Source organism: Macrosteles quadrilineatus, unplaced genomic scaffold (genome assembly GCF_028750875.1).
Source record: "Macrosteles quadrilineatus isolate MER2022 unplaced genomic scaffold, UCM_ALF_1.0 Scaffold_8__2_contigs__length_117827958, whole genome shotgun sequence".
NCBI lineage: Eukaryota > Metazoa > Arthropoda > Insecta > Hemiptera > Cicadellidae > Macrosteles > Macrosteles quadrilineatus.
Window position 1 is genome coordinate 38,266,308 of NW_026542601.1, and position 72,089 is coordinate 38,338,396.

The 72,089-nt window shown below is 31.8% G+C and overlaps 1 protein-coding gene across 2 annotated transcripts; it reads left to right on the forward strand.

The window, feature by feature from the left end:
- The first annotated feature begins 26,563 nt into the window (after nucleotides 1-26,563).
- On the forward strand, nucleotides 26,564-57,627 carry LOC129000851 (alkaline phosphatase-like). 2 transcript variants are annotated; one of them, XM_054427899.1, is made up of 10 exons: nucleotides 26,564-26,646; nucleotides 45,988-46,176; nucleotides 48,356-48,579; nucleotides 49,339-49,513; nucleotides 51,214-51,392; nucleotides 52,959-53,166; nucleotides 53,441-53,581; nucleotides 53,827-54,021; nucleotides 55,817-56,139; nucleotides 57,403-57,627. In XM_054427899.1, exons 2-10 carry the CDS (start codon nucleotides 46,104-46,106, stop codon nucleotides 57,568-57,570), a joined length of 1,686 nt encoding a protein of 561 aa, XP_054283874.1. In that variant the 5' UTR covers nucleotides 26,564-26,646; nucleotides 45,988-46,103; the 3' UTR covers nucleotides 57,571-57,627. The 2 variants fall into 2 exon arrangements, with proteins under 2 accessions (XP_054283874.1, XP_054283875.1); XM_054427900.1 differs by having other exon boundaries at nucleotides 26,613-26,641.
- The last annotated feature ends 14,462 nt before the right edge of the window (nucleotides 57,628-72,089 follow it).

Genomic DNA, 72,089 nt, shown 5'->3' on the forward strand with positions numbered 1-72,089 from the left:
TTTTATTCCAACATACAGATACATTTTTCCCAAAAACAAAGAGCTATTTTTAAATTTTTTTTAAACTTTTTTTTAATTTTTTTAAAAATTTATAAAAAATAAAAAATAAATTTTTTTTAAAATTTTTTTATTTTAAATAGCTAGTGATTATTATCTTATTTTTCCACACCTGAATGCAAATTTTGGTGAGAATCGCATTACCCATTCTCCCTGTGAACTGGTACCAAAGATTAAAAATTTACTACTTTCAAGCTCCATATCTCGCTTAGTATTCAAAATAAATAATTTTTTCTTATATATTTGTATCCCTAATTTTTAGTACAATTGAACAATAACAAAAAATAAGACATCAAATTTTTGACCAAACACCCTTAAACTCATCAAAAATTATGACTGTTATTACTGTAGTTTTAAAATAACTTCTGTATAATACCGGTACTTGACAATTGATTGATTTCGAGCAACAGGTACACTAGTTTTTTATTAGTTTGAAAACAATAACACTTAAACATAAATACACATCACCGATAAATTCATCAATATAATCAACAGTTCCAAATTTAATTGCGTTTTGGGGTTAAAATTTAAGCTTATGCCTACTAATATTCTTTTAATTTCAATACCTTTTTAATTGCAAGTAAAGGAGAAAAAAAAAACAATGAAAAGACGTTGCTTATTTTCACACCTCTAAATCTTTACTAAGGAAATCATGAGTGAGCCTAATTAATCACAATAAAATATCCCAAAACATAACAAGCTTCGAAAGTATGGTATGATAGTTGACGTATCTAAGAAGATTCCCAGGTCCCTGTTCTTTGAAGCCAGGTAGAACAGTAAGTTATCTTTGTCAAGTGAACGACCACTTTAGAAGTAGTTTGTCTGGCGCAGTATTTCACTCTGGAAGGGCCATTCTCACCCAAATGGCTCTTAGGGAACCTACTTAGCTGTGCTGGGTATTTGCAATAAACATAAGAATGACGCTGTACAAATGTCTACTTTTGATTCTTGAATCAACTACAGAAAGAATTGCTTTTTATTAACGGTTTGTGGATAAATAAGGTAAAAGAAAGTCATACATGTAAAAATGAGTTCCCAATAAAAGTAATTTTCTTAGCCAATTGTCTGTTGGGTTATCAGAGCCATATTAATACTCTTAGGAAATGTATGGTTGATGACTTTACAATTTGTTAAACAAAATGAATAATCTGCTGTTGAAATTATGGCTTTACTTTAAATGAAACCCCTTTATCACTTAGATATATATTATTTTTTGTTTATTTAATCGTCAAAAAACGTTTGATCAAAAAAGTTAATTAATTGGTATTGTAACTAACACAACAATAATAATAGGGTGCAAATTTAAAGCGGTAAATACATTTGATTGATTGTAAGAGGGTGGACTCATGGTCCAAGCACGTCAACCGAAGCTTATTGTGCATACAAAAATACATTTACAACCTGAAACGTTTTTCAAAACGGATGTAGCAGAGACTAATCTCGAGAATATATTCTTTATGAGGATACAACTTTGGAAAGAATGTAAGTTTTCCAAAACTAAGTGAAAGGGTTGAAATAGAAGTGAACTAGAAAGTGGATTTGTTGCTCTGTCAAGTTTCACAATTAATCTTTTCTAAAAGTATTTTAGCTTTGTTCCTCACCTTAGTATTTACTGAACAAGGAACTAAAAACGATGCCAAAGACGTTTCATAAAATACATTTATAGCATTAGAATGACAACCAAACGATTGGAATAGATTAAATATAACACTAAAATTATAATCAGTTACTAGCTAAGGCTGACACCATTTATATAAGCCCCGTCTGTTATAATTAAGAAACAGCACATTTTTGTAGGCATTTCTCGGGATTATTTCATGTCATAAACTGCAGTTTTTCATGAGGTTAATTACTTGTAAAACCTTTCTGGCCAGAAAACCTATCATGTACTTGTACTTGTAATTTGCCACTGAACAAAATATATTTCGTACACGTTTCTCCATATTTCAGCGTAACAGTGGTTCCTTTGCGATGTCAGTTGAAGACACATGCATATGATGGAGTGTGTAATTTAGATTAACATTTAAAGTGACTTTCATCTTCCACTTGGAATGTAGCTAAAAGGCTTCCATGAATTTTGGATTGCATGAAATATTCATTATGCCGGACATGTGTGTTTGAAGGTTCATTTCCCCTTATTACACGGTCATTTCTTCGTGAATCGTATTTCATAAATCTGATAGGCAAAAAGCCACGTAAAATGGGAGTTAAATTGCATAACACTTTGTAATAATTCTCGTATAAACAATTTAAACATTTAAGTCCTGGAAACTTCTAAAGAACTTCTAGTCAACGTTCAGAGTTAAGGCGTGGGAAAAATAGTATTTGGACAAATTTGGTTGAATCGTAAAATTATTTAAAAATAATTTTAGTAGCAAAGAATATAATTAAGTTCAATGAAACAAATAACTGAATGGTAAGTCATTGGCTCAGTTGGTAGCACCACGTATTTAGGGCCCTAGGTAGAGTTTTCGTGGGTTAGCATCTTGGTACCTACCACTACTTTTTATCAGTTCACTTCACCCATGTACTTTACACCCCTTGCTTGGTTGCTTAAGTTCCAAACACAGGTATGTAGCATAATATGTATATGTCGTCTACGAAAGGCTAAAAAGGCCGCAAATCTAAAAAAGAACAATATTATAGCAATTAAAGCTTGCTGACATAAAAGTAAAACGACTGTACATAAATAATCCCAATATAATACAGATTCTCACCCACTATATTACCGGTGACAGGTTATTGTATTGGACTTTTCACTGGACTTATTCAGGTTTTTATTGCACGAATGAGAGAGAATACAAATCTTCAGCGAAATGAAATGTAAAATCCCAGACAATCCATTTTGGAACCGTTGTTTAGTGGAGTGAGTTAATAAGCTCAGGCTTAATCTTTGTTGACGACAAAATCTCACGTTTAGAATTGTGGAATGTTACTTTTTGAAACTATACTGTATATGAGGACAGTATTTGTATTAGATAAAATAAGGGTTAAAAATAATTATTACAGGGTAGAGGTTTAGACCTGCATTCATTTATAATTTTGTCAATTTAGTAATAATAATATAAATATTTTTAGACCCTATGTGACAGATTGAGGTCGTTTGTAAGTAAAAAAAAAACTCTGTTATATTTTTAGATCTTTTGAAAAAATTAGTTCTCAATATAAATCTCAGTACATCACCTTTAGCAGTATTATATTATATCAATTTGTTCATTTGCAAAAAATAAAAGATAAAAATGAAATATGTAATGCAGTTCAAAGTATTGTAATGCTTGTTACAATGTACCCTACTCTAGTTATCTCACTGTACAAAGACTGATTCATTGTTTAAAACTGATGTTTGGGACGACAAAACCTAGTTCCAAGTTAGTCTTGGATTACATTAAATGATTTAAAATAATATTGCGTTTGATCAAAATGATCTTTGTAAAATATAATACCTTGGCTATTTGAAGTTACGTACACTAATTGGTTTAAAAATGGGCTTAATCTTGTTTACTGTAAATCAACAATAAAAGAAAATCCTTTATTAACAATACTAACTAAAGAACAAGGTGGTAAGTGATTCTAGTTAAGCTTTGCTTATTTGGCTGCAAAATTCTTACAATTCAAAAAAAAAATAAAATAAAATAAAAAAATAATTGTAATCAAGTCAAACCTTGATTATCCCTTGATGATCAAAATGTAATATATTGTCAGCCAATTTAATATAACATCGTTTGATCGGTTGGTTGAAAAGGAGTTTGTGCCCATACATGACGTAATATACCATTAAAAAATCTTAGATATAAGTTTGTAAATTAGTCTTGATTCATTAAATGGGTAAACATATTGTAATAAGCATTAAAATTAATTAAATTTAATGCACGACGAGTTATTAAATACGCATTACTATTCAGATACATAATCCATAAATTTACGAAATAAACGTATAATAATCCACCAGTATCTTAAATTGCTAAAAATGCCCGTTTATATTGCAAGGTAACCAAAATACCAACTCTCGAAACGGAATCAATTCGGTTGTTGAACGCTGCACCCTTGGAGAAATAAATGTGCAACAAGGAAATAAAGACAAGGAGAAAGAAGGAAGAGAGATGTACAGAAAAGCAATTTAAAAGACAGTTTTTTATATGTAGAAACCACGATGAGAAATCGGCGATTTAGAAGGATTCCTATTCCTACTTGGCTAGGTATTTCTGCTCTATATTATACGCCGACGCAAACAAATGCTCTGCGCTCAATCTAAATTGAGTTAAGACACGAGAAAGAAACTGCAGCCGCCCGGGGCTATAGAATACATTCTATAGAATGTATTCTATAGCCCCGGCAGCCGCCCGCGCCGTCTCAAAAAGAGAGGTCTGTACATTGCATATTTTTTGGTTGAGTTTCAACCACTGAACGACCTCTAGTCTATATTTATAAAAGGGGAAGTTTGTATGTATATATATTTGAACGTTATGGACTCTGAAACCGCTCGACAGATTGTAATAAAAACTTTCAGGCATTATTAAGCATTATTTAAGGATGGTTTGTCTGAAGTTTGATGCAGATCCGTCAAAAGGCCTCCGCCCCAGTGGCTCTGGAGTTTCCCATGTTAACCTTATAAGTACTTATATTCAAATGGAATTAAAGAATCTTAACAGCTGGTTCAACTAAACAATTTGATTCTGTGATGTTCAATAGCATTAAAAAGTTAATAGGTTTGCCAACAGGGTGCGAGAGCGGGGCTAAACCGTACAGCGAGGCAAGTAAAATTGACTTTGAATAATATCACGAATAATAAGTAAAACTAAAGCCAACTAGTTTAGTACTTTGACAAAATTAATACAATATGTTTCCTATCATTGACATTATCTTTAAAAGAAAATTTAGATTAATTCATCAATTAAATTTCTAATCATGGTGTTTACGATATTTTAAATTCAACTAATAAATAAAATAAATGCTTTTGGCCCCGAACTTCTTTTAATCTTCACATAAGTGTTAGGCTTGTATGGCTCAGTTCTGCTTATGATCTATGGGTCCTTTTAGTCCCTAAAATTCATGAGGGCAATTTAGAGATTTTTCCGAGGCCTCATACAAGATGTAAAGGCGCTTTAGATGTTAATGAGGCTTGAAGACTTAGCACGGCGTAAGGAAACTTTGCAGATGTCAAGAGTTAATTTCGTCAAAGCATAAGTTAGTTATTCTTTTAGCTAGTGTATAGGCAATTTTTAAGTAGTACTATTAAATAATGAAATGTTACGACTTTTTGTTAACCAAAAGTGTATAAAGCTTAATAAATGATTGTTTAAATAATAACCATTCCATTAATAATTTGGGGTTTTTTCTTAAAATTTCCTAAATCCTTAAATATTTGTGTAAGTTGTTTCGTTTGAACAATAACAAATATATTTATAATAAATAAATATGTAATATGGGGCTTTTTGAGTGTTCAAATTGTAAATGGATGCTACAGGATATTCACGAGAGGACTTTTCCAAAGCCAAATATTATAGCGGAGACTTCTGTAAACATAGAGTATCGAGTATAAATAGTTAGTTTAAAATTGTTCATGCATTTTAATCCTTGGGTATATTTATTTATTTTAATCTGTAATTAGATGTACCCAAGCAAGTATAAAATCAAATAGAATGACGAGATCTAATTATACAAATACAGCTTCCTAATTCTTTTGGAATGCTGTTAACTAGCGAACGATGTAGTTCTCGGTATGAGTCGAAACGAAATATTAGACATGGGTTGTTGCAAAAACAACTGTTTTGTTGGATCACTTTAAGTGGTAAATAGAAAAAAAACTCTGTCTGCAATAGTAAATTGAAATAGAAATTTGTAAGGATTAGCACAAAGCACTGTTATTGGGGAAACGGAGCAGGTGTCGTTCTATTTTTTGCCGTGGGGATTATAAACCGTCAAAACCGTCAAATAGGCCCAAGTGCCGTATGACTCCCCTGATAGTAGGCCTAATCTTGAATCAGGGGAGGGGTATTAGTGGAAGGGGGTGTAGTGGGCAGGATGTAATGGATACCGGGTACAGTTTCTTAATTGGACTACCCTAATATTGATTGAAAATTAATATCAATTCGATTAGTAAACCTTCATTCAATTTTTAACCGACTTCCCCACTACCAACAAAGGAGGAGGTTCTCAATTTGTTTGTGGCGATGTTTTTTTTTTCTATGTATGTTCACCAATTTTTCATAATCAGCATATTTGGTTGGGTTAGGTTATAACAGTTTAATTTTATCCTTAAAACAATTGTTGCTCATCCCCCTGGTCGATCTTTTCACCCCCATACCCACCTTACCATGGAACCGGTCACTAATACCTGGCCAGCACCCACCCACCAATCCTCAGGCTGTAAAATGACCCTCGTCAAAGTGTTTACGCAAACGGCACTCGGCCCCGCATTCCATTTTTTGCTGGTTTTAATTTAATAGAATTTACTGAATTTGATTGGAATGATTCAACTGAATATGAAAATAAGTTTAAGGTGATGCAAAAATAGTAACGTATTTTTGTCTTTTTCCTTAAATTGTTTTGTATGAGGTGCAGTTTGTTAAGTAAAAATTCACGTTGAAAAATTATTTTCAATTAACACGAAAAATAGATTTTTAAATATCACCTATATTTAAAATCAATTAATTTACTTTTTACGTTAATATTAATCTTGTTTTACTTTGTATCCTTTGAAATTGACTGACAATTTTACATGCTGGTGGGTGGTGCAAAATGTGTAATAGTAGTCTGACACTAATCTTGGTTATAACAATAGGTAACTCAAAGTTTTGTCTGCTTCAACACAAGTTTGTGGACTGTACAAAAGCAGTGTACTTAGCTGAACTTTAGTCCGACAAAGCAATTTCTGTATCTCAATCGTCATCATGAAATAATTTATTGTTAAAAATATGACAGGTTTTTGTTCTTTTAAAATGTTAGCTTAAGCCATGCACCTTATACTTTAAATTCTGAAGATTAAGCGATATAAGCACATTTCATCGTGTTGTGTGAACACATATTGTACATTCTTAATAAATATATTGAAGTTCATGACACCAGAATAGTGGTTTTTATTATAGTTACAGTTACTTATAAACTCTTTTACATATTCTCAGTAGCTTTTTATTACTATTTCATGGTTGTTAATGTGTTAGTTTGAGCGTCAGGAAGCCTTGAGTAAGAGTAGTTAAAATTGAAATATTAGGTTGTTATTTTCAATCACATTATTATTTTTGGGTCAAATATCTTGTAGCACACAATGTTTACACCTACATTATATTTATAACGATCTACTTTCAATCTAAAAAAAAAATAATATTCTCCGGCTTAATTAAGCTTAAATATATAAAGCTTATATTAAAGCTTATATTATATTAAAGCTTATATTAGCTTATATTAGCTTAGCTATTAAGCTTATATTTGAAACCTTGTCTGGCTTTATAGCATATTAACATGATTAATGGATATCTATATAAGTAAACAAAAATTAGCAGAAAATGGCTTCTAATGCTATTCTTATGGAGAACATTTTACGTTATATCTCGTTTTCTGGTAACTTTATGGAAATTCTACTATTTTTCCCGAGTCCCTGGGGTCAAGACCTTTAATTTAAGACCCCTCCCACCTTTCTGCGACCTACCAGACGTCCAAAATTTTCTGGTAAAAATTTTGTCTTACAGAATTATATATAAGGATTCATGGCAGCTTAAGCCCCAAAATAAGGGAAGTTCGAATATTTTCATATTTAGAAAATCTGTAAGAAAACTAAGAAGAGTATTTCAGATTTTAATGCTAATTGCACCCTCATTAGAATAATTAATATTAATTAATGGAAGAAGAATAAGAATAATTTCACAGAAATAAAATCGAATAATGTGTCAAGACTAGCATTTTAATTCAACAAGTTTATTCAAATGCCAAAAATATATTGTGGCATAAATAATAAATAAGCAAATTGATAGGTAGTAGTAACAATAAGAGTACACCACTTATGGCACGGCATTCTTATATCATTACAGATATTTTACCATTGCAATTTGAATCATGTATTAATATGAGTGAACCCTTTGATTTCTTGGCCTTAAAAATTATACTTTGAAGCAAGTAGTCTTAGTAACAGTAAAGAAATTTTAGAACCACGGCGAACAGCACAAAGCTTTGTGAAAGATAAATCGTAACATCAAAGACAAAAGAAAGCTCCTAAATCATTAGCTTGTACCTGACAGCCACTGTTAATAACTTAAGCCTAAAAACTTCGTAGCCTATGTTGGAGTTTTTTATGGTCACATTCACATCCTAGGACGCTAGTTCTAGCCCGGAACAGTTGTACACACTACTTCAGGCTAGTCCTAGTCCTAGAGAGTTGTGGCATTATGACATAAATAAAATCCATTGATGATTGACAGGTAAATAACCCGGGACCTCGGGACCCCGCGCTCTACCTCTAGACCAGCTCGCTCTCAGGATGTTATAGGCTTAAAAGATACAGTTACAATCATAATTTTGGATAAATTTGGATAAGATGAATTTGGATGTGAATAAACTAAATTGTGAAAACTATTACTGTTTAGTTATTTACTTGGATTGATTATTTGCATTTCGATAGTAAAATGTCAAAATAACACACACGATTGTATTAGAAATCGATTACTAATCTGTCAACGTCGGATACAAAGCACAGAATATTTCGGATATTGGAGAAACCATCAGAGTCATCGGTAACTTAATCTGCTATTTGTGTTTCAACTAGTCAAATTGAAATTGAAAAATTCCATTTACCAATTAATAATTTTAACTGCATCCTACAGTACGTTGTTCAAGTTTTCCTATTTTAATTCTATCCCTTTATAATGTAGTATTCATTATTGAAAGTTGATCAATAAACTAAAATTATATAAGAGTTACTCTACTAATAAGAAGGATAGACTTTTACCTAAATAACAATAACACAATAACCTAAATAATAAATAATAATAATTTATTGGTAATATATAACAATAATACGATAATTAAAAGAATAACTAGCTAAATTACTACATCTATGGGAAAGCACATGCCATCTATCACAACTAGTTTACGAAGCGTACAAAAGTTAGCATTATACCATCACTTTGGTATAAAGGTCAGGTAGAAAAACAGCATAACTGTGGAAAAAAACACACAACGTAAGTTAAGTAGGCATTAAATGGCATCATATCAACGAAAATCTTTGTGTTATAAAGGGTATGTAAAAGTTAAGTGTCCTTGGAACCTAGCTAATCTAGCTCGTAAAACAATTATTACAAAACCACAAACGTTATAATCTTTGTGTCATAAAGGGTACGTAAAAGTTAGCATCACACTGTTACCTTGGTATTAAAGTCAGGTAGCGCTAAGACAGTATCATTGCAGTCAAGGGAACAACATACTACGTGAATTGTGTAGATAACAACAACGATACAGAAGCTCAATTGTGGTAAAATATTGTTCAAATATTTTAACTGTAGGATGGATGAATCTGATATATTGTGCTAGTAATATCCTAATATTTGAAATTACTAACATGACATTGTGAATTTAGTAAAACGTGGGTAAAATCAAATTGTATTTTGTTTTTTATAATTCCCTTTTTAATTCAGTTTGTGATGAAAGACAAGTGTATTGTTACTGTTTGAGCTGTAACAATACAAACACTGTGGATTTTCGCTTGAGAGTCTTACAAAGCCTTTCAGGGAAGACTTCATATAGACGAACATCTGAATAACTCCCTTTCTGTACCTTTCCATATCCCTCTCTATACTTCCTTGAATACCTATCTTTGAAAGTACCTCAAAGCCGAGTAGAAAGGTAGGTTTTATTAATTGTATCGTCGTCAATTACTGTGTCAATACTCTCAACCCCGATTATTTATTGGGTGTTTGTTTCTATTGGTCTTTATGCAATGCAAGAATTTGGTTGTAATAAAAATGTTAATAACTCAAAATGATAAAGATAAAGATTTGGATTTTACTGGTGAAAACCATTAAAATTTTATGTCATTCTGATTAGTGTAAGATAAAAAACAGCTTTAGGTGTGATGAAGCTCCAAGACTTAACATGGCATAAAGAGACTTTGAAGTTGTCAGAGATTAGAGTAATTCTCTCAAAAGTAATGTTAGTTATGCCAATCAATAACTGACCAAACTGTTAGTGAGAAACGAGGGAATTGAAAATTGAATATTTCGAGAGAGCATTGAAGCAGTTTGAGACTATAATAATTTCGTAAATTCTCAAGGTTATTATTAAAATCATTACGTACATTAAAGGTAATGTGCTTTAATCCCTACATCTTAAAAGGCCAGATTATATTTAATGTTGTAAGTTTAGGTAATTTACCTAAAAATATCTTGAAAGAAAGCAGTTTTATATACAAAGAAAACTGAAAAGAGGTAATAAGAACTTTGAACACTTTAAATAGTTTATGCCTAAAGCAGGCTTACTTTTGTATCTTATCGAAATTGGCATCTTAGGCGTCTCTCTCTGACAGAGTAAACCTTTAACTTGTTTGAATAAAGCTGACACTTAAAAGAATGATTTTTTTCAATAATCTAGTTTTTTTAAACTTAGTAATTGTTGTCTGCTTGAAAAACTACATAATTAATAACAAATCAAGGTTAACATTTCGTTAAAACTTATATTTTATGCTCACTGTAACATAGGTAGGGAGCAAAAAGTTGACCAATACGAAAATTTTTCAAAGGTGTATTAATTATATTATCTTATATAATTCTACTAGAGAACCCGTGCGGCTCAATGAGCCGCATAGTGTGAAACATAGCTACGTTGAAAACGTTATTCTTAAATTCAAGTAATCCTAGTTACATCTTAGAGTTGTTTAAAAACTTGTTAGAAACTAATTTTAAATATCTCTATTTGCGTCGTAAAAGGTTCACCTGCATTATTTCTGCTCTCAGTTTTAATTGATAACTTCTAATGAATACTAAGCCATCTGCTTCAATTCGAGTTAACATGTTACAACAAAGTTTTTCCAGCATTGAAAATTGAAGAAAACTGTTGCCTTTGAGACTTCCCTCTAATCAAACAAATTTTCTCCGTAGAGAATCCTAAGTTGGGTGATATCAACAAACCCACAAACTCTGGGTTACCAACTGGACAGTCATAATCTGCTTTAGGCTAAAGCAGCAACACCATTGAAAGTTGGTTAACATATTTTAACGTGTTGTCTGTCAGTCACAGTGATATGCCTTCATCAGAACGTTCTCACGTTGTTCAGTTGAGTTTCTCTTAATACATGTCCCAAAGTTTTGAAAGTATGGATTCATTTGTCTAAATAGGTTGGTTAACTCTTGTAGCTACAAAATTTGGATATACATTTTCATTTTCTCTTTTTGAAAAGCGTATATTATTTGCCTCTCTTCAATCATAAAAATAAACTTGACCATAACTACTCGGTCGTTAAATACATAATCACTAATTCCTTCACTTATGTTTGGTCTAATATTGCCACTAAAACTTTCAATAGCAAATGAGTTGTTGAAACTTCTTATTTTTGACTTGAAATGTCTGGATTGTGTTGGCAAATTAAGTCCAAAAACTTTGTATAAGTTTGTCCGAGATACAGGCAACATAACCTAGAAGTAAACAATCCGTTTGCGTTTTTCTCAATTGAAGTAGACCGAGTAATACAAAAGTTTACAATAGAAACATAAGGTCCGCAAAGATTTTGTATAATCTTACTACCTACTTGAACTTATCAGTCAAGGCATTAATATAGTTTGTACTAAATGTTTTGAAATATCTCGATCTGTCAGTGTCAGAAGTAAACATTTCATGCATGCATTCATTTGATCTGTGATTAGGCAAGTTTACTTTACCACCGTGAAACTGAAAACACTATGTGCTTCGTATATTTTTTCACTTCCAAAGTAAGTCGCATAGCATAACTGTCAAATATTATTCATCTCACCAAGGGAATTTGTATCTTGATGGGTATCTGTTAGACCAGGCTTCTCTTTTTCTACTCTCCTCATACGCATTTAAGATATCTTATTATTGATTGTCTCCTCCTCCTGTTTTCAACATTTCTTCTTTGAACTTGAGACATTTTCGGTTTTTCCAACAAAACTGATTAACTGTTATTTACTCCCAGAAAGCTAATGAGTTTCTTTTTATAAACAGCTGTTTTTTTGTTTTTAAATTTGTTCTGTGTATTTCTTATGGGGAAAACCCGACCTTTGGGAGGGTCTCACGCCCTTAAAAGTAGGAATTTTAAAAATGTAAAACCTTATTGCAAAACTACATATTGAGAGAAATCTTTTGACACCTTAAACGTTGAAATTGGTCCACAAATAAGGGAGGAGTTGCGTTAACAAAAAACGGCTTCACGTATTATAGATAGATAGATATTACATTATATTGACGATTAATATTTGGAAATAACATTTTTCTTCGTCAGCCAATTGAAGGGTTGTGTAATGATTTCTGTGTATTATGAAAAGATATTTGCAACTTTTTCTATCCAGGAAATCCATGACTCATGCAAGGAATTAGGACCCTAGTATTCCAAACTCCGACACCAAGCAATTCAATGGGTTTGAATTATTGCAATCTATTTTTAAAAGGCATAATAGATTTTCACTCTTATTTTAGTTTACTATTCATGTATTAGTTGAAAATGCCAGTTAAATTCTACCAGTATATCTAGTTAAGCCTAAGGCTATGGATGATGTATATAAAGTCCCTCACACGCACTGTAGCCATACATCATGTGGAACTGGTCTGATTTAGTGGAACTTCCAAAACAGAGGAACAGAGGAACGTAAATTTCCTTAAACATGGGATTACAATATGGAAATTGTGTTAGTTTCCGATTCTGTTGTTCGGAACAAAACGTAGATTTGTTACTTTTGTGGCAATAAAATAAAACTAGAGAGTTGTAAACACGTTCGCAGCCCTCTTTGAATTGTATGATTAACAGTTAATTTAAGTTTTGATTTTGATTTGAACATTTTGATTTTCGAAACTACTACTAGAATATTATTACTGATACAAGATAGAAGTGAACAAAAGAGAGAAAGGTTTTCTTGGGAAGTGCCCAGAATAAATTGAACGGAAAAGCTCGAATCTACAATTGTCACACTTACAGTTTAAAGCTCTTTCCAAGACATTCTTAGTGCACAAATCTTACTAAAGGTTTTTTTAGATAGAACCTTTACTCTACAAAAGTGTTAATTGGGAAACAATTGTAAAAATATACCGTCATTTTTGTCGGTACTAAATAATTTACGGTACGTTTTAGATAGTTATAACCTTATAGAAAAAAATGCAACTGGTATTGCAAACTTTTGTTGAATACCATAATCATAATTAAAAAGAACGAAATATAATACAGTCCAATTTTCTAGTATCTACAAATTAATATGTTGAATTATATTAACTCACATAGATTAAAATCCTATTTTATTGTGGACTCTAACATCATTGACTGTCAAAGCTAATATAAAACTAAACATACTATAAAAATATATGTCACATTAAAACATATTTCAATAAAAGAATTTGTTTAAAAACAATGTTATTGACTTGTAATTTCTTGACAAGTGATAATTTAAAACAAAGTTTAAATGTTTAGAGTAAAATATTTCGCTTAAGGTATAGATTCATAGCACCAATAACTTAATTAATATAACTATAAATAATCATCAATTGGTTCAAATTTGGATTGAGTGATTGTATTGCAATCCAAAAAAGTGAATGCCCACTAATATTTTTAATTTTGATTTAAATCTTTCAAAATAAAATAAAAATCTCAGAAACGTTCTAAAGACGTAGGCAGTTTTATAGTTGCTGAACATATACTAAGAAAATCACGAGTAAAAAAAAAATAAAAAATATACTAAAAACAAACAAGCATGGTGTGATAATCAACCACTTTAAGGGATTTCCCCCCAGGTTTCTGTTCTTCTGAAGCCAGGTAGGACTACAAGTTATCATTGTCAAGTGAACGACCACTTTAGAAGTAGTTTGTCTGGCGCAGTTTAACTGGCTCATATTTCACTTTGGAGGAGCCATTCTCACCCTAAATGGCTCTTAGGGAACCTACTTAGCTGTACACTGTACAGGGTATTTGCAATAAGCTTAAGAGTAACGCCATACAAATGTATAATTTTGATTCTCGAATCAAATACAGAGTTTATGTTTATTTAAGGATTTTGGATAAATAGGATAAAATATAAAGACATACATAAAAAGTTATACATTAAAAAAAGAGTTCCCAATAACAAAACTAAGTTTGTTAGACAAGTTGCTGTTAGTTAAGTAAAACAGCATCAACACTCTGAGGGAATATACATCAGATAACTATACAAATTGTTAAACTAATGAATGACCTGCTATTGAAATGATTTCTCAACTTTAAATTAAAGCCATTGATTACCTACATGATTTTATAAGTTTCAAAATTCTTTTGTGAAACGTTTTACATCTGGTTTGGATTGTAAATGACATCAGATTAAACGAATGCATTCAAAGTTAAAGTGGTCAATGTATTCACAAATTGAAACGTACAAGGATCATCGTAGAGCTTAATTTTGAGAATGTATTCTTTATGAGGATAAAGTTTTGGAAAGAATGTAAGTGACAGTTTTCCAAAACTAAACTAAAAGGGTTGAAGTAGAAGTGAACTAGAAAGTGGATTTGTTGTTCTGTCAAGTTTCACAATTACTTTGTTCTCAAAGTATTTTAACTTTGTTCCTTACTATTTCCTTAACAAGGGACTAAAAATTTAGACGAAGACGTTCAATAAAATACTTTTTAGAAAATATAAGAAATATCACAGCTTTGTAAGAATTTCATTAGTTTTTCATCGGGTAATTACTTCTTCTGGCCAGAAAATATTTATGTATTTTTTTGGATGAGGTTAGTACAAATTTTCAAATGTACTACATACATCTTACACTTTTATCCATAATTTAGCGTACCTAACAGTAATTCCTTTGCAATGTCAGTTGAAGTCACATGCATATGATACAGTGTGTAATTTGGATTAACATTTAAAGTGACTTTCATCTTCCACTTGGAAGGTAGCTAAAAGGCTTCCATGAATTTTGTAGTGCATGAAATATTCATTAAGCTGGACATGTATGTTTGATGGTTCATTTCCCCTTATTACTCGGTAATTTTTTTAATTGGGATTCAAATTGCAAACCACTTTATGATAATTTAGTATCAACCAGCTTAAACATTTAAGTCCCGGCAACTTTTAAGGAACTTCTAGTCAAAGATCAGAGTCCAGGAGAGAATAACATTAATTTTTGGACACATTTTATTCAACAATAAAAATATTTCAAAATAATTTTAATAGTATTGAGTTAATGCAACAAATAACTGTTGCTTCAACCTTGCATTTTACCGGCTCACCCCTTGCTTGGTTGAAAATATTCCTCGCACAATTCTCTAGTCTATGTGGATGGGCGAATGCAAGGTCAGGAGGAAAAAAAGCTGGACGCCAGCCTTTGAAAAAAGAAAAAAGGAAAACACCACAATATTATTAAGTAATTAAATCTTGTTGCCATAAAAGTCAAACTATATGAATAAATCAAATATTACACAGACTTCTCAACTCCTATGTTTTACCGGTGACAGTTATTGTATTGGACTTAACAATGGATTTATTCAGGATTTTATTGCATGAGTGAGAGAGGATATAAATCTTCAGTGAAATGAAATGTGAAATCCCAGACAAGCCATTTTGGAACCTTTGTTTAGTGGAGCGATTCAACAAACTCTGGTTTAATCTTTGTTGAAGACAAAATCTCACTTTAACACCAGTGGAATATATTTTACTATATGAAGCTACGTGTGTGCTATATTGATACAGCTTTATAAAAATAAAAATAAAAATAGAGATAAAAATTTTAATTATTTAAAATGAGCAACAATCAAGGGGTTTTTCCTGTAAAACATTATCCGCTTTATATTTGATAAATATTAAGGCCTGATTTGACTATTGAAGTCGATAGTCAATAGAATTTTTCAATTTATTTAATCTAAAAGTCTTTTAAATATGTAGCCTATATAGACGTCAATATAAGTCTCAAATCCTTGAAACTCAATGTACAGGGTGGAGCGCGGTAATTTGCTTATTTGGGAGTGGAATAAAAAAATTATGAACATGTAGAAACTTAATTTTATATTTCACTTACATTGAACAGTAATGGAATTTACAAATTATTTTGTTTTAAATATTATGTCTGGCAAATGTTGACCTTCCCGATCCACACACTGCTGCATACGTTTTCTGAAGTTCTCATGCACTTTTTCAAGCATGTCGACTGGTATTCTGGCAATCTCAGCAGCAATATTGTTCCTTAGGTCTTCCAGGGTTTTGGGACGGTTGCAATACACCTTGGACTTCAGGTAACCCCAAAGGAAAAAATCGCATGGAGCTAAGTCTGGTGAGCGTGCCGGCCAGTTCAGATCACCATTGCGAGAGATGAGCCGTTCAGGAAACATTTGCCTCAAAAGATCAATGGTAACTCTCGCTGTATGTGCAGTGGCACCATCTTGTTGAAACCATGTATCCTCTAATTGCATTGCCTCAAGTGCTGGATGGAAAAAATCCTGCAGCATAGTTAGGTAACGTTCGGCATTCACAGTTGCCGGAAAAAAGTAAGGGCCAATGATGCCTACTCGTGATAAGGCGCACCACACAGTGACGCGGTCCGAATGCAGAGGTCTCTGATGAACTTCTCTGGGGTTTGTGTCACTCCAGTACCGCATGTTTTGCTTGTTTACACACCCACTGAGATGAAAATGTGCCTCATCAGAAAAGAACACAATTGCGTCACGAGGTATGGTTGCAAGCATGTCTTCACAAGATGTTCGTCGTGTTGACAATAATCCCGTGCTGACAATTGTTGGACCACACACATTTTATATGGGTGGAAATGCAGTTCACTATGGAGAATCCGGTGGAGAGAACGCCTTGAAATGCCAAGAGCAAGTGCTTGCTTCCGAGCAGAGCGTTTCGGAGATTGCAATACTGCTGCTCTAACTCGTTCGATAGTTTGTGGTGTTGTAACACTCGTCGCAGGTCCTCTTCGTACAGATGACACTTTCCCTGCTGTCCTGAATGCATTCACCCAATTCACAACTGATTGCCGTCCAGGAACACGTCCGCGTGGGGAAACAGCGAAACGCAAACGGAAAGCACGTAGCACTGCAATTATCGAGTAGTTATTTGAAAAATATGCTTCAACACAAAATGAACGCTCCTCACGTGTCCACTCCATGATGGCAACTCAAAATGAGCTGAAGACAAACTTCCGGTCAGTCACAACAATCATCGCCCACTTCCGCCTCTTTTTGACTAACAGTGCTGCCAACCACCTGCAACTCAAAATAGCAATTTCCCGCGCTCCACCCTTTATATCAATTAATTGTGGTGATTAGTTGTTTTGGGTCTGGTTTCAAAGCCTTTATCTTTTAAGTGTCACGTTTTAACATACTTATTGATAGCACTTCTAGTCTTACTTACGTCAATTTATTACTGTAACAAATTAAAACGAAAAAGAAACATGAAAGTAACCACATTGGCCACCCTCCTTAAAAAATTATTGTTTCAAGATAAAATATGCTCTAGCAATATTTTTCTTTCTTCTTAGGAAAAGAAAGAATGCATGAGGAAGGCCACAGAGGTTTGGAATCGTTTACAGGAATGACGGTGAACGGAGACGAGCAATAGTAGTCAATGTATATAACTTAATGGAGATATTAAAAGCGACATTCAGAAGACTAATAATAGACAAGATAAATTACAATACCAATAATATAGGATTAATGGACAAAAGTGCATACAAACCAGAGCTCTCCATTTTCGATAAATACTTACCATCATTTTACGACCTGTCATAACTGACATCGTTTATGATCAAACAAAATCTAATGCATTTGTTTGAAGGGATCAGAGAGATCACACATATATGTCAGTACAGCAGTGTAATTTATTAGTGAATTGGAATTTAAATTCGCAGAAAACATAATATATTTTCGTATGTATCGTATCCAAACAAGGATGTAAGCTAGGATTGATCAAAAGCCTGCGAAGCCCTAAATAAGACCGTGGAGACACTTCCTAATAGGAGGACCACGGACCCAGGATCAAAATTGTATGGATTCGTATATAGCTAACCTATGTTAAGGGACATGGATAAAGTTAATGTATCAGTCTTTCACTTAAAGACCCTTGCCACTGTTGACAAGGTCACTGCTCTGGATAAAAACGGGTTAAACCTTCGACATAGCTGGTGTATTCGTATTTAAGTAAGCCATATACTTATATGTTTCTTAAGCAATGTAAGAGATTTAAAAGAAAACGGACCATTTAGTAAAATTAATAACCAATGACAACGTTCCTACGAAAGAAAAAACTATAAGGAGAGATTACGACACATAGATAATTCGCTTTATAGTTTGTATGTTTTTGATGCTACAATAATTGATTTAAAATCTAAGTTTCTCAGGGTCTTTGCCCCTACAAGCAACAAATAAAATAAATAAAATAGGCTAATAATAACTTGTAAGCTATATTAAATCCACAATAATAATTTTCGTGTATAACACATAGTTTTTCCTTTCAACTATTTACTAAAGTTGACCTCAAATGACTCCAACGAGAGTTGTTAACATTTATGGACAATATAAAGATAATGCTGAGAGATAAAGCGAATAATGGTGAACTGAAAACATTTTATGATCAGCTTAGGAAGGTTGTTGATTGCTTTTATGTTGTAAATGCAAAATATAATAAGTTTGTTTATTTTATTAATACATAAATCACCCATATAAGTGAAGGATGGTTAAAAAAGGTAATACCTTTCATAATTAAAATCATTTAGAGGAGAAAATAGTTGGGTGTTGGAATAAATAAAATAAATCATGTTACTTAAATTTTAAACTGTAAGAAGTAAAATATTATTAGGGAAAGAGTGAAACAGATGCAGTCTCACGCGTCCTAAATATATCTCACAACTCACTGAAAAAACCACCACTACTCTGTTAGACAATCTGAAATTATTTGTCACGTTACTTCAAGTCAGGTCAACATGTAATCAAAGGCCTCAGGACTCGAACTGTTCCTGCCTGTTGTTTGTCTGGCGAAGACTTTTTCGACACCTTGTAGTTTTAGCACACAGTACAAATAAACCTCCGCAAAATACAAAACTATAGAGCAAAACAAACTCTGTGAAAGATAAAACTGTTACGTCAGAGACAAAGGAAGGTTCCTATAGCACTGGCTTGCAGCTGACAGTCATTGTTGATAGTCAAGCCTGAACTAAATGAATATAATTTGTCTTCTGGTTTGCAATAGAACCCATTTATCCTTGTATTCAACCAAATAATTTATAAATTGATTATGGTTTAATAAATTACCATACGCATTTTTAATTATGTAGTTAAAATTGTAAAATGAATTATTTTTTAAATCAAAACTATATTAAAAATAGCATTTTCATAAAACAATAAAACGCATGCAAAACAGTGCTTGTGAAGAAGCGATAGAAAGAAATAACAGACTGTTTGAATTTCCCATTTCTTACTTTTGGTTTGTATATGAAACGTAAAAATAAACTCAGGGATGAATTGGTTCGTACTAATATTACTGAATTGGTCTCATGCAACGTTCTTGACTTGGATTGAAGACGTTCAAAAGAATAATATTGAAGCGTTTATGAGAATTTGAGTCATAATTTAAAATTAAAGCAGACAAGCCAGCTTACAATAGTAATTCATAAAACTGAATTCATTAAATGTGTTGCAGTGCATCTACTAAAGTACATGTTGAATTAGTTTCAAAATATACTTTACATCAATATTAAAACCTCTTCCTGCCAACGTGAGGTATAAATTAATACTGAATGTTGGTTATACCACAGAACATCCGATACGCTTCAAATTACTTTGGGGCTGTTATATCATTTGGATTAGACAAGGTTAATCACATATTATACACATGTGATTTGAAATGTCTAGTGTAATTTGAGTTATAAATGATGCATGTGGTCAGAATGAATATGAAGTTCAATGAAGTAAAATATATTGTTTTATACTCAATAAAAAATACTTAAATAAAAGTTCATGACACGGTAAATACTTAAACATTTTATAATTCTAAATTGTCGTATAGTTGTTTTTTAAATAATACAAAATTCATCTCTTAGCATATTGTGGGCACTTTTTAAGCTCATTTTAATAACCTCATTTCTATCAAATTACCTGTTTTTAAGAAAAGTATCTATAACAATTTGGAGCGAACTATTTGATTGCGTATTATTATATTAACCTAATTAAAAAATAATAAAATTTTAACCAATAATTACGTCAAGTACTAGTGTTTGATTGTTTATAAAAAAAGGTTTTAGCCGTACGAGTTTATCTTATATACACTTACTCTGTTCCTTTATGAGAGCAAACAGTGTGTGCAAGAGATAGCAAGCGATATTATGCGTATAATGTCATAAACCTTAGTATAGCGAAGCAAGCTTGATAGGTATCATACATTGTGTATTGCATATTAAAAAACGGGCATAAGTGCATAACATTTTCAGAATATGCTATAACTTAGACTGCTAAGAAACGGAATTATTAAAACAAAGACTTTACAATTACAGCTAAATTTTTACTTAAATTCTCCTTAGAAAAGTAAATGGAAAAGCTAACTAAACTACGTACATTGTGTGGTCAATGCAATACATACAATACAAGACATTCAGCCTCACCTTAGGGAGATATGTGTTGTATGTACATTGTATGGTGCTGCTCAGCTTATGTACTGTAGTATTGTGATGAGATCCACTTGCTTCAAGTTGTTTTGCTTAAGTTCATTACATAAAGTGTGGTCTACAATACAAGACATTCAGCCTCACCCCAGGGAGATATGTGTTGTATGTACATTGTGTGGCACTACACAGCTATTGTACTGTAGTATTGTGATGAGATCAACTTGCTTCAAGTTGTTTTGCTTAAGTTCATTACATGAATTGTGTTCTACAATACAAGACATTCAGCCTCACCCCAGGGAGATATGTGTTGTATGCACGTTGTATGGCCCTACGCGGCTATTGTTGTGTAGTATCGTGTTGAGATCGGCATGCTTCAAGTTGTTTCATCTATGTTGCTTACAGATTGTATGGTCTAACAGTTATTGTATTGGAGTTTTGTGTTGAGATCCATTCGCTTTGAGTTGTTTAATTTGAGTGTCTTACTTATTTAAACGTGATTGTTATTCGTGAGAATTTCTTCTACAAGGATACATTTTAATATAAGTATTACAAAAGTTGATTTATTGATCCGTAAATCCAAGCATATTTGTCACAGTTTAATAAGGATGATGGTTTAATTAAAGTCAATTTCTTTCCCACTAAACCTTTATGAAAACCTATACCTATACTTCACTTATGAAAATACAGCCAATATTATTATTTATTAAGTTTACATTTTAACATGTTATTTTCATAAACAAGTAGCCTAATAATTACAAAGTAATAATATGGAATTGTCAATTTATTTTTTAAATTAATATAAACACTTATAATTATCTATTTTCTCAAAGTTTTATATGAAAAATAGAGCAAACCTATTAATTTTAGGCCTATTAATTTTATTTAAACTATGTACTATATTCACGTATTTCCGTATTGAGATCACTTACGATGCTTAAGAAAAGTTGTGGTGTAGTGAAAGGTTGGTAGGTTGAAGAAGGAATGTTAATGCTTAAGGTTGGTAACAATTCAAACACTCCAAAATATTCGCTTGTGAATAGCACAAAGGCTTTGAGAGAAGCTTACATAGAGTAACATGTGAACAACTCCCCATCTCCCTCTGATTCTTCTTTCATCTCTGTCTAATCTGTGATACTCTGAATACGCTTGGATGTGCTTCATGGAGCCATAATACGCTATGCATTCATATCAGGATGATTATTAGTTATTTTAAGTTTTTGTATTTATCTTTGCTTTGTCAATTAGCAATTTCGCGTTGGCTATTTCTCAATGAGTTTGACTAAACATAGTTTTTATGATAAAAGCGTTTTTTTTTATTTGATTTGATTTGCCAAATATCTTGAACGCTATCTAGGTAGACACAAAATGAACTGGAAAGATGAGTTTTACTTAGACGAATAGCTGAAAATTGTACATATTTTATTTTCATCATAACATTGATGTAATTTTTTTCACTTTGTAGTTTAGTTATTTTGAGTGTATGGATAATAGTAGAATGGTAAAATTAATAATAGTATTCGACAATGCATTGACATTTTTATATTATTTCAAAATTGCTTACATTGAAAAAAAATTGAAAGATTTACGCTGTTAAGGAATGATTATTTACAACGAGCTGATTATTTAATTATGTTGTATAAGATTGAATTATTTTGTGATATAAAAACAAGGGCTGCCACTAGAAATTGTAAATCTATTTTTAAACAACCTTTAATTTATACTTAGGTTAGGCAAATTGTAAAAAAACTATGCATGTTAATAATAATAATAGGTTAAATACCTTGTATACGTCCTCAATCCAAGTCGTCTTTTAAAATGACTATAGTTTCGGGGCCAACAGCCCCATTGTCAAATTTTCTGTCTTGTTAATTACTGTTTATAGCATTGGTCAAAGTTGAAGTACACATATACACATACACTGACACACGAAACATTTATATTTACACGTAACATTGAAAAATTCTACTTTTTGGCCGGCCTAAACAAAAGTGATTACTGTACATCATTGTGCGGACCGGTACACTGACTGAACGTCAGTGTACACTTAGTCAGTCAGTGTACCGGTCCGCACAATGATGTACAGTAATCACTTTTGTTTAGGCCGGCCAAAAAGTAGAATTTTTCAATGTTACGTGTAAATATAAATGTTTCGTGTGTCAGTGTATGTGTATATGTGTACTTCAACTTTGACCAATGCTATAAACAGTAATTAACAAGACAGAAAATTTGACAATGGGGCTGTTGGCCCCGAAACTATAGTCATTTTAAAAGACGACTTGGATTGAGGACGTATACAAGGTATTTAACCTATTATTATTATTATTATTCAATCCAGGAGGCAAACATGGATATATGCATGTTAATTCATTAATATAATATGCCATTTAAAGTATTATTATCATCAATGTAGTAACAGTCAAAACAAGAAAATAGACAATTTTAACTTTAAAATATGTTTAAACGATATGTGAATAAATAATAAATAAATAACTTGTAGAAATATTCACGGTTACATGGACAATAGTTATTTGTGTAACTAGTGGTGAAAGTGGCACTTTGCTGCACACGAGAGCAATGTTTACGCACGAGCCGCAGGCGAGTGCGTAATGATATCGAGTGCAGCAAAGGCCTTTTTCACTCGTGTTACACATTATATTTTTCCTACAGTCCCTATAAAGCATATAAATAATTAGTCTTTCAAACACTATACAACACTTTTTAGGTTCAGCTGGCAACACAAATGGTGCCCTAGAGAAAGTAGTACCCGCGGTCCGTATCACTCCGCTATTTTCCTCGGCAAGAAATGTGCTCCGCGTTTTGAGAATATAGTTCCGTATGTTTTAGTAATTTGAAGTGGTTTCCGCGCCTTAAAAAAATGCTTTAAAGGTATTTTCTTGTTTATTAAGATCGTAGGAATGTTTTAAAAACGTTTAAAAGAAAAGTCCAGAAAGTTCAGAAATACCGAAACGATAAACACGAAATGACAGGTTAAATCGTAGTTATAATAGTCAATCAGCTGATCATAGAATTATTATCTTTAAGTGTTGCCAACCTATTTCCAAGCGTACACGGATTACGTGCATAGTAAAACCACGCTGTTTTGTGTTGTTTGGTTGGAATCCTGATGTGCGGCAAAGTATAAACCGTACGGCAAAGTATAAACCGTACGGCAAAGTATAAATATGCAGATATTAGCAGCTTTCTGTACTATAAACAGTACAGGGAAGCCAAATTTTTCGGGTGACTGTAGGAAAAGTACATTTATAGATGCCATAGTTCTAACGTAAATTTATATCCTTCATGCTTAGATTCTATGTACTGAACACTGCACTGCTAACCCAATAACATAAACAAATAATGAAAAAAAATTGGTATATTGATCATATAAAATTGTAGTAAAAAAAACAATTAAAACGAAAACCCTGCATGAAGACGGTTATTTCACGTATTTGTATGGGGAAATGAGGGAGCTACATGCAGAATTCAAAATAAAACACAAAAAAAAACATGATTAAGTAAACAATATTAAGCCATAAGAGTATGATAAAACATATATTTGTGATAGTCTAAGTTCATCAAAAATAGATATCTCTAAAGCTGCCGTATAATCACCCATTATAAGATCAAAGGGTTTACTGTTGTTTAAATCCAAACGCCTGCTGCTAGTTTATACAGCAACAACACAAACACAAACAAAGCTGGCATCTGCAAAGGATATTGATGTATTGTAAACATGGAGCGATATGGGGAACCGATATCTAAGACCAATGCGCTTGGCCAAAGAGCATAAAGCTATTGAAACTATGGTCTATATCTCACTTGCAGACATGCAGACTTTAATATTCTCGGAAAACTTAATATTCAGGTAGTTTAGTCGTATTCATTACATAAATATATCCAACCGTTGAATTGACAACAATACTAGCATGTTTACTTTTCGGTCAGTGATGTAATTTGTTTTTTTTTATAAACCGTGTCGCTTCCAGAGCCGCTTTAGAGGTTAACTGTAAGAAAGGACCATGAGGTCCAAAGTTCGCCTCAATAAAGAAGGATTTTCATTTCTTCATTCCATTCTATGATCGCTAGCAAACTTTTAAAAAATTAATAAAAAAATATAATGGTATACATTTTTTTTATTTTTTGTGTAAAACAAAATTATATTCAACAGTAAATATTGTAAATTGTATTTGCCACAAACGGGCTTGTATTTGCTTTTCTTGAGTTGTATCAAAGCTAAACAACACTGTATCGACCGGAAGTCCAGACCACTTCCGGGGAAGCGGATTTCCGGTCCGTTTCACTGGTTTTGTTGCAAGAAAAGTCCACAATCAAAATGAGGGATTGTACTATATTGTAGTATTGTCAGCATAACAAATATCATACATTTAATATTTTTAATCTCTATATTTTATGTAAGAGATATGTAACATTTGATACACTTACAAAAGTGGAGATCTTGAGATAAAGTGTAGAAAGTGTAGATCCTACATATGTGTGCCTTTATAATGTTATTATTCACGTTATGGTCCTCAAATATGTTACATTTTTTACTGAACTTCATATAGAAGAAGACTTAGAAAAAGAGCAAGAGCTGTGGATTTTATCAAATTTTAGTTACACATTTTAAACCCTTAACCTTTTTAGCCTTTTCATTCTTTTAACGAGCTGGCAACGCGATAATGAAAGGAATTAGGAACCAATCGTTAGGACTGCGATCGGAGTACTACAAATCACCGTCATGGCTATATATTAGGTTGAAGGTACAATTCACGAAGAAGCATGATGTCGAGCTACACCAATGCACAGTTTTCGGTATATTAGGGCAGATTCGTATGTAGAAGTTGTGGATTTGCTCCTCATATGGCAGCAGTTAGATTGACATTATTGGTCCTTTGCTACCATATTTCTTAGGTAGAACTTTACAAGAGAAGCAATAGTGACTTCCAACCTCCAAAAAATGGCAAACTTTTGAATACGATCTTTTGATTGGCAAGCTGTTACTTAAATATAAACAATAAGGGTGGATTTAAGATGGATTTGGATTCCGATTTCAGACCCTTATTTATTCTTTAGGGTTTAAACTTCGTTTGTTACTACCTCCTAGGGCTGGTCATTGTATAAAAGATCCGTTTCTTCAGGATATAGAAATTTGACTATACAGTACACATATTGAAGAGCAGTAAAGGATGCAAATCTTAAAAAAACTGAATTCATTTTATTATTCTGTTAAAAAATCTAAATCATTACTTCACAACGATTTATATTAGATAAATAAGAGAATAAAATCATTATTATTACATATACGTTAAACCTATTCTTCAAACGTGCAAAACTTCGTTACCTGATTAATTTTTTTCCAGTATCTACGGTGTCATTTAGCAAAAGATAAGTTCGTTACTCTATTTACACATAACATTAATGTATAATAATATAAACATTATTGTAAAAATGAACGATAATATCCTATTCCACACCTAATTTAAAATTGCTCCCTAATTTTTAAAAAGCCCCCGGCTTCATCGTAAAACAGGACGAACAAGTCAATTCTGACAAACCAGTGACTGAACACTTTGGTCTAACAGGTTGAATATTTGAATATTTCATATCCTAAGCCAATTCCATATTCAAAGGTCCGTGATATCAAGTATTGTGACGTCACAGATCGACCATGAGCGCGGCTCAGTGGCGGGTCGTAGAACTAAAAACTTCACGCTGCGCCACCGTTAGTTGAATTTGAAGCACCGACCGGGTCGGATCTAGTGTACGCTATTTTCTCGTGGGCAATTATTGTTTTGCCATTCCCAAATATTAAGGAAAAAGTAAGGTAATTATAAGAAAATATTGTGTATAGAATTTGAGGATAGACATTTTTATTGATTGATGTTATACAAATAAGTTTTTAGATAAAAAAAATTAAACTTTTCTAAATGTTAAGCAAAATCTTAAAACCATGCTTTATTTAATTTTACGAAGAAAATAAATTACATTGTATGATTGTACTATCGATCCCGGTTTTGAGAACTTTAAATATATTAGTTTTAATTTGTCGTTGAGGCTGTTGTAGTTCTTGAGTAGGTACTGTAAGATGTTTTTGACACCTTACCTAAAAAAACACATTCATACAAAGAAAACAGTAGAAAATATTTCAATTTTTCAATGTCAATATTATTGGAATCCTTTATCCAAGTATGATTTTTACTATGTATTTTTATAATTCATATGTAAAACAGTTGCACATGTACAAAATTAATAAGCAAGCTTACATACCAGCTTATTAAGTTAGTTTTTCAATTTTATAAACATGTAAACCCGCTCTACAAATGTAGAAGCATTTTTTTTTAGTGAAATAGCTTTGAAAAAGTAAATATCATATTGACTAAAGTTTGTATATTGCCTCAGTCATTTGTATTATGTGTTAGATGTTTCCTTGTTAGCCAGATAAATAGGTGTTGTTTGTTGTTTTATTGTAGTTATACAAAATACGTTTTTGAACAATAAACAAATTAAAATTCATCACTTTGCTACAAATATTAATTGTCATCTGAATTATATTTCACATTAGACAAATGGCGTTTGGAAACCGCTTTGTTAAATTTATTAAAACATTTTTTTTTTTATATAATTAGTTAACTGCTTCCAATAACAGAGTTCTTCGATCACATTAAGCTCCCTGATAGAAATAATTAGCATAAATTAAAAAGGTTGTATCGAAAACAGGTTTTAGTAATGTGTGTTTTGTGTAATTTTAATAAAAGAGATAGAGTTGTCATAACAACAAGGTGAAATATAGTTTTGGATCAAAATTGTGGGTGGATTTACTTTCCTCGTGCGCTAAATCGGGACCCAAAAATGATTTAAGAGTGCGGACGTTGAAAGGTTTAGTTGCCATTATTAAGGCAGCAATTTTATTACTTATTCATAACTTTTTAAAGAAATTCCATTATTGTTCTGTATATTTATCAACAGGTTGATCCGTTTATATGTGAAAAAGTTTGAATACCACTAGAACTTAATTTTTAACGGTTAGTCAGTCGCGTTTTAATTATTGTTTTAAGTAAAACAAAAGAATTGGGATTTGAAAATTATTTTTAACTTTTAATCTTTTGTTTACTTGTTTCAACAAATAATAGCAAGAAACATCAAATTGATGATGAAAGTTATTATAAATAGTCCTATTAAAATGTTTAAAACTCTCACCAATGCTTTAGGATTGTCTTCGCCCCAGTTGTATGAAAAATACACAAAAAACGAAGGTGGATCAAACAATTAAGAAACCACCGAGCCTAAAGCAATTCAATTTAACTTTGTTAAATTATGATTCAGTTGGTTTAACTTTTTGGAAATCTGATGGAGTCAAAAGGTCTGGAGGGTAGATGATATTAAGAACATCTGGAGTGCATCAACCTGTTTGGAAAAAATATTAGATTTAAAAGGAGGATTTACTATGAAAACCCCTAAAGTATGAGCACCACCAAAGGCAAAGCGTAAATATACATTATAGTTTGTGGAGAACAAACTTTACTCATCAATGGTGGTAAACAAAACTTTACGAATATTCATTCGTAAATTGTGTTGCGTTTCTTTGTTAAATAAACCCTAAAATATAAGTAATTGTTTGAGCTTTTATGCTTATAAGTGTATTAACTGAAAATATAAAACTACGAGTATCTTCATTAAAAAGTATAATTTATAAACAACAATGTACTATAAATGTATATAACTATACGTAAAGTGTTTTTTTCGAAAAATCACAAAGTAACATTAATTACAGTTTTCACAATGTTTCACTAAGCCATGTAAGCATAATAACTCCCAACTAACATTTATTTTCCGAGCGTAAAGTTTTAGTTTGTAAGAAAATCCTTAAGCCGAGTCTTAATATAAACAGTCCATTATTTACTATAATAACACTTAGAGAATTACTGGACCTTTACAATACATTTGCTATAATAAGGATTACGAGAAACGATGGAAGGATAGAGGTGGTCTAGAGCAAGTATGTGATATTCCTTTTTAGTCTCATATTTATTTATTTAAGTGATTCGAAACAACATAGATAAGTAAGTTTAATAGAACCTTTTTTATTTGAAATCGTTTAACTAAATTATGACAAATTTAAATGTAAACTAAGGGTTAAGGTAAATCAATATAAATTAAATAATACCATGAGCTCTTTAAATGACATCTTTACTTATTTAATATAATAATAAGGGGAGCAAGCTGGTCTGGTCGTAGAGAGCACTTATAGAGGACTTCGATCCTCAACGTCCCGGGTTCAAATCCCGCCAAATCACTTATGTATCTTATCCAAGTAACAATGCCACATTCCCTCTGAAGTAATTTGAAAAACAATCCTGGGCTCGTGCCTAAATTAAGAACCAATAATTATATCGAACTTTTAGGTATGCTGTTTATTTATTTTATAGTATGGATAAAAGAATTATCTGCGAAAGGGTGAGAACGCGAAGAAGTCAGAATTATAAAAGCTATATGTACTATTTCCAAAATTATGTTTCCATTCATCTGTATTTTCTTCAGTGTTTCTAACTAAATTGTTTGCAATAATCAAGGTACAAAAAATAGGTACTGTAACAATAGGGACCTTTAGTGTATTTTTACTTAAATGATTCGATTTAACGCGTTGACCCAAGGTTTTGAAGATCGACAAATTAGATATTTTTAGAAGTAAATATTTTTGATCTACACGGGAGGTAAAATAACAAAAAATCTATTATTATATTTAATAGTTTACAGTAATATTTAGAAAATTCACTTTAATTATACACTGTTCACACTTTTTCATAATTTACTGGGCTAGTTGGTTAAAAGTAAAAAAGGATTTTGTTTCATAGGTAGATTCAACATTTAGATTTTTTTCTATGGTAAATGTATCATAGAAAATCAAATTCAATATTATAATCGCTAGCTGTTTTTGCAGGAGCTTTAAATCAATTATTTTAAATTAAAGGTTACCTTTATATTCCTTTGTGAAAGATAGATTAAACTTCTAGTTATTTGAAAAAAAAATCTAAACCAATATAGGTTCAAAAATATGCCAGCTGACGAGTAAATCAATGATTTATGGATGATTTAGTTTGCCCAGTGACCCATACAGCACAGCAAGCGTAGAGGTTATGGTTATAGCTTCCTATGTGTAGCAATAGCCAACCCAACCCTAGACATTGTTCATCCCCAAAGTATAATCATTAATGCATATCCCTGGCAAAGCCATTAATAATGTATCCAATGTGTGATTTGTTATCAAAGAAATAAAATCTTACATCTTCAGAGTGAGAAAAATTTTATTCAACATTGTCAATTTGATGAAGGTTAAGTACGAAATGGTTATTTGTGTAACTAGTGAGAAAAGTGAGCAATTGACTCACTCGAGAGAAATCCTTACTCACGAGCCATAGGCGAGTGAGGAATGGTTTCTCGAGTGAGGCAATTGTACTTCTAACTCGAGTTGCACATTATACTTTTCATACAGTTACCATAAAACAAATAAATTGGTGAAGAAACATAACCAATTTTTACACAGAAGTGAACTTTGAATATAACATTAATTGTGAAGTGACAAATACAACAGTACAACAGCTTACAAGCTGATTTACAGCCAGTGCTGCCAACGTATTTCGCGCGCATACGACGTTGCCTGCATGTTACGCGCTCACTATTTCGTGCATTCACGTTGCAAATCTGGAGTGAGACAAAGTAATTAGAGTGAGACAATGTTAACATTAACTCACTGATTAATGTGGCGAATTGGCCACTTTGCTTTCTCAAATCCGTGAGAGAACATGTACATTGTTAGGTAATTGTAGGAAAAGTAAATTTGATGTTTGTCAGTTACACTTAATGAGTGTGCTGAAATAAACGGAAACAAACAAAAAATTAAATATTAACTAAAAATATTTGGAAGGTCTATCGAATGAATTGCCTCAATGCAATCACAAAAGTCTCTATGAATTACTTTCAGAGCCATTAGAATCGCATTTTTTAAGCAATGGTTTCCCTAAATAGATTAACCTGAAGGCTTACAATTACATTGGATCAATATCAATCATAGCTTACACAAATTTCTATCGTGATGGATAAATTGTCATCAATAATAATTACCGAAATGGAAACACTGAAAGCAACTAATTGGCACTGCTGAATGGGCATTTCTTTTCCTTGACAAAAAGCTTTTTAATTTATTCTTAAAGGCCTCGTTAAAATAATTCCCTTTTAATTACTGTGAAACATCAAAAGAAGTTAATGATAGGGTTTATTACGGTTGCTTTATTTATCACTTTTCATCAATTTATTTTTGTTTGACATCAACAGATCAAAGATTTTGCATTACTTTAATAACAATTAATAGTTCGTATGTTGCAATTTTATTTTGTTTATATTTTCTCAATATGTTAGTGAAAATGCTTGGTCCTCATATACAAGTTTTTGATTCAAACTTAATAATATTATTTTAAAGTATTAATTGAAAAAAAAATCAGAAAAGTGATAAAATAGATGAACTAGTTATGGCCCTGATAACTCCAACCTTAATGGGAAAAGGTGCATTAATCTTCCCAATCTATTGCTTTACGATGGGGTTATAAATACGTATTAATTAATTATACAAATTACTCCCAAAGGTAGGTTATGATTCGATGAACAAGTAAAAATATATTGGTGATCTTAGAAATTAAATTATTATATAAACAAAATCAACCATTTTTTACATCGTTAATTAATTTTGTTATAAAATATTCCTCTGTAGATATGATAAAATCTCTTTTGGGAGTTTCACTTTTTAAACTCAACAGTATATTATATTTCGGTACGAGTTATTAACTACATTAAAATAAAATTATGGGAGAGGACACGGTTTAAGAAAATTTGGACTTTTAACTTATACGGTATCCTTTAGTGTAGCACACACCTACCATAGCCCTAATGATCTACCAGTGCACCTAAACCATGAAAAAGTAAAGTTCTCATTGTGTACCACTGCTTTTTGTTGCTAGTTTGTTCAAATTAGCTGTTGTAATAAATGCAAAAATCGTAATAGTGCTGCACCCTGTTGGTAAGCCTTATAACCTTATAATTATATTTAATGTTATAGAACCAACTTGTGCAGTTGAAACGGCTGACAAAATTCTTTAATTCCTTAAAATAAGAATGTGCGTTCACAAAGAATGCTGGTTACAAGTAACTTATTTTCAGCTCTTCCTCCAAGCGCTTGAGAATACTGTTGTTGAATATTGTTGAAAATAATAATATTTTAAAATAGTAATATTGTTGTTGAAAATCACTTTGAAATCATTTGAAAATCACGTTGAAATCATCGGAAAATCACATTGAAATAATTGAAAAATCACTTTGATCTCATTGAAAAATCACTTTAAAATCGTTGAAAAAACACTTCGAAATCATTATGAAAGCACTTTTAACTAACAAAAGAGGAGAACAACAATCAGTGGTAAAGTACTTTGAAAGTACTTTTTAGACGATTTTCAATGACTTTTAAATCATAAATAAAAATGATTTAACTTGGCAAAAATGTAATTTGTAAATCACTTTAAAATCATCAGAAAATCACTTCGAAATAATTGGAAAATCACTTTGAAATCATTTAAAAATCACTTTGAAATCATTTGAAAATCATTTTGAAATCATTGATAAAGCACTTAAAAATCATTATGAAAGCACTTTTAACTAAAAAAAAATAGGAGCACAAAAATCAGTGGTATAAAGTAAATTTTCGACAAGTTAAATGATTTAAAAATTATTTTAAAATAATTTTTGATGATTTTAAGGGGCTTTTAAAAAATTTTGTTGTTATCTTCCAATGATTTTAAAGCTATTTTCAAGCTCCTGTTGATGAGTTAATCCTGTAAATTGCTATTATAATGATTTTTAAGTGTTTTATCGATGATTTCAAAGCTGTTTTCCAATTATATCAAAGTGATTTACAAATGCAATTTATATATCACTTTAAAATCATTAGAAAAGCACTTTGAAATCAAGCACTTAAAAATAATGATAAAAGCACTTTAAACTTATAGTCAGGAGCTTAACAATAGCTTTATAATCATTGGAAGATAACTTAAAAATTACATTACAAGTATTTAAAATCATTAAAAACATATTTTAAATAACTTTAACATTATTTTAACCCAGCAAATATGTCCATTACAAAACACTTTGAATTCATTGATAAAGCACTTCGAAATCATTATGAAAGCTTAATCTAGACATAACTTTTAATTTATTGATAAAGCACTTAAAAATCATTATAAAAGCACTTTTAACTAAAAAAAAAGGGAGCACAAAAATCAGTGGTATAAATTACATTTTCGACAAGTAACCACCATGTCTTTTAGACCCGCAACGCATGCATTAAAACGACTGTTTTTACTGCAGTATGACAAAAACAATATAATATGAACCCTTGATGACTCCGCTTAATTTTGTGGATGCCTATGCGAACGCCACCTAGTAAATATGAATACTCATAAGGTTAACATGGAAAACCAGAGGCACTGGGGTGGAGCTCGAAAGGATGTTTGACATAAGAATGTGTCTATATGTTAATAGGAAAAGTGAGCTATCATCACACCGAATTTCAGCCCAATCCGACCACCACAAGTTGCGTTCGCGTTTACTTGTCACAAACATCCATCCATCCATCCATCCATCCATCCATTCATACATCCATACATCCATACATCCATACATCCATACATAAATACATCCAAACTCTCTCACTTATCCAAACTCTCTCACTTAGATACTTATTAGCACCTTCTTCTCTGTGTTAAACATGATAATTATTAATATTTATAGCCTTCATGATATTTTAATATCATTTTCTGAAATTTTTATTACAGTACATTGAAATTACTTAAAATAAGGTAGTAGAAGTGATAAAATCTATGTGCCCTAACCGATAGTCAAAGATGAGTTATGAAGGTTATAAGCGAATTTCACCATGACAGGTCCCAGGTGGAGACAAAGACGGCAAATCCTTCCCTAAATGAAACTAATTAGCAGTCTTCTTCCTTTTAAATAAACTGCAATCTTTGAATAATTCAGTAATGTTTAAAATGATCTGCTTCAGTTTAAATGGTTAAATACTGTAATGAATTTTATAAATAATATTAAATTAAAATGCTAAAATTATTTACCCAGACTCCATCATACAGGTGCGTGGGAATCCGAGAGGATTGCAAACAGTTGGTAACAACGCCAGGCAAAACAGGCTCGGTTGGATGAAACAGATCTGTCAGTAGTAAGGATTACCAACTTACGACAGTGAAATTAAATATTTTTCAAATATACTGTATATTTTTTAACGTTATAACAAGCAACAAAGCGTATTGCTGCTGAACTCTTCAATCAATTAATACAGTATTTACCAGGAGAATGGAGCGTTGCTCGGTATTATAACTCAATAAATCCAATGGTTCCACCGATTTACTAGTATGCACCAACTCCAGTTATAAGGACAGGATAGCATTTCAATATCCTCCAGTCATAAATTAAAACCATCTTTGGTTTAAGGATTGTTTATAATCAACTGTTAAATTGATTTCTTTTCTTTTGTTGATATTTACGATTTTCGTTGCTAGGCCTATTTGGTTGCCAAAGCAGTAACCCGTAAGCATAGATAAAACATATTACAGTACTCGTCTATGACACACGTTTCACTTTTAAACATTATTGACTTTTAAATACATTTTTTACAAAATTAGATTTTTGTTTGCAGTTTTAACTGCATGAACCACGTTTTCGGATCAGAAATAAATTATTTACAACATTTTAAGGAAATCTTTGAAAACGCTTAGAGATGTATGTTCAAGCAAGCCTACACCCATATGATAGGAATAAGGTAGGATAAGTTGATAAAGGTGTGCCATTTTGCGAATGTTGTTTTTAAGATATCTCCATAAAATAATTCCCCAACCTACTTCATCGGGAAGGTAACCTAGGGCATAGGGCTAAAGTGCGGGACTTTGCTCTTCAAGGCCCCGCACCAAAAGATTATATGTATTTTGTAATGCGCAGATAAGAAAGGCAAAACCATTCATTTGATTGGAATGAAAATAGATTTTCTGTTATAATATTTGTTTTAATAGCTATTAAATAGTTATTTCCAAAATATAAAACATTTTTACGATTCCGAAAAAAAATACTTTCTCCACAATACCACATCTTTTGTTTAGTAAGATTATAATATTTAGCTGGTAATTATTACGTGTGTGGTGTTAATACGTGTGTTCTGTTTTTGTAACGTAAGAACATTTTGTTGTTTCTCATAGCTATCAGTTCTCCCCTTAAAGAGTAAGGGTTTGCCGGCTACACTTACGTAATTTGCTATCAATAGGTTATTATTAATAATACTTAATAACGAAACGAGTGTACTCTACTCAATATATACACTTAAAATGCCATCAGCGTAGAATACGTCATGTCAATTTAGAACAATATTAGTATTTAGAATATTCTTTAAGGGTGTTTAAACCCTCAAAATAAAAATATCTATCGTGATCTCCTACAAATGATCCGCGTCATAGGCTAAACACAATTTATACGTCGGAAGAATTTTTTGATTTCATTCTCAATACAGAGGAAAGTAAGATTAAAGTATGGATTGTTACGGAAACAATCTCCTTAGTTTAGAAAGTTAAAACTTTTGAATTGTACCTTAGAGAGCGAGAAACTCTCATTCGTACTTAGAGCGTTGGTATTTCAAAGATGCCTGCCATCTTAGTGTTGGATATACGGTTATAAATAAACTAGAGTCGTAACCTATGAATAAATAGACTACTTATTATCACTCTAATAAAACCATGACCCGTTACATCTTCAAAATCTCTTTTGAATTAGCGGATAGGAGAAATGCAGCTCACAGTCATCTGCATTTGCATGCACTCATGCACATTACAGTAAAACATTAAATTACACATGCACATGCAAATTACAGGCCTGACGTAGACAGATGTAGGGGTCATGGAATGTAGAGTGTAAACATGATTGGTTCCAGACAACTCCCCTCTGGAACTCCCTAAGAGAGGTGTCGACACCATCCCGGTTACATAAGATCTGTTTTAGTAAGATCCAAACAAACTAATCGCAATTTCCTCAAAACCAAATTTTCCTAATTTTCTGAGAACCAAACCATTGCTTACTTGTAGTCAAAGGCCTACGATTAATCAAGATTATCAAAGAGATGCCCAGGAATCGTCTCTCGCTGCAAACAAGTTAGCAGAGAGATTGGTCAATGCAGTTTTGGTGATTTGGGTTTTCTAAGCCCAGATTGACAGATCAATATATAAGTTAATCTTTTTCATCAATAAAATTAGTGTTTGTTGAACAGTCAGTACATTTGACAGGACTGAAATTGGTATAAGTTGATTTGAACGAGGATGATTGTCCTTGATGAACGATAGTGTTTCCATGATTTAGGAAAAATACCTCTAGGTAAAAACATACTATAAAATGTATGCTCTAATGGCAAGTACGGACGTACGGACTGATATTTTCCATCACTAAAATACCAATTTTGTCTACTCCGACCGTTCTGGAAGTTCATGGCACATTTTATTTCATATCCAGACATAGCTTTAGATATAAATTTTTTGTTTTTTTCTATATAAGTGTTCTTAGTAAATGTATTTACAAGAACTTTGTCTACCTTCTATGGATAATCGTTCACTTCAACCATCCATCTTAAAGAGGAATACCATCTTTTAGTAAATAATTTGTAAATTATGCATGTAATAAATAATTGCAAATATGTGTAGGCTATTTTATAGTATTCTGTTTAATAAATAATAATGTGTATTCAATTTTGAACTTGGTACATATAACAAGTATGATAAGCAATAAAAATACTTAATTTTATACTTATGCATGCATACAAAAAAAAATCAGAAATTCTGACCTACGCAAACTGCATTCTGACAGATTAAAAAATTCAACCAGTTGTCAGATGCAAACTGTTTGCAATGCCTTCATAACGTATCACGGACAGTTTGGTTTGATCAGTAAATCATATGGTTGAGTTAGTCGGGTGGACGTTATGGTTATAGCTTCCTACAGACATTAGTTTATAGACTTATCACCTGCCCCCAGGATCGGGTGAAATTAGTGTTTCTTTTCTTATATTTTGGCCACATATAAGCATTAAATAGTAATAAGCATTAAAATGTTTCATGCATGAAGGTACTTTGCATTCTCAACTGAATTCATGGGCTTGCCTTGATGAAATACAACTAATGTAAATTAAGCAGTAATACGACTATTGAAAAAAAGAAAAAAAACTTTAAGGAGGGTAACAAAGATGATTGTTGACATCTGATGAAGTTGTTTACGCAATGTCCAATCGCGGAGTTTAAATATTGATTCTTAATAATAGTTTCGAAAGAAGCGAAGACCTGTAAGTAAATCCTTTACTATTTAACATGGTTCAACCAATTTATTGCATTAAATCAAAAGAAAAATTGTAAAATATATCAATGAACTATTAAAAAATACTGTTTGTCCTCGTCAAAAAAAATTGTTTTCAAGCAGCGTTAAAACTGTTAAAGTTAAGTGTCATAGATGTTAAAAGTGTCCTAAATTAAAATGGGTTTCCTTGGACACAGTAAAAAAATTGAAAACTTATTAATATTTTTTATTGATCAATCAGTTGTATACAGAAGTCTTGGTGTATTGGGAAATTATTTATTGTTGTAGAGGAAGATGGAGCCTTAAAATTTGAAAACTCAATACAAGTATATAATTGTTTTCACCCAGTAAAGAAAGTAGCTATTTTTGATAACAGATGTTATCTAAAAAACTAATTGTTTCTCCGAGCTCCAATTATTATGTCAAGGGTATAACGATCAGCTGATATTCACTTGATCTAAATTTACTTTCCTCTGCTATCACTTAGTTGCCCGTTTATATTTTCACAATTTTTTAACCAGCCGTTGTTACTGTTAAATAATTTAAAATGTTAACAAAACAGGTATAAGTCAGTTTTGCTATGTTGCGTTTTTACGGTTATTTTAGCTTTGTCATAACCCTATTGCTTTTTTTATAAACAAATGTTAATCGGAAAAAGGTTATAAGTTCTACTGTTATTCTTTATGTTTTTGTGTACTTTTGCGTCATTTTTAAAAGTTCATAATCTATGCCAAAAATATTTTGTACTACTAGTCCAATACATTTTTTTTCTCGTCTTTACCTCGTACGTAAAATCTGGTGTTTATGTGTTCGACTTTTCCTAATGAAACTTGGGAGCACACCGGATATTGCCACTTTCGGTATTTGTAATGAAATATACCGTTTCTATAATTCATTTTCTTGTTGTCCTACCTTCATAGTCTATAACCCTATTCTCTTGTCGGAACCTCTCTATCCATTACTTTGCAGCATTGCCACATAGCTATCAGTCACGATGAATATCAGTGATTGAACCAGGGGCCGCGATAACCGAAACTCCGTGCTATAGAGCAAACCCAGCTGCCCCTCACCCCCACACCAAAACAGTAGTGATGATGATATATTCATTGTAGCAATAAAACTACCCGAGACAACCTCATATAACATGTGCAAGCCACCAAAGACCACTTAATTCCTCGTACCTACTTGACTAATTAAGCTCACGCTGGTTTCACATCATGCATTGTGGATTGTTAAATATTTTTTTACTTAATAGAACACATGAAACTAAGAAAATGTGAATTTTAAAACGTGGTTTTTTAAGGCTTACTGTCAAAATAGTGACAGAGATGGAATCGTTATCGATAATCCCCACCATTTTTACCCCCAGTGCCGCTCATTCTCTATACTCAGAGAGAATAATTCATGTTTTCGATGATGAAGTGTTTTAAAGTACACGAAATGGAAATATGATATTGTTTGAAACATTTTTTTGGATCGGTGAGGACGGAAATCATTTTGGACAAACAATATATCTGTTATATTTAGGCCTACTGTATTCAACCGAATGATTTGAAATGAATGGGTTGAAGATTAAATTTTTAACCAAATATTCTAAAATTCTTCATCGTTTACATACCTGAAATGGTCTATTTAGGCACAAGCCATGTGGTTTTTGTCCTGCCAAAACTATGATCCTTATTGGTTTCAATTCTTATATTATTGCTAATTTATAAGCTATTAACCAAAATACGTACTAGCTTATCCTTCCTATATTTTATAATTTTTTTGTAATAGTTTGGGTACTAAATATATAATTAAAAATAACCTTTTTAACTTAAATACACTAGCTAAAGATCTGTTTACTTAAAAAAAAATCTGTGTAAGTAGTTTTTTGACCCGACGAGAGGGGTCCCTTTTGGACATCTCACATCCCAAAACTGTTTTACACATTACTTCAGGACACGCCTATAGGGTCTTGGCATTTTTACATAGATAACATCCATTGGTGATTGGCGGGATTTGAACCCAAGATCTTGGGCCTTGATGTCTTGAGCTCTACCCATATACCAGTTTGCTTCCCAATGTACCCACTAATATAACTGATTCTTTATAAAAAACAGCTCGAGATTTTCCAAGAATACAAAATATATTGTTGAAGTATGCTAAATAAATTTATTTATGTAATTGATCAATGAGTATTTGAGATTTAATTACAATGTTCATAACAGCCTTGTGGGGGCATATTGCACTACTTATTCCCTTACTAAATCAATTAGAAGGTTATAAAACTAAGGTTTTCTACCACAATATAAGTATCTTTAATGGATGGTATATATATTTATAAAATATTACTGTATCGCCATATTTCCAAAAAGAGAAATCGTCGGAGCCATCCTCATCCCAAAGAATGTTTGAAAAGGCTAAACAAAAATTGAATAACCTATTAGACTTCATCTATGCTATTAGCAAACTGCTTTTATGATGGTAAAACCAATAATTATAAATTATGAGGAAATTTATTTTTTTGTTATACAAGTATTATAAAAGTAGTCTTAAAAGAGAAGAAGATTGATGTTTCGTTTAATTTAGAAGGGGATTTGCCGTCTTTACCTACACCTGGTACTTGTCATGGTTGTAATAGGATATGTGAGTTACATTAATTGTGCTTAGTACCTTCATTAATCACCTTTGACTATCGTTAAGACAAATTACTAACATTATTGCGTTTAAGACAAATTTTGAAAACACTTGATACTCAATGATGGATCAATTTGTACGGTAATATTCTAGCAGTAAATAATTAAAATGATCAAACCCAATCTTAAAAATCTTAAAAATATTTTCTAATCTTTTCTTAGTTTACTTTCAATCACATCTAAAACATCTATACTATAGCTTCATTTGATTTTAAAGATTTAAATAGTTGAATAACTGGTTTAGGCTTTTTAGATTTAAGCCCTTTAGGGTGTGTAGCCTTTTTATCTAGTTTAGTTAGAAGAATAAAGTATCGTTATGTTCATAAATTAAAGTGATAATATTTAACTCTTAAACTACTGTGGTTTATTTTACCTTCAATCACTACTAAAAAAACTATAGCTTCAATTGATTTTAAAGATTGAAATAGTTGAAGAACCATTTTAGGTTGTTAAACCTTTTAAGCCCTTTGGAATGTTGCAAGCCTTTTGTATTTGGACAAGAGGAATTTTAAGTCTCGATATGTTAATTCATCCCACCCATAGTATTTTTTTATAGCGCCGAACAAATCAAAATTAAAAGAGTTTCTCGTATTTAGGGAATTTCACACCAAGCAAAATGCAATGGAATTTACCACTGTGTGTTTAGCACTCCGTCATGTATATCAAAAACTGTTTTGACAGAGGAGAGAATTTGATGATTTACGGTTGTATAAACAGAGACTGTTGGTCTTTCATTCGTTAGCAGAATTTGTGGCCGAAATGGCGAACCCATGTACCGCTGGATTTTCACCATTAAACGTTCCGATTCTCCTTAACATAGCTCTGTTTTATACAATTTAATTTATTTATGTATTTTTTTAGCCCATTAGCAACAGTACACCCAAAAACAAACTTAAAAGCAAAATTTCGTGATTCGTAAGTATTTTAACCGTATGCTTCTTGGTCTTGCCATTGCTTACCTACTCAGAAACACAAATAAAACATCGAAAAGTAGTATAATCACAATTTTCCTTTGAATGGCGACATTGTGAATAGACTGTAAACATAATTTTCTTGGATGCATTTGATTTGCACTGGTTTACTTATTCTGCCATTCAATTAACAATTAATATATATAAACAACAACACCCTCTTATATTTATACACATTTGAATTTTCTCTTATCAAATAAATTGTCAATCATCATTATTTAAAATTTTATAATGTACGTTGTATAAAATTTAGAAAATACGACGTTAGTTTTATTTGTTGTTTTATTTTTTAATGATATTGTTTATGTTTCTGTTCAACAAATATTATTTATGTGTTGATATGTAGAAATTAAACATATTTAAGTGCTTTACTAGTCAGGTCCATAAACGAGTGAGCAGTTTCCTAAATGATAACAATAGTTATAGTTACATTAATAGTAATATTATAGTTACACTAAGTCTGGTGATAACCCAGCATCTAAATGCACGACAATAATCGGTAAATTTTTTTAAGACCTAATTACATTGTTATGAAAGTGATTAAAGTTTGTTTGTTAGTATAAATCTTTCATTTTTCCCATTGGCAACCGAAGCATACGATGAGAATAATGACAAATTAATAATCCAGATCAAACGACACACATTTCAATACCTTTTAGAATCAAATTGCAACTGAAAGAGGTATCTTAGAGCTAATTAAATGGTCTCTTGTCAAGAAAGAGAAATGTTCATTTAGGCAGTGACAATTCGTTCTCTTCAGGGTTGTCATTACGAAAATTACTGACGTCACTTTTTGCCTTTCTGAGCTTTTGCATCCCCACGAAGCTTTTATGTAAGCCACAATTGATGTTGAGCGAAATTGTTGTTACAGTTTTTATGTTAGAAACAAGCCTTTAAGTCTTAAATAATAGTTTTCATATTGGCTTGTTATTGAATGTAAATAGTTCACTTACTAATAGAAATTTCCAAAGATTTATTGTTTGTTTTAAATCCTGCTATCGTACATATCATTTACATTTTCGTTTCAACACATTTTGGACGGTTCTTCAAGCGTCAAACACATAGTTCATTCAGCTGTGGATATTTAAGCAAAGCTGTAAAGATCTTGCACAAATTATTTTTATAAATACATAATTTAAATATGGAAAACAAGTTAAATAATATCTTTCAATGTCAAACTTTCAAAAATGTGTAAACTCTATCGTAATACCAATAGAAATGCCATTGTTTCAATGATCAAAACATAAGGAAAAATATGCTGTTGTTGAAAAACTGGAATTCCTTAGCCTAAATAATATTCTATTTTTATTTTAGAATAATCATTTTGATATTTTCTCTTTTATATTACTTGCAAATATGTACATCCTACAATGACAGGAAGCACTGTACAATAGCCAGATCTACTCATGAAGCAGTATATATATATATATTGACTTATACACACACAATTCAACAATTGTTTACCCTGCATGATACAGCCTCGTGGGAAATCGAGAGGATTGGAAACAGTTGGCAATATTGCAGAGCGGAAAGAAACTCGGTTGTAACTGATATGTCAGTAAAGATTACCAACTTACAACCATGAAATACATTTTCTCCTCAAATGGAGGCATCCCGTTATTAGTAACTACAGAGTAACATAAGAAAAATCTTCATTCATCACAAAATTACACAACCGAAAAACTAATAATATTTTTATATTCACCGAAAAATTACACTATTTTCTATTTATTCGTAAAATCCAACGCCAAACCAAGGACGTATTAGAAGGACTACGGAACGAAGATCATGATTGTATATTTACTCATATAAAAACTGGTGTTGAAGGATAAAGAGGAGAGTGAATAAAAACAAGTATTAGAAATTCCAGTCTTTCACTTAGACCACAAGACATCCTTAACAACGTCTAGTGCTGTGGAGAAAACTTCTTAACAAGGATCAAATTTAATTTATCTCTAAGTTTTTTTACATTAAACCTGAGGAGGGTTTTAACAAATATTTCTGGAATGTGAGTGAGATTTTTAATTTATATACCAACTAGTACATGACTCTATTGAGGAAAATGTGAGAAAAAGCTCACCTTTAAGAGTCCTTTGAGGCTAGTGGCCATCTTGGATAATAATTTCAAACAGCTACTGAAGAGTTAGTTATCATCCAAAAATATATTTTCAAACACCAACGTTATTATAATTTAAATATCTGGGCCACTGTGAGATTATAAATTTTCTTTATAAAATTCTCGTGTCACAGTGTTTGTCTGCAAACTCCTCCGGAACGACTTCACCGATCGTTATGAAATTTGGTGTGTAAATTCTGTAGGTATGCGAATCGGACGTAAACTATTTCCCGTTTCGAAATTCTTAAAAGGGCTCCGCCCCAGTGGCTCTGGAGTTTCCCATGTTAACCTTATGAGAAATGGAATTAATGAATCTTAACAGCTGTTTCAATTAAACAAGTTGGTTCTGTTCTATGATGTTCAATAGCATTAAAGTTACAATGATTACCAACAGGGTGCAGTACTATCATTTCTTTTACATTTATGACAACAGCTAATTTGCAACCAAAAGGTGAGTGAGCGTAGCGAACGAACTTCAACCTGGAGGCGAGTGAGCGTAGCGAACGAGCTAACCTGAAGGCAAGTGAGCGCAGCGAACGAGCTCCAACCTAAAGGTGAGTGAGCGTAGCGAACGAGTTCCAACCCAAAGGTGAGTGAGCGTAGCGAACGAACTTCAACCAGGACGTGATTGGGCGATGCGAACGAGATCATCTTGAAAATTAAACGTAACGGTACTTTCTTTCCATCGGTCTGTCTTAGGGGAAACCTATAACTTAGGCGATACGAAGTTCGCCGGGTCAGCTAGTTTTCTTTATAGTTTTGACTTGTTTTCTAAGGGAGTCCATGGAAGCCAACGGCCATAATGGATTTGCCCACTATAAGAGCAAAGATAATTTCGTTAATTTCAAACAGCCGCTGAGAGAGTTATTTAACATCTGAGGTTTGAATTTTTTTTATTGTTTAATGAGTTAGAATGTCTGTCTACGCTCCAAGGGCTCTTACGTGAGCATAATGTTATCTTTTATATATTTTACAACAACTTACTAAGGCCATACGACATGTTATTGAGTATTAAATGTTAAGTAACATAACGGAAAAAATGGTTTCTCTACTTTATGTACAATAAATCTGGGAGTTTAAACACCAATAAAAAGTATAAGAACTTTAACTCATAGGTGTGACCAATCAACTTTTTACCTGCTTCAACGAAGATTGGATTTCGAGCCTGGCTGTGTTTTTGTCATTTCTGAGGCTGTATTTACGATCTGTAAAACTAATGAGTTTTGTGTCGCTTAGCTAGGCTCTAATGAAAAAATCCGTCAAACTATATTTTTGTCTTTTATTATTTAAACATTGTTTCATACGGATTTCTTAGTTTTCTTAGTTGGTTGAACTATTCACTTATAGTTTATGTGTAGACTCCTTTTTGAAGAAGTAGGGCGTTTTAATAAATGAAAACTAAACCCTTACAGAGTATTCTAATTCAGAAATTATAATTTTATTTTAGTTATTTAACCTAAGACGGTTAATGCGACGTAAACTATGTTATCCATGTATCTATCCTTTACTTACTTTATTGCCGACCAGCTAATATGCATCTTTGCATTGTTCCAAACATTGTTGAGTGTAATAGTGAATCTATTAGTAATAAGACGTAACATGGTGTTTTCGCAAGGTAAATGCGTATGCCTTGCAGGCCTATGTTTTCTTTTTGTTTTCTAAGAATGAGGTATTCTGTTTAACAAGCATGTAAATACTAGATTTATTTCCTGGAATTACACATGGAAACATAATTTCAAACCTTTCTTGCAATAAAACCAATTATTTACTTTTTATTCACTATTCTACGATACATACTCTTTGAGCTTGCGAAAACACCATGTCCATTCTTATTCACAATGGATTCCCAATAAGACTAAACCTTGTATGATACAACATAAAAACGCATTTCAGCTGAAGCAATTAACTTCTTATAATAACAATGAAAAGTCATGTTGGATCATTATTATATAGAAAAAATGGATTACATTGAGTCCTGTTAGATAAGTGAGAATATACATATATATATATATATATATCGCTAAAAGATACAAACATACATAATTTTGTCATAATTAAGCTACAAAGAATGTGTTGTTATTATTCAATACATAAACTTTTAATGCTCTTGTCTTGGTACAATCACTTATGCTTGATTTAAAATAACCAGGAGACAAATTTAGAGTTGTAGCAAATTAGGTGTGAGGGAATAAGAAATTAACATCGCTTGAAGATGAAAACTCCATTTCCACTTAAGTAAACTTTTTGAATAGATTAAGTCCATTCAAGTTACTTAAGTGATAAAGTTAAAGACTCCGCATTCTCCAAATTTGTTTCCTTATTTAGTGGTTAATCTGGCATAGTGCTTACTGTGTACGGATGTTACTTTTATTACTTTGTTGCAACCTTTTTGATTTTCTGTAAATGCTTTTGACGTACATTTTTACAAAAAGGTTCACCAAGCTATTACATAATCATTTATATGCATTTACCCTAGCTAAAATACGTACTACTTTTCAAACCTATATTTCATCGTTGTTCCTGGTAGTGTAAGTAATGTGTAAGTTCATGTTTTAGTAGTTATAATCTATTAATAACCAAGGGATATTAAAACTCCTGTTTGATACTATCCCAAAAATGGACTGGCGAAATGTTTGATTTGAAAAATATTAAGAATACACATAATAATTATACAACAAGCAACACATGGTTTAATATTTTTAAATTCAATACACTATATAAAATGCTGGTAATACATAGAGAGATCTCCATTTAAATAATCAATAAGTACGATTGAGCTTTGTCTATAAATGTTTCCTGATAAGCGTGTTGTAACTATTCCTTATTGTAGATTTAAAAAACCAAATTATTCTTTTCTGCATTTTTACCCCGTAGCAAAGAACAGGCAAAGCAACTAGTACGTAATAAATACCTTAATTACAGCATCTCTATCTAAATAACAAACAAATATTTTTTGTTTACAGGATGACTTAGCGACGACAATAATGATTTTGTGGGGACTCAAGAATTGTCCACACAAAAGAGTGATGTATATTGAACAATGTCGTAAATTCAGACTATAAAACGCCAACATGGAGAGATGACAAGCCAGTTAAACTTGCAGCTGTTGTTGTATCTTTTCGTGACGTTCAGCGTATCAGGACAGGATTATGGTATGGGTTTTCCTTATTGGTTCTAGCTTATGATATTGAAACTTTTATTTGTACTTTGATACAATATGATATATAATATTATTATTTTGATGTAGGATTCGTAACAAGGATCGGATGATAGAATATTGCAATTATGTTTTCAAACCAATTTATAAACGCATTGAAACATATCCAAAATTGGATTTAAAACGTGAGTAAATACAATATATTATACAATAGTTTTCTAGGAATATTGCTTTTCCATTTATGTTTAATACTTTGGAAATCCTTTCTCAGTTTTCGTGAGCAAACTACAGTTTATTTCTATTGGTTTAAGAAGATCTGGTTCATTATTAATTGTATTTTGAATTTGTGGGACCTAACTTTAATTGTGACCAAAGTTTGATTCCGAATATTCAAACTAGTGGTTTAAGGCCTAATTGACTTCTACAAATTGTACTCTAGTAATTTATTAGGTAGTAAATGTTCTTGAGGAAAGATTTGTAAATACGTTAGTAAGTACCCACAGCTATTTAATGTATCATGACAAAGTGAGTAGGAAGTTAATAAATGGAAAAATATACAAATGTGAATTACAATCTAGTAAATAAAAAAAATCACTTGCAGTCTTGAATTTTCAAAAACCTTTATGAAATCATTACTAATTTTATTTATAATAGCGTAGTTGTTATTTTTGTTACAGCATATATTTATTGGATAAAGCCGAAATCATTTCTATTATCTATTTAATCGTAGCTCATAACAAAGAATAGACGATGTGACAAATATTTTAAACTGCCCTTTCTTTAAATAATATTATTACCATGAAAACTTAATCTTTTATGAATATTAAAACAAATAAAAAATTAATATTAAAACTATAACTCATTTAGGATTCAACCTTAAAATGAATTTATATAATTTTTGTTGCAACCATACGTCATACTAACAATAATAACAAATGAGATTACATGTATACACACTCAAAAAACAAATCATACATTGTTAGCATGGAAGCTTTGCTAAATCCACAGTAAGCTACTTGTGTCAGAATAATCTTGTGCAGTTACAACTGGAGTAGTTTCCAATTCCACAATAAGCTGTTTCAGATTGCTAGTGCACATTACTCTTAGTGAGAAACCATTACCGCGGTTAAATGGATTGAGAGTGGGGCTTATCCATGAAATAATATAAATTCCACGATGGTTTTTGGATTTATGGTTGCTACGGTCTGTTTGTATCTTTTAACAAAATAAATTTCCTTTAATTAGTTTAATTACAATGAGCTAAGTCATTTCAGATTTTGTAATTTATATCTCAAGGTCTAATGTTGTACGTTAAACAGGAAAAATAAAAACATGGAAATAAGAACAATAACGGACATATTTAAATACAATAAATTAGAAGTTATTGGGATATGGCAGTGAGATTATAAAATTTTTTTCAAGAAACTTATTTTTTAAATTTGGCTATTATTTATTATTTATAAACCTGAAAATAAGAAAAATTTTTCAAAAATAAAATTTGTATGATTGTTTAAACTATATTTAGAAAAATACAGAAAATAGTTTTAAAAAATCTGGCCATTGACTTATTTCAATAATAATAATTATTATTATTATTAATATAATTATTACATATACATAATAATATAATAAACCACAAAAAATGCTTGCATGAACATGTATAGATTGATCCATAACTCATAATAATAACACAAACATTTTGTAATTTCTAAAAATCTATTTTTAAAATCTTCATATTGAATAACTGAATTATAACCATGCTACCTCGGAAGCAAGTAATATTATTAAATTTGGCGCCCAGACAGGGACTGCTGGTTCACCTCGGCTAGTTCCTCACTGGTCCTAACCATCTTATATATTTTCCAAAAATCTTAAATTAACATAACATACAGGATTATTACCAAATTTATAAAGTAACAAATAAATATAGATTACTGAAACATGATTTTTATTATACTTGGATAGTAAGTTTAATTTTCAAATTTGGCGCCCGGACAGGTGTTCAGTTCTTTTAGTTAATCTTTTCTATTAGCATGTATTTAAATACAACTAGATGTTGGTCCGTCCTACGTACGGGAATCAAGTAATAATGCAAAACATAAACATCATTAAAACATAACCTTAACCGCACTATAGATAACAAGTACAGTAACCAAATCTAATTTTGCACCCAGACAGGGACTACTGGTTCTCCGCTGCCCGCGCCACGCTGGACCGTCGTCTGCTGGAGACACATCAGTACAAGGATGTGGCCAAGAACATAGTATTGATGGTGGGGGATGGCCTGGGGCTACCTACACTAACTGCCGCCAGAATATTCAAGGGTCAGCGACACGGCAGACCTGGGGAGAGTGGGAATCTTGCCTGGGACAACTTTCCAGCATTAGCCCTTGCTAAGGTGAAACAATATTTTAAAACTGTGTATCTGTGTACGTTATAAAACTAAATTTATTTAAAATTTGAATTTTTGTACTGTGTGAGATTGCAATTTACACAAAGTTCAACACATAATTTGAGACTTATCATAGGATTGGCTATAGGTAGTTTTAGGAAAACACCTTTCAGTATTTTTAACATGACATATTGAAAAGGGGTTATTAATTAAGTTTTAATTGAGACAAACACTTTTAGCGAATTTCCCTTTAGGTAAGTAGCTATTACCGTAGGTCTCATTTTAAGACTTTAGCAAGGGACCGATTTACATTTTCATTTTGATGTCCCTAGAGGCCAAAAACACAATTCGTTCAAATTTTGATATTGCTATATATACTGTAGTAATAGCGATGTATATATAGTAATTAGTGATATAGTAATATAAAAAGTTATAGATATTGTAATAGTAGTAATAGTATAGTAATATTATACTATGTATTGTATTATACACTTTAACTTTTGGAACCAGCTCTCACAAATTAATATGACTGACGTAAACAAAACAACGCAGTCCGTTAGAAATCGTAACAAATGATGGCACCTAACATTTAATTCTATCGAAATACAACAGTTATGATATCTTGGTGGGCAATATCTTTTATTGTAATCAAGCAATGATGCATTTAGAATTGACCTAATCCTTCCCTATAATGTTAATTGCCCTTTTAAGACCATGAGACAATAGAGGAATATATTTCTATTGAGATAATTTGTTTCAACTCAGACGTACAACCTCGATGCTCAAGTGGGGGAGTCCTCGGCATGTGCTACAGCACTACTTTGCGGGGTGAAGGCCAACTTGGAAACGGTAGGGTTGGATGTGAGAGGCAAGTTTGGAAACTGCACGTCCAGCTTCATTTCAAGGGTGGATTCCCTTTTGGACTGGGCTCAACAAGAAGGTAAATGAACAAGTGTTGGATCTTATTATGTTATTTAACTGCATTCGTGTCTTTTGGTCACACTCTAACGAAATTGATCGCTTTTAATTGGCCTACTCGAGTTGTTGTGATTTTTAAATACGGGACTTGAAAATCAGCTGAAATCAGCTATACCGGTGCGTATTTCCTCAATGGTTAATTTAGTAACTAAATTAACCATTGAGGAAATACAGTACACCTATTTCCCCAAATAGGATATTTACAAAACGTATATATTCTATCGAAAAAGTCCAGATATATTTTTGTTTAACAACTTCGTATGGTTTATTTTCTACTGCACAAAAACCTAATTATGCATAGTTGGCCTGACCGAAATGAGCACATTTCAGGAAGGAATTTAAATTGATTTTATTTCGGGGACAGAGTGATGTCTATTTTTATAATCTTTAAGTGTTATAAGATGTTTATTTTATGACGAAATTCGAAAATGATCCACTCATTGTACAGTGTATATCTTAGTGGACACCGAATGATTTCTTGTTTATAATATGTTATATTTGCAAAACTTAACTTTCTACCAGTTTTTGTTAGTTTGGGTATAATCAGAAATTTTGTTCGGTTAATCCTCCACGTTAAAGTGATACCAATCCTGAGGAAAAAATAGTAAAATTTTATAAAAAATAATTTGATTCCAATTGTGATTCAAAGTACGTTTATAATGTTTAAACGTAAATGAGTATTATTGGAACCAAACGTAATGAAGACAATATTAACGTAAAAGAAGTTTGAATCCTTTGTAGAGTAATTGAAATGTATCATTTTGTCGTATAAGTGAACAAATAATGCTTATAATACAGTCATTACCTAAATAGAAGGTTAATTGTTTGAATCAAATCAGCTTTAACAATCGTGATTAAACGAGCAGTCAATACAATGAGCTTTATTGCGTTTGCCAATTAGTGCGACCCATTTAATTAGCATGTTTATTTGCTGGACTTTGTTTGCTATTGAATATATTTGGTTACAGACACTAGGAGCACCTAGTAGTTGATTGTGGAAATCTATGTTTATGGATAGATGTGGCTATACAATCAGCAATAATTTAATAATTAGAGTTATCATTACTTCATATACTCTACAAAAACAAATAATAATTGTTGACATTACATAATTTTGTATTTAGTTTTCAAATAATTTAAGTCAGGTGGGGCCCCATTTCTTTTTGTAGTTTACTTTATTTGAGGCTATGTTTTATTTGGATACTATACGTTTAGAACAACCAATTAACATTTAGCCATATATTTCCGACTACTTAAGCAAGAAAATGTATATTAATCAAATACCTCTCTACGAAACAACAGATTGTGGTACACTTTTTTTAGTGTAGTTTGCAATTATACTGCCTCTCAAGGCTCTCAATAATATCTTTAAAATGTTTCATTGTATTCTAGTACAAAATGAATGGAAAAAGTTCGCAATTTAGTAAACAATGTATATACTAATACCTTTTATCTTGTAATAGTGCAAGCATTGCTTTAACGCCCACCTTAATCGGTGTTCACTTATTTAAAAACTAATTTAAAATATGCCTCTTATACCCCTAGTAATATGAGAGTACCTTTACTTTGAACGCCAATTAAAGTACATGTTCGAGGGCACTCCCATATTGCTAAGGGTTGATGATTAGACAACTCTCTTTACTTAAGAACTCTCTCCACCAGGTAAAGCCACCGGTTTAGTCACCAACACGCGGGTAAGTCACGCCACCCCAGCAGCGCTCTACGCTCATTCGGCCAGCCGCTACTGGGAAGATGACTCCAAGGTGCCTGAGAATTCTAGGAAGTCCTGCAAAGACATTGCAAGACAACTAGTAGAAGATGACCCCGGCAGACATATACATGTAAGTAGACAAATATAAAGTAACGTGTGTTGAGTTATACAGATGACGTGGTTTAATGGGACTTTAAAGAAATTAACTATCTTTTTGGATTCCGTTTGCCATTAAATTGTGTATATATTTGATTATAGTCCGTTTAAAAAAGTTTTGTGGTTAAGGGGATGATTTCCTGGGTCCCTCCACAACTTGTAATACTTAACTATATATCAGTTCATCAGCCGGCAGCTTTTGTTTTAAAGCTACGGTGAGGCGGAGGAGATGGAATCGTTTCCCCTCAAACCGCCTAAATTTTGTGAACGGAGAATAACATAATATTGTAAATTATATAATTAATCATTATAAATGTCAATTCATTGTTTCCATTATCAATCTCTGAAATGAAAATGCATAAATACTCGTTTGAAGGTGTTAATTATACACATATTGAAACGAGTTACCACAAATTATACCAATAATTCTCATACAATGGGATGCTTAATTGTGTAGAAGTTATTAGATTTGTGGTACCATGAAATGAAAAGGGGTTTTGATTTATCGAAGTATCAAGCAAAAAACTAAGCTAAACAAATACTAGTAGGTTATACAATAGACAATTAAGGAAGTATCCTACGTTTACGGATTATTAATAATTGTTAATTAATCTTTTTGAGTGATTACAAACCTAAATTGTAATGACAAAACAGACTTACAAATGTTTAAATGAAACTGAAACAATAATTCTTGAAATACTACGTCTTCTTTCAAAACTAAATCTCAATTATCCTTCACAACATTACAGTTTGAAGAGCCTCAACATCTCAGAGGTTGAAGCAATTTCTAAACCCAATACAAGTCCTAAGAAGGCCGCCTGAAGCATTGCATTATCATAACAAAGGTCGACTAACGTTCCCGACCCAAGTAATGGAATCTTCTTGTAACCCATTTACTCCTTCTAATATTCCTTTTTCGAACCATTATAAGCTTTTACGCGGTGGGATGAAAATGGATTGATACAAACATGTTTATAATATTTTCAATGCTACATATTATATGCTGTTCGAAATTATTATAAATCGTTTTACATAAAGAAGAAATTATTAATACAATTTTAATGATTAAACATTAAGGGAACATTAATTTGTTCCAATTATTATGTTAGTTAGGTGTACATACATTTGTAATGGAATTTTCCAACTTTTTAAACTACCTTATTATCTCAGTAAATAATTAACGTAAGGAGGTAAAGGTTTGACGTGAAATAGGTGGAACACGTATTTTTAAAGTCTTTGCTCATCTGATTTCAATATTTATACTTCGATATATGAATGGCACTTTTTCAGCCATATTATATTCATTACAATATGACTGAAAAAGTGCCATTCACAAAAATATCTAAACTTTTAGCCACTACTAATTAAGTACTGCTTTTAATGAATTGTATGATGAAATGATATTTTGTGATGATGTCCTATAAGGAAATGGTGAACAATATATTTTAATCTCTGGATCTTTATTATTTATTAAAAACATTAAAACTAAAACAGCTGGAAATATGCCATTGAAATATAATCTCTTGTGAAAATTGTCCAGGTGGTGATGGGAGGAGGACGACGCCATTGGCTCCCCAAGGTGTCACGTGACCCAGAACCAGACGGCCAGGAAGGAAGACGTCTAGACGGTAGAAACCTGATAGACGATTGGCTGAGGGACAAGAGAAGAAGAGGACTACGGGCAGAATATGTGTGGAATACGAGGACTCTGGATAAGCTTCAGCTGGATAAAGTTGATAGGCTTCTAGGTAAGTAGAGGACGCTAGTTTAAAATATGCTAAGCAACTGTTAAAGATATGTTTTGAAAAGTACTAGAAAGTAATGACACATATTCTGATCTACTTGTCCTCTATGGATATACATATCTGGCTCGAAGCATCCGAGGACTTTATAGAATTTCAGATATTCCAGCTACTATAATTGAAACTGTTTACAAATAATTAAACGTTTCATAAATGCAGTTCCAATGTTATATTATTCCTGTTATTGAATATTATATCGTAACACCATGTTACTTTTCAGGGTTGTTTTCCTATTCACACATGGAGTTTGAGGCCAACAGAAATGTCGGACCGGAGGGTGATCCATCATTACCCAAAATGACCAGAACAGCTCTCAAAATACTGACGAGAAATCCTAGAGGATTCTTCCTGTTTGTTGAGAGTAAGTGTGTTAAGTCTTTTATAAGAATAGAATTGTTTCGTAATATTACGAGATTTAATAAAGCAAACTTCATCTTAAAAACGTCATCGTACAATATATTGTCAGGGGGCCAATATTAACCTTATTCAGGCGGCCAATAATAATTTAGGTAATTGAGTTTAGTTTGAGTTTAGTTTAGTCCACCCGGACTAGATCCAAACGTCCTAGGTCAAAAGATCTAGACGTCGTGCTGGTTACCTTTGCAGGTGGACGAATAGATCACGCTCATCATTACAACAACCCTTACCGGGCCCTGGACGAGACTCTGATGCTGGAAGAGTCGTTGTTGGAGGTTTTGTCTGTCGTCGACCCCTCAGAGACCCTCATAGTCGTCACTTCAGACCATTCCCACGTCTTGTCCTTCGGCGGTCTAAACACACCCATCGGCAACCCAATATTGGGTAAGTGGACGTAATGTTATTCGTGTTTCAAACTAACTAAACTTTAATTTATTTTTATTTTTTTTTTGTCCTAGGACGCTAGGCACGAGCCTGGGATTGTTTTTCACATTACTTCAGGCTAGATCTAGGGGTTGCGGCATTATCACTTAGATAAAATCCATTGGTGACTTGGTGGGGATCGAACCCGGGACCTCAGGGACTGAAGTCCCGCGCTCTAACCACTACGCCAGCTCGCTCCCCCAACTTAACCTTTAATTAAGTCTTGATCAATTTATAATCAGATTATAAACAGTTTGACATATTAAATTATAATTTATTTTACTTCCTGAACTAGAAGTTATTTTACAAATATTAATGACGTTACTCGTTGAAAAGTTCTAGCGGATCAAATAGTAGTTAAAAAAATGCAAATATTCTACTTGAATACTATTTGCCACAGAGATTTTATATCCGACTTGATGTAACTAAAGCATTTACACATGAAAATAGTCCATTGTTGTTCATGAATCTTTACTTATAATTCGTTACTATTAAAATGTTGTTATTGAAAGGAACAAAATTTGTAAAATTATTAGCCTACATTGTTGGCTACAATTACAGTTTGAAGAAATTAAACCGTAATCATATACAAAAATAATATATAACTTTTTTATTATTGACAAATTATCACAAAACTGTGTAGTTGTTAACTTTAAACATTGCTCTATTTTAACTTATACAAAAAGCTAAATACAGTATGCATTAATAAAATATTATCAACAAAAAATTGCATATTAGCTGAATAACGAATAAGCCTAAAGAATTCATGTTAAATATTACGAACACAAACTCAATGAAACATTAACATTATGCTGGAGTTTGAGTTCGAGTAGAATAATGTAAACAATACAGTTTGGAGCTACCTGAGGAATATTTATTTAAACAGATTTTACCGCTTGAGAGTAAACAGTTTTGATGAGATACGCTGTTAGCTTGCCGTGAATTTCTGTCTCTAGCTCAATATCAGAGACATTTAAAATAGGTTTCCTTATTGCGTTAACTTCATAAAGTATTTAATAAAGGTTTAAGCTGTATATTTTTTTGTCAAAACGATCAAGTTGTAGTATAATTAACTACAGCGGTTTCGGGCTGACAAAAATGGAGCACCACATCTTCAGGTTCGAATGTCTTGTTAATGATCCCTCATTTTAAGGGGTTTTACATTAATTTAGAATGGTTTTAGATAAGCTATATAATTTCATCTTTAAACTTGTAAATTATACTTAATTTTAAATTTATCAGCTTATAGGTTGATGGTTACTGGATTTTGACACTAAATCTCTTTATTTAAAATCGATGGCCCAAAAAATACCGGGGTTAAAACTGATATTTTATAATACCAATACATAAACCAATACAGTAATGGATAATTTTTTGACACTTTAAACACGTTATTCTGTAATATAAGTATTATAATAAAATATTTTTAGAGTTATTATTTATGGCTGGTGCGCTCCAGATCTAGATAAGATGGCATTTTGCCAAAATTGTTTCCAGATTAAACCACAGAGAAGCGAGGTACGGAGGAAACACACTTACGGGAATACTTTGCACTTTCAGCTCTGTCGGACTTGTGAAGAGTCCGAATGGCGAGCACTGTGGGGGAATCCTGATCGCACAGGGTCTTCCTTCACCGTGAGCCTTGTAGTACATGAGGGCTACATGAGGACATTGCTAGACATCACTTGTACCATTGAGTGTTTCCTCCGTACCTTACTTCTCTGAGACTAAACATAATCAAATGTTTATTATCCAGGCGCCGATACTTCAGTGTCCGACGTGGACGGACGACCCTACTCTACCCTCCTGTACGGCAACGGGCCCGGACACGCCAGTCCCCGCACCGACAACTCCTCCGGGGTGAATGCCGTCCACGGGTCCGCCGCGCCGCGCCAGTGGGCCACCCACGGGGGCGAAGACGTCCCGGTGTACGCCCAAGGTCCCCAGGCTACCATGCTGTTCACAGGGACGGTCGACCAGAGCTTCATTCCCCATGCGGTCGCCTATTCCGCCTGCCTTGGAGAGCAGGGGAACAGCAAGCGATGTCAGAGACGGAACGAGACAAAACACGGGCAAACGGTAACGTACTTAAGGTGTTATAGTATTAACATTTGAAAATTTCAGTTTTTTATTGTGACTTTTTATTTTTTTTTTCTGAGAAATGTTATCAGAAGCTTGTATTCCAACCACAAAATGCCGTTTTTAACCCCCTTAGTACGTCTCGTCACGGACACAAAGATCATCTTTCCCCATTTGAAGTTGTATAGTAAACGTTTTCTGTTTCATAACCAACCTTCACATTCTAGTACTATAGGAGAGTTTGGATTACTTTACCTAAAAGCGTAAGTATTTCCTTTTCTAATTCCTCCAATAAAAGTTCCACCGGGGTAGACAGCAAGAAGAAATAAAGATAGGCTCCAGTCCCCAGTCTTGCACATTGCTAGGTCTTGAGGGTTGCGCCGTTGTGCCATTATTATCACTAAACTCGTTTGATAATTGGTGGGATCTGAACCCATGACATTGGAGGCAGAATCTCAGTGCTCTAAAACGAGTTTAGCTCGTCCACCAGAGTTATTATTTAGGACATAACTAAATGGGTCTCAAACAAAGTGTTTCTGTAAAATTCGGTTTGTCTAGTTATGTGACAATGCTATAGATTCCAGGAAACGGTTCTTTCAGCTTTGGTTGAAAAAATGAGCCACATTTAATAAAACCAGAAATTTTTATCAGCGTAAACCATCGAAGGCTCAATAATTCAAACTCTGTTATTTGTTCCGAGACTGCTTACAGCCCTTATTACGGTATTGGATTGCCTAGTCGTGTCCTTGGTTAAAGTCTTTTTATACATATTTGTACAATCATATAGTTGAATTTGCTCGAGTTCTTAATTATATTTGCTTAGAGAATTGTCGTCCTCACTAATTGGGACTCATAAAGGACTTTGAATGCTTTTGAACACGTAATTATCCAGAGTTGATAATGTTGAAAAACAATATTTTCCTTCAGGGTATCTTGTGAATACTGACTGTTAAATATACCTCTTTAATATTTCGTCGTGTCATGCATCTGAATTTTTTTTTTAAGTGAGGGAAGTTTCAAACATGTTTAGTATTTTTACTAAGACATATTATTTCATCCTGAATGCTCGTTATGTTTCCCATATTGATCTCAAGTTGACAATTTATTTGGTAAAACATTGCCATATGGTAATCTAGTTTTTAAGAACCACTTATATATTTTTGAATAATAATTTGTAATATTTCTAGGTAGTCAAACAAGGTACAGTAATGTTGTCATGTTGCATGAACAAACAGCCATGTTCTGTACTGCGTCATGTTGCAGGGTGGTTGTGAGTCACCGGAAGTTAACACAATAATCACCGGAAGCAAGACAGGCGGTGGCCGGATGTTGGCAAGTAGCGTGTTGAGCGATTCTGCCGCCAGGGGTGCTACTTCCATTCTTTCGATGTTCCTTGTGATTGATTTTATTTTTTATTCCAATATTTTTTAACGCCCAGAAGGATCTATTCTACTTTTACTTGTACAATTGTAAATAAACACATATTATCTCTGATCTTTTTTTTTTATTTACGTTGCCGTTTATATTGTAACTATGACTATATAAATAATAGGCCTACACACAATTTATAATATTCAATAAAATAATTAATCCTGTAAAATTTACCAACCTAGTGTGTAAACGTTTTTTGTTTAGCTCACATCTTTAATGGAACAGTCTTCAGTTTTCAATGAATAATAAAAGGCACTATATTTTAAAAATAATATAATATTTTTCTTGAGTCCTGTTTTCGTCAATAACTTAACTAACCCCAAAAATTAATTTGTTATTGATACCTAGCCTTAACCTAAAACGGAAATAATCCAGTGATGCTTGGTTACCTGTTGTGCATAATATTAAAACACGATTGGTTATCTAATAGCTTACATACAATACAATTTAATTCACTTACTATATTGTATCCTTTTATATTTTGACAATGAAACTAGTCAGAACATACCTAATTGGAAAATTTATCATTTGAATGTAAAGGCTTTACATTATTGTTTTCTAAGCTTAACTAAGTATTTGCTGAATGGCCTAAGCCAGACGTGCTTCAAGTACAGAAGTTTGAGTAGTATAGGTTGTAGGTGAGAAGTTTAGGGCTTCAGTAGCTTCCCCCCGTACACGATTTAAAGTAAAATTAATAATACATGGTAACATTTATAATTAATAATGTCTGAATAAGACTCATAAACACGAAATAGTAGTTTGACACGAGTAGAAAATTTAAGGTACGAGCCTTGGCGAGTGCCTTAAAAACTTCTACGAGTGTCGTTAACACTATTTACGCGAGTTGCGTACTTTACTTACGACGGTGTATTACTAAAAATCACTCCTCATAGCTTCTAAGAGAGGTTATGTTTTAGTTTATAACCTCTAATTGCCACTGACAGTGATGCAACGAAACTTGTATCAAATACTAATTGCATCAATCAACAATTAAATTGGCCTGAACAGCTGATTAGTTGAATTTCGAATCATTACAATTTAGCTTCTCCTCTCTCAATCCTTGAACCTCATTGGTCCGTTACCCGTGTTGTTATGAGTAAAACTATGCTGTTATGAAAGTAAACAATGCTGTTATGAGATACTTTTCAATTCTAAGAACTGTACTGAAACGGCTACTTTAAAAAACAGTCGTAGGTAAAGGTAATAACAACTGTTGTTTGCACAAAAAGGGATTAAATAAAAACATTAACCCAGCCTATCACGTCATTTTTAGTGGCAAATCAAAATGGTTACATTGGAATATATTTGAAAACAGATACAGGACATCTTAGTTTATTTACATTTTTAAAATGCTGTTACCAGATGTTGACCATTTATTGGCTGATTTGGAGAATAAATAGCATTAATCATACTTTTACTTATATTTAAAATACGTTTTGATAAATATTTTACGCAAAGCAATCACGATGAAGTATCGAATTGAAGACATTATTAAAGAAACAAATCGAATTTACATGAGCTCGAAATTTTAAGTTGGAACTGAATTCATACCAACTTGACTTGACCGAACAGAATTATCTCGGTTTTAATTTGTGAAGCGATGACGCTGACATTTGAATCGCAAATTTGTCTTTTCACAGATTTATCTTTTTCAAACAGTCTTTATAGTACTACTGTACACCCAATACTTCACGTTTTAGCATGAAGACATGTCCACTGTATTAATACTTTGTTTTTGTATAATAATAGATAAAACTTATAATCATACATATAAACCAAAGTATTTTATAGAGCTCAGTAGTGACGATACGCAATAAATTTACTGGAGGGACTGACAATTTTATTTTATTTCATGAACAATTCTAGAGTGATAAATATTTTGAGAATATTCTGATCAGATATCCAATATCCCCTTCTCGCCCTAACATCCCTGTGTAACCTTAAACCACTTACAACCCTTAGCGCTCCAGGATCACATTAACACAACAATGAACGAGTTTTACAATTCATCACTCCAACCTCCAGTAATGGAATCTTATTTCATCAATCTTTAGAAGCTTCTTTTTAGAACGGTGAAAACGAATTCTTTAATATTAAACAGGTTATAATTTTCATCAAGACATGTATAGGATACACAAATAGGATTCACAGTAACAATAAATAATTACAAACCATTTTAATAGTCTGCCTCAATACAAAAAAATGTTTAAACAATTCTTTAAAATTGACTAAACCGCACAATTTCATAAGTAAATGCAATAAGTAATTTTTTTTAGATTATAGATGCAAACGTACGAAATATATTTGAATAGCTTTAGGAGTCTTCCCAGGACATATAGGTTTTCGTGTGCTCATTATGGATAAAAATATTGTCAAGAACATACATTTAAGAAGGATCAAGTGAACATAATAAGCTTATCAGAAGCAAAATATATAAATATAGAAAGCTTAAGGTTAAACTTGTCACTTGTAAATATTGTAGTAGTTGTATACGCTATGATAACTTAAAATAGATAAGACAACGCGATGCAGACATTGAGTCCAATATGGGTTTCGAGTTTTCTTAGTATCTTTGAAATCATGTTCTAGTAAAATCAGACACAAGCTTGGTGGAGGGCAAGTAATTAGTATTTTGTATTGCATGTATGTTAAAGTTATTCTACATGCAAGTACTATGTATGTAGAATCGTTTTATCACAGCTCTCAGTGGATACTTAAGCTTTGTGTTATAGGTTTAAATATTTATTCTTAATCATAACTTAACATTATAACACTGAACAAATAATCCACGAGTAGTAAGGAAAATAATGCTAATTTAAGGAAAACTCACTATCACGATGAGACAAAATAAATCTGACTAGAAAAGAGCTTTCAAAGAAACATATTCAGCTATTTAGTTAACTTGAATGATTGTAAAAAATGTGTTCTCGCAAAATAGTTGTTGACCTACTTAATTTGTCCAAACGAGTTCTTTCACTTCCCTAACTGCACCTCCAATTGACTAGTTCCGAGAGCATTTACCTAATTTAATCCTTAACGATCACTGAGATAGCTTCTTTGTGTTGCTGCTAATATTTTCGTAGACAGTAATAATGTTTTCGAACTGATGACTCAACAGTGCGAGAACTTATTCCCAGTAGTACAATACGTATTCTCTTTTTATGACGTCATACCTATGCTATCTATATATATAAAAGGCAAAGCCCTCACTGACTGACTGACTCACTCACTCACTCATCACTAATTCTCCTACTTCCCATTTACATAGGAGGCTGAAATTTGGCCCACTCATTTTTTAGGCATTAAATAGGAAAACTAAGTTGTTTTTATTCTGATCGGACTCTCGGGCTCCGCCCCAGTGAGCTCTTTCAAGAAAACCCCACATCCTCGAGTTTATATAATTTACTTTATACAAAATATTTACTGTTATTTATATTTGAATGGGTAAAATAAGTATAAAACTGTTTGCCACATTTTGAAATCGACTCAAGTATATTTTATCTATGTTCTTGGACAAAAGTCAATCCAACGCAAATCATCGCCGAACCAATTCACATCGCTGAATCAAAACACCCCTGAAAGAAAAGTAAGATCTTTTAGAACTAGACTCGACACTGAACAACAAGATAAGACGCTTTCAGTGGGAGAGAGTTTTTAAGTGGATTTACAAAATGACTTGGTTCTCATTACAAATAATTACCGGAAGTAATTTTTTTACATAAAAAGTACCAATTGAGTCAGGATAAACTTTTTTTTACACATCACACAAAAGATCACAGGTTGATTACAAATTATACTAGCTTAAAAAATTTTACTATATGCAAATATCTTGGGGTAGTAATATAAAAAAAAGATGAACTAGAGATACAATATTAGCAAAAACTTTTTCCACGTGTAAACATTAAAGATAAGGTTTTAAAGACGAAAATCAACCAATAGTCTTACAACATAAATTGCTGCGCAAAATATATGGACCTATGTGAAAAATGGGATTGGAGAAGAAGACACAATAGATAAGAGAAATTTACATCAGTACGGATTTAATTAACAAAATTATAACTAAGAATTAGTTGGGCAGGGCGTGTACAGAAAAGGGATGGTGATTTTCGACTAAAAAGTATTGTATGGCAACTCTGATAAAAGGAGACCACCATAAGGCCTAGCCAGAGGTTTTGGAATCAAGCAAAGGAGGATATGGAGCAGTGAAGGAAGATGTATAAGATAAGATAGAAATAGCAAATATTTCTTGGTGTGACTAAATACCACCTCAAATGTAAGAGGCGATAGGAGTAAGTAAATATAAGCCAATATACCTAAGGCTAGTTGCAGACGACCTTTAGTAAGTCACCACTATAAGGTCTAAATATTTTCAATGACTCTGTGACATGAGAACTTATATTTTATATTTTAGGTGAGCTGGAAACAGAAGCTTTCAACATTTAATTGAAATCATTGTTCATTTACTAAAATGCTTACAACTTTTTAGGGACTTAACCTGCTCTTAAATAACTTTGTAACAAATTACTTATCATTGATGTTTAACATAAAAGGTCATTCCCAGGCAACAGGTAATAATGCTGTCACTGTGGTACTTTCTCGCTATGGTTCAAAAATACTTTCTCCAAATGGGGGGGGGGGGGGGGCGAGAGAGAGAAATTTATAGCAAAGAGGGTCCAAGTCGAGTGTTTATCTTTATTTTTTGATAACTTAGATAGTAGTTATCACAGCGAGAATAAGGTTTGCTTGGATGATAAGTTAAGAGTATCCGTTCATGTACGTTAATATACAGGTGACTACTTTCAGGATACAATATACCTTAGTATGAAGATACAAACACTTTGATCTCTCTTGATGGTCTCATATTCTGTTTCACGTTTCCTTATTGCTTTGTTTAATGAGAAACTACTTCCTCACATACACAATAACGCCCAAAGATAAAGATCAATGAATGCTTATCCCTAAACTATAAGTACTAAACTACTTGTAGAACAAGTTCAGTTGTTAAATAATTTTTACTTAAAGTTAACGTACTTAATCATTACATATTTTACTAACATTATGATGGTAAATGTTAATAATTTTATCACACCACATCATTCAAGGGACTACAATGTTAGACTGACAGAATAATGAAATACATTTTACTAAAGAATCACAAGAAATGAGGATACAGTTTTTTTTTCAGGTTTGATTGAATGAATAATGCAAAATTTAAAAGCTTAATTAGTAAATTTATGTTAATTGAAATAAACATAGTGATTTTTATTCATTGGAAATAAATATTATTTTATCCTGTTTGAAATAAAGCACAAAACAGTTTTTAACTTTATATATCAATATTTAAGAAACACAGCATTTATATATTTCTTTCTTGTATATTTTATTTATTTCACTACACTATATTTACATGATACGTAAATATCACACTGAATACCGCTTCGTTTAGTGAGAACGGATGTCACTAAACGTAATATATCTTGAGTCGTAGAAAGGTAACGATTCTGATGCCAGCAAATCTTGGAAATCCTCTCCAGTCTGAAGACATCTATCTTGTCCATAATGATACGATGTGAGGGCTTTGTCCATCGATATGATAAAGAGCTTAGCAAAGAGAGATGGTAAATGGACTTACACATATCTTTATGATATTTTAAAAATACACTTTAAAAATATGTTTTACCAAAGTTTAGGTCCAAATTAGACTCGTGACTGTATAAACTATTGGTCTCATATTATAAATTAGTAAAACAGTTATCTTAAGGATGTGGAATTGATTCAGGAATATTCCAAATAAAATCCTCTTTATAAATAACATAAAAGGAATTTCAAACTTAATATCCGGCAAAAAAGATCTCACCACTTGTTGGAACAGTTTGTTTTTACAATTACATATTTGCTTTTTCCGACAAAATTCAAGTTTTTTATATTGGATTACAGTGCTATATCAATTTGTAATTGAAAATGTACTTCCCAACATTAAACCCCCCCCCCCCCATCACAGCAATCCAGAAACTACGTAAATTATAAATTTTCTGATTGTTTCTTCACTAATATATATTCTTTAACATGACAGATTTGTTCTATTTTTAGATATCATTTTTTAAAGAGTAGCCGACTGTGGGAAATAAATAGGGGTGTCATATGTTTCGTAGAAATCGGAAAACTAGTTTTACCCTATAAAAACCTCAGCGGGTTCCCAAAGTTCTATCTTGATGGTTTGTAAACTCCTGGTATAAAACGTTTTATAAAATGTAATCGAAAAAGACGCTTTTTACTTGAATTATCGTGCTAACATACTAATAGGTTTAGATTATTGGATTTCGATCAGATCGTGTTTTTTTCATCTGGGGACATCAAAATAAAATATTTAATCGGTCCCGGGTGACTAGGTCTCACTTTGAGACATTTAGCGTAATACCTATACGGTATATTCCTTAAGTTTTCCTAATGGTATTTTTACAAGTTATTAAAGTCGAATTTTAACTTTACTAATGTGATCCTCAAATTACGCTTAGGAAAGTATAGAACTTATAAGTTCGTTAATGTGTTTCCTAATCTTCCATGCTTAAACGTGATACTGAGCGATTTAAGAGAGCAGTCAAACATCTCTTTGCAAAACAAGAATATTCCTGATTTAATAGTAATATAAAAAGAATTACGGTTTATTCGTTTTTTTTACTAGGTTTTATCTTAATTATTCATAATTTTAAACATATTAACGTTGTTTTGTAGTTACTATTTGGTTATTTTAGTTTGTTTGTGTTCTCATTGGTAGCCATATAGTTGTTTATGGATTGCGTTAGACCAACAGATTAGTTCCAATGATAGTTAATCATTTATAATAGTTTATTATTTAGTCGCGGGATACATACACAGTATCCCAAGAAATCCCTGTGGTCCCCAAGTATTATACCTTAATATAGGTCAAAGGGCTTACTCATAAACAAAGAGAAATGCTTATAGCTTTCCATTGTTTTCAGTTCATCTTAGGTCATGGTTAGTTTATGTTTTTCAAGGGATTATATGGAAGATTTCCATTACTATTAGGAAAAATATTTGTAAAGCTTGTTTAACGTCTTGAAAGCACACCTTTTAAGTTTTCACACTTTGATATGTGTTTTAGGTATTTTTACATCTAAGAACATTAGGTTTCAAAACGTCAAGAACATGGTTTTTGCTAAATGACATAACAAATAAACTACTATCAAAAAACCATTCGTTGTGTTTTAATACAATGCACTACACATAATCAGGTATGTCTGCATTTTGTTTTGTTTTAGAGGCTAGATATCAATAACTAATTGATTGTTGTGGTTTACGTTATAATCGTAATATGAAGTACAAGTATAAATGGTGAATCAGATGTTAAGTTCTAATTAAACAGTTGATTGTTGTGGTTTGTTAATATACACAACAGAGTGACCTACGTGCTTTTAGGTATAAGGTTAGAGGAAGAGGAGTGATAACAACTGAAATAACAGCTGATTGGTCTAGTTTGATTTTCTTCCCAAAAACTAACCCATGTCTTGTTGCTTGATTGTTATCGAAATATTTAAGCAAAATGGCTGTCATAAAAACATACGTTACGGGGTTAGTGAGTTTGTTTGTGTGAATCTTTTTCGGATTCTGATATTTTCTTTAGCTACATTGGGATTTAGTTATTTAACTATTACTATGTCAATTACAAGCAAGTGGCGTAAACAATTATTCTTAAATCATGAATACTGTTTTGCAACTATTTTACAAATATATTAGTATATTACTAAGATATATCTATATTTAATTGCTGTTAATGAATTTCGTTGGTTCAATAAAACTCAAGACAGAAGAACAGTGTCATCTATAGTTACCATCTTCGTAAAGCTTGAAAGACACTAATTGGAAGTAAAGAGGATTGCTTTCAACGGAGACAAGTAATAGTTTTATTTAATTAATAGTCTTTTTTTAATAAACCGTTTGAGTACTATCAGAGGTTGAAATGCAGTTGATTGATCATAAATGCTCAGCTCATATTTACATATTTAAATAATCTGACATTCGATACATAATATAAAGATCACCAAGTTTTAAAATTGTGTACACTATTTCATCAGTGATAAAACATCTTGATTTTTGGTAAGATCCTAATTAACTTTCCTATTTTCATATTACTTGTAAAATGACAAAAAGGTATTTCCATTACTGTGATAGCCTATAAGTTACTATAAAAATTGTAATAGAACTATATTATATAATAGCAATATTTCAATAGATTTAGAATACATTATTACTTTATATACATTTAATTATTATGAACTATTGGTGACAAAATGTTGTGGATTTACACTATTCAGGGTGTCTCATACCACGATATCTACATAGTTAAATTTAGAATATTTGTTCAAGTAAAGAATACAATTGCAAAGATTCTTAGCTATTTTCCAAATCCAAAGCTATCTAACAGTTCTTTGAATGAATAATTTGTTCAAATGCTAATTCTAAATAAAATAATTTTCATCATGAAATCAAAGAGCGTGTGCGTGAAACTGGACACGTTCGATCAGTTAAAACAAATGCACCTGCGGTAGTAAACTACGTAGCAATAGCATCTTGAAGTACAGAGGAAGTACTACGACAGACCATAGAATACTACGTGCCGTTGATAGATTTACAAACAGAGTTGAGTTTTGCATTTAACACAATGGAAGGCACTTTGAGCATTTGTAGAAGTCAAAGAGCCCAGCAGTATGTAGGCTATTAATACTGATTCAAACAAGTTATCCATTTAAAGCACTGTTATAGCTATAGAATTGTAAAACAACTAAGAATATTTGCAGTTATTCTTCCAATTTTAACATTCTGGGTTGTATTTTATTTTTTAGACATAAAACGTGTTGAATACCGCGTTGATGAACTATTAAAATGAACTAATTCCCCTACAGCTATTTAGCCAATAAAGATACAAAAAAACTAAATGAAAAAAATGTAGCTAATTTTAAGGGCTACAATGTGGTATGTGATGAAACCCATATTGCTATTTGAATTTTTGAGATAACAGCTTTTTAAACTTCAAAAAGTTTGAATATGCGTAAAATAATAAAAAATAAAGAAAAGGGTTGAAACCGGGGGTTTTTGAAATCTCATTTAACGAATTGAAGTGTTATCAAAATTTCAACCTCCCACGAAATGTCACTTCTTTGCAGTAAAAAGTTGTAGGTATTTTTCTTTACTTTTTTTGAACAACTTTTAAAAGGGATAAAAAATGATTAAAAACCTTGTCTACTATAATACTATAATAGGATTCAAGACCTTTAAAATGACATATAACACGACACCCCATTATATATTAGAAAATTTCAAAAAAACTACCCACCCACCAAAATCTACCCTTTTGGGTGCTTTTTTGGGTTTAAAATAATTTTGCTGAATTCCTTGGGGGTCAAAATAGGGGTTCCAGTTGCTTTAAGGTTTCCATTATGCTTACATATCGGAGCCATAGAAGCCGGCCGGGTGTAATGGGATACCCTCTATTTTAGGATATCACATAGGTTTAGGGGATAGGCCTTAAGAATGTCCTTTAATGGCAAAGCTTTCTATAAAATACCACATTTATTACTATAAAACCTCATTGTTATCAACTATTTATTAAGTAGTACAAAATTACATACTTCAATAGGATTTTTAAGAAGAGTTAAACATTTCATAGCATGTAAACACTTGAGCTATTCTTGAGCAAAAATATATTACACAACCTAGGGAAAATATCAAAAATGTTTTTATATTCAAGATAAATTTCATGCTTCTATACCGTCGCAAAACTATGCTGCCTTTTCAATCTCAATGATAACCTCCGATGGGAAATGGAATATCGAGATCGAAAGCTTCACAGATAAAACTGATAAAGTACATCCTGTCATTGCCAAGCAAGCTTTTACATGTCTGGTTACTCATCATAAAAAATATACATTTAATCGATTTTACAAAGCCTGTTTACTTTTAGAATATTATATTGGAAGATGATGCCATAGTGAAGCAACTTCAAATTTACATTGAACAGCCTCTATACTAAAATGTTAAATATTTTAGCTATTATTAGTCGATCTTTTTTACTAGGAGTTGTTTGATAAGGACTTTTAAATTCTAAATAAAAGTGTTTTTAACAATTTAAAAAAATCCGATAATTTCATGGGTAACCTAAATTTAAAAAAAATCTGCCATTTTGAAATTTTTGGTTCGTCTAAGTTAATGATTTTTAATCATAGGTCTGTTCTACCTTAACGTACATTCCAAGTTACATAAAAATCTAATGGAACAATTAAACTTTTAACATTTTTAGTACAAAATACAAAGAAGATGGATATTTGGTAAAAGAAGTAATTTTGTAAAAAATGTAATTTTTGTTTTTTTTTCTTCACTTTCCCATAGAATCATTTCCCACCAAAGTTTTGTAAAATAGCTTTTGCTACACCCTGTCTATACAGGGTGTAGCCTGTGTTCAATAGGATCCTGTGTTCATATTTAATCAATTATTATTTAATTATTTATGCAATCCTTCAGTATTAAATAGTTTAATAGTCTTACTGGCAGTGGCACCACTAAAAATATGCATTGAATATTAAAGTGATACAAACTAAAAGAACAACACTCTCTTTTTAGGCTGTAAGTTTTAAAATTATGATTTACACTATGTAGGAAAGATGACATGTTATAAAGAAAGTATTCCATTAACTATCATACAATGAAAAGTAAGTTTTTTTTTATCCTTAAGTTACCTAATACTTAAATGACATGTCTTGTTTTAGTCAATCTCTTAGTTCAGTAAGTTAAAACTTTTGATTCCGTTCCAGAGAATGAGAAATTCTCACCCATACTTTTGGCGTAGGCAATTTAAAAGTTTTCCTTACCTCGTATGTGTTTGTAAATTAATTAGTTTTGAGCTTGTCTGCTTTAGGGGAGAAGATTGCTTAATAAATTTATGACATCGTTGTAAAATTTGATATCTTGATAAATCGTCAAAAACTATTTACAGGTTTTTACTATTATTTATAGAGTAAATTTTGGATAGAGCATTTATCAAAATTATAATTTATTATTAAAATCCTTGCCTATATATTTAGCCTGAAATATGAATCCTCTGAAACCAAACGTATTTGGTTAATTTAAAGCTCAGTACTTTTAAAGTACGCGATAAAGATGGTATAATACTTTTTGAAGGGCTTATGTTTGAACTATTTAATACATAATCTTACTATGTACATGTTTCAGATGGTTTGAATGAACTCAATGTCTATAGTATGAAAATTTGAAGGACTAAAATGATACAGGTTTTCAGTTAAGTAAATTATTTTTGGTCTCTTAAAGTCAATACATGTTACTCAAAGTTGGTAAAATATATTTGAGGTAAAATTTGATTATTAATTTCTTTGGAAAATATTTTAAAATATAAAACATTACATTAAACCAATATACATAATAATTTATTTTTGTAAAAAAATACAACCGACTTCAAACGCTCTAAAAAGAATGAAATAATTTCAATAAAGTAAACTTTTGTATTAGGCAAGCTCACGTATTTTAAGTCGGCGCGACTCTGTGATGATTTTTGATACAAAATTGAAAGAGGAAGTCCATATCGCAGGTGACTATCTATAACTAAAGGTGTCAATCTGCATGTCTTTTTCATAGTTATGCGTTAAGTGTTATTTTATTACCGTAATCAGAGATCGGCATTAGAGTGGTATTAACGAGTATCTTTAAAAATATTATAACGCATTTAAATGTTTCTAACATGGAAAAGTAACGTTTTAATACTAAACTAGCTTCTTTTCCCTATCATAATATCAAACTAAATTATTTTCCTATTCATATAGAACATTTGTGTGTGTTATTTTCATAATGCATTTATTCTGAAGTAAACATAAAATACAAGAAAATATTTCCTTTAATATATAAACAAAACAGTTCAGTATGTTTTTTATATATTTATGTAATCCAGCTACAATTTATTGATTTTCAAAATACACACCCAATATTTAATTTCAATCATATTTGCGGTTTGAGCCGCGCCGACTTGAAATACGTGAGCTTGCCTAATACAAAAGTTTACTTTATTGAAATTATTTCATTCTTTTTAGAGCGTTTGAAGTCGGTTGTATTTTTTTACAAAAATAAATTATTTAATGATTTTTAGTGACTGTATAATTTTTATATATTAATTACTTGACGATTTTTGATAAGCAAAACTGTTTGACACAATCAAAATTTCCACAGAACAATCATTATTTTAAAACCGCTTGAATCACCTGTTCAGGTTACATAATCAATGGGTATGAAAATAAACATTTTTAGATATTCCTTAAGAAAGAAAGAGTTGTCCATTACATTAGGCCTAATAAAAAATTAATTGTCTTTTCTAGATACATTGAAATGTCAGACATCATCGTTTCCTGCAATCGGTGTACTTCTACATTATAAAAAGAAATACAGTAACGTCTCAAGCCTTTTGGAACAATATGAAAGTTATTCCTCAGCTACCAGCACTAAAAAATCTCTCAAAAGTGGAAAATTGGTCGTTAACACGTATAGTACCTTTGGAAAATATTATATGAAAGATTGGTTCAGCTAAAAGTGGTGTAAGTAATGTAGGGGGTTTTGTTTGCTCAAGATATAGCCTAGTCGAAATTGCAAATCATCTTCCTCTAGGACTTTCCGAAGCAGGCATAATAGTATTGATATGTTATAGTAACTGGGTAGAGAATATAAAAAAACATTCCACATCTGCAAATGAAATATGTATATGAAAGATTGGTTCAGCCAAAAGTGGTGCAAGCCATGTAGGTGGTTTTGTTTGATAAAGATATAGCCTAGTCGAAATTGCAAATCATCTTCCTCTAGGACTTTCCGAAGCAGGCATAATAGTATTGATATGATATAGTAACTGGGTAGAGAATATCAATAAAAATTCCACATCTGCAAATGCATGTTTAGTAATTAAAATATTTAACACTTTTAAGACAATTGACGATTATGCACTGTCACTCTTCTTAGGTCGTGTAAGGAATAATTGCATTTAATTTATATTTAGACCTGTTTTACGAATGCTTTGGTTTTCACAATACACCTTTATTTGCCAATATCATACAGCTATTCACTGAAACATATATGCTTTTGTAAGTCAGAATATTCAATACTAAAAACAGAAATACATTTTTATAGTAACCAAAACAAAATGCATTTTTGTCAATGTAATTCATTTAGGCTCCATGGCAAGAAATAGTTTATTGATCAATATGAAGCAACTGTTTCATGAAGAATTGTCTGTAGCTTCATTTAAATGGTTTCAACTAACAGCTGTAGGAATGTTATTATTATTTATTGCCTTCTCTGCACAAATGTAAACAAGCTGCACAAATGTAAACAAAACAAATTTTGAATATTTAAGGTTTTCAGAATTTTTCACCGAAACAAATATTAGACTTAAACATAATATATAAGGTACCAAATAGAAACTCTCCTGGTTATTTTGGTGGTGGAACCACACTGATCGGTAAAAGAATCACAGAGAAATTGGTGAACATACATAGAAAAAAAAAACATCGCCACAAACAAATTGAGAACCTCCTCCTTTTGTTGGTAGTGGGGAAGTCGGTTAAAAATATAAAGGTCTACATTTTACTTTTGGTTTTTCATCAATTTGATGATTTATTTTCGAAAGCAATGGATATTATTCTTTCGATAGACATTGCATCAAACACAAAAGAAATAACGCGTTCCCTGAACAAGAATAGAACTATGTTAGTAACGTTCGCTGTGCTGAAAAGGTTTAGAGTTGAAAATACAGCGTTACATGAGTTTCCCATTTCGACCATAGATTTCGCTCAAGGTTTGTTTGATAAAAACCAACAGTCCAAGTTCATACAGATGTTTAACACTGAGTTTCCTTTCTATTGTCAAAACAGCCTTACATCTAGGCTTATCAACAAACATAAAGCGTGGTCAACATTATGGTCGTTGATAAAATATGTATATATATAAACAAAATATACAAAAATAGACGAACATCAACTTTAGAATTTCACTTGCGTTTTGTTTTGTAAAACCGTCTTGAACGTATAAAAATGGAAGTATTTTACTGTAGCTGATTTACAAATTAGTTCAATTTTTATTTCCTTACTAGGTTTTAGCTTTTTATCTGTGCCTCCTAACGAAATAAATAGTAAGTAAACATTTGGAAATGTAAAAAAAAATACTTTAGCATGGCTACTTCCAAAGTTTTTTTTAAGAACCTGATTAAACGATTATCCTTTTCAATATGTTCTTCAACATTGGCTTTTAATGGAAAATAACTGATAATATTTTGTCTTAACAAAGGACAATTTAATTTAAAAACATTTTAAACTGGCCTTTTTACAGTGTTTTAGTCACCTTTAATGTAATATAAAGTAAATCTTTTATGTGTGGGGAAAATGGTTAAGTCAGTATACTTTAACACAAAACAGTCATCCCCTCCATATGAACACCTTTTGCGTTAGCCGAATCAA

Coding starts and splice junctions, on each gene's coding strand:
- LOC129000851 (XM_054427899.1), top strand. CDS start 46,104: ATGACAAGCCAGTTAAACTTGCAGCTGTTGTTGTATCTTTTCGTGACG. Junction 54,022..55,816: donor CATCGGCAACCCAATATTGG/GTAAGTGGACGT, acceptor TTTATTATCCAG/GCGCCGATACTTCAGTGTCC. Junction 56,140..57,402: donor AGACAAAACACGGGCAAACG/GTAACGTACTTA, acceptor GTCATGTTGCAG/GGTGGTTGTGAGTCACCGGA.